This window comes from Pelecanus crispus, chromosome 2 (assembly GCF_030463565.1).
Source record: "Pelecanus crispus isolate bPelCri1 chromosome 2, bPelCri1.pri, whole genome shotgun sequence".
Taxonomy (NCBI): domain Eukaryota; kingdom Metazoa; phylum Chordata; class Aves; order Pelecaniformes; family Pelecanidae; genus Pelecanus; species Pelecanus crispus.
In genome coordinates this window covers 11,662,505-11,734,593 of record NC_134644.1, presented here as the reverse complement: position 1 = coordinate 11,734,593, position 72,089 = coordinate 11,662,505, and the positions used below count along the sequence as shown (strand labels likewise).

The 72,089-nt window shown below is 38.6% G+C and overlaps 1 protein-coding gene across 1 annotated transcript; it reads right to left on the bottom strand.

Annotated features, from left to right (window-relative positions):
* Positions 1 to 26,744: 26,744 nt before the first annotated feature.
* Positions 26,745 to 65,800, bottom strand: DYNC2I1 (dynein 2 intermediate chain 1). Its single transcript, XM_075705620.1, has 24 exons — positions 65,774 to 65,800; positions 61,532 to 61,585; positions 59,521 to 59,953; positions 58,884 to 58,936; positions 57,938 to 58,264; positions 56,204 to 56,262; positions 54,310 to 54,367; positions 49,594 to 49,671; positions 46,063 to 46,258; positions 44,112 to 44,214; positions 41,159 to 41,288; positions 39,952 to 40,063; positions 39,491 to 39,585; positions 39,045 to 39,174; positions 37,973 to 38,145; positions 37,264 to 37,426; positions 34,364 to 34,477; positions 33,379 to 33,440; positions 32,253 to 32,304; positions 30,908 to 30,968; positions 30,563 to 30,659; positions 30,171 to 30,302; positions 28,452 to 28,675; positions 26,745 to 26,916 (listed from the first exon to the last, which is right to left on the bottom strand). The coding sequence occupies exons 1-24, from the start codon at positions 65,786 to 65,788 to the stop codon at positions 26,745 to 26,747; spliced, it is 3,093 nt and encodes a 1,030-aa protein (XP_075561735.1). The 5' UTR covers positions 65,789 to 65,800.
* Positions 65,801 to 72,089: the final 6,289 nt, after the last annotated feature.

The window sequence follows — 72,089 nt, the reverse complement described above, 5'->3', positions numbered from 1 at the left end:
AACAATCAGAGAAATTCTGCCCTCATCTTCAACAGCAATTAATCTTTGGGAGGACATAAGCATTTGATTTTCCTCATTGCTTTGTTACCCCAGGTGTCACTTCAGCCCCAGCTGTGGTACATGTAACCCTTCTTTGCTGCCCAGTGAAGCTAGTACAGATGTGAGCCTGATGACCCAATGGAAGACTTTCAAGTATTACAATGCAGGCACGTTGCATTTCAGTCTGTCTTTGCAAGGCTACGATACCTGACAGATGCTGACAGTACTTAGGACAGAAAATAGATCAGGATTAAATAGTAGCCAGCATAACTGAAAGACTGGTCCTTTTTCTTCAACAGGAGCTAAATAACACCACCCAAACTGATGCCATGGAAGTTTCTTGCTGGACGGGAACAGTAAGAAGACAGAAAAAACAGGAAAATTATTTTATGAATCGTCTTTTAAATAATAATCTATTAAGTGGTGCTGTATTACTGGCAGTGGGTCAGTTCATGACAGATTTGCTTTGCGCTGTACTCAGTGAGAATTGTGATAGGAACAGCTAATGGCATTTTGAAATAATTTTATTTTCAGTGCAAGTCATTCTACATTTTCATTCCCTTTATATAGCTTGATTTATTTAATGGACAGTTGTTGCTATAGCACAGCATTTTGCTCTGGACATTTCACTTAATGTTCTAGACAAATGAGAAACTGTTTAGAAGAGAGAAATAAGATAACAAAAACTTTAAAAACCCTCAGCCTCATAGAAAAAGTTGGGAGAGTGATCTTTAATCATTCTTGAATAAAGAAGTGTCACAGAAACATGGTAATAGTCTACATATACATACAAGGATTGTTACAGAGTAAGATAATCCATGTTTTTCCACTTCCACCAATATAAAACAAGATGGAATCAACTTCATCTGCAGTCAGAGGAGTTTGAGTTAGGAAAGCATGTGTGCTATAAGAACTGATAAATCCTACAGTAGATCACCAAGGGAGATGAAAGACTCTCCAACACGTAAATATACATTAAGATTTATGTCTTGGATTATACACTATGTGTGCATGTCTTAGACATACATCTGCTAAAGATGGGCTGGTCTTATAGATGCAGAATGGGGTAATTAGATGGCAAGCCTTTTCCAGTCCTCCTTTCCATTATTTATTTGTGTATATAACAGGGAATCACAGGACAGAATCCAGCCTACTCAGCAGTTAGCAAGGCACATAAATCATAATAAATCTTCTAGAGAAGATTTCTGGCTTTCACTCTCTAACAGTATCGATATCTGAGTGACCAGGAAATCAGCTTGCTGGGTTTTTTAAGCAACATAAGGACATGAACAGGTTGTCTATGCTGCACCTCCCATAACATTTACTGTAATCTAATTACTCTAATTAGTGCTGATGGTAAGGTCAAAAAGGACAGGCTGCTTTTCCTAAGCTGAAGGGACTGACTCATCCCTTGGTTTCCCAGGTACCAACTGGGACAGCAATGGGCATGTTGTAGAGTAGAAAACCACCCCTTGAGTAACACCTTCCCTCTTAATTGTGCCAGGTTATCTCAGAAAGTTCAAACTGAAATCTTACCACCATTGAACTTGGTGGGAATTTTTTCACTAGCTTCAGCAGAACCAAGGTTTTCCTCTCACGTCTGGGTTGGATACCTTCCAGAATGGAGGATGTTTAGCTGTGAACTGTCTGCACTAACCTCATCACTTTCAGCTGTGGGAACACAACCTTGCTTTAAACTAAATGAATAATCTGAATCTCTGGAGTCTGTAAAAGCTCATCTGACCAGACATGACAGCTGTGAAATACTTTCACTACTTGAGATAGGGAATACTGGGCCTGTACACTGTACCATCAGGTTCTTGTTTTGAATGTAGCCAAGCTGCCAACTTTTGTCGGCAGTGGCTGCATTTGGAATAACTTCAGGAAGTCAGCAGGAGCTGACTCCCTTACTGGCCCCTATCACAATCATTAAAAGTACACAGCAGCTCCATGCAGGTTTATATACTTCTTGGCTCCCCTCCCATTTCCTAGTACCTGCAGCTCTCCACTGTGGGGTCACCCATGCCAAATGACCCAACTTGGTCTCATCCACCCCTATATACAGCAAAGATGCATCCACTAAAATAGTAATGTGATGTACCACGCCTATTGCCACCAGACACTGTCTTCCTTATATATGTGAACTAATGATTCATGCATGAGGCAAAGGTAGTTTCCTTCATCAGACATACATTTTTTTGATTGATCCTCAATGCAAAACATGCTACCTGGCACTAAGTATGCTGCTGGCCTTTAATTCCTTACCAGGCAGTCTTTTCAAGATTTCACCCAGCATTTTTCTTTCTTATGAATTCCAGATGTCCCAGAGCTTCGAAACAAGTGTGATTTCCAAAATGTGCAGCTTAATCAAACTGCTTCTGAGACTGGAGTAATACCATGGTATTCACCTCACTGCCTTTCTGACTTTCTTAAACCTTCCTAAGGCTCTGGCACTAGAAGACATGTATTCCCTTCAATTGCATTCAGGCAGTCAGCAATCTCTGTCAGATCCAGTACCTACAAGCTTTTCTTCTACACTCCTCCCCAGCGTGGTATAAAAGTGAATATTTAAAAATGTTATTCCTTACTCTAAGACTCCCCAAGATGCTGTGAGGTGCTCAGAAGACAGACTAACATTGTAATTTGTTTCCAACATTCTCAGGAATATTTTACTGACTCATTTTCACATTTAAGCTTTCTATGGTGTACCTTTAAGCTTTCTGTGGTCTATGCCTATCCTAACCATAATCTCTTGTACACTGTTTGAGCTCTTGGCTTCTCCCTAAACTGGTATGTCTGCATGCAGTGAAGTAAATGTAAACCTTAATCACTCTAACTTTCCTTTTCCATTACTTACTGTCATGTATTAAGATGTTCATAGCCATTGCATTATTCTCTTGAATAGCTCTTGTTAAAGTCTACCTCCACTATGATTACTACAGACAATTTAACAAGAGTCTTATAGATGGAGTCACCATATGTTATTTATAAATTGCTGTTCTAATAATTTGAGGTACAGACATTGTTTATGAGGTATGAGATGCTATTTTTATCATTAAATATAATAAATCTTCAAAGGTCAGCTTGGCAAAATAGTGTCTCGATGATAGAAATCGCTAAGAAGAAATACACGAATCAAGTGAAGCAAGTTAAGATGAAACTGTAAACAGCAGTTTGATGGATAAAAATAACCATCTGGGACTTTAGTAGATATACCAGTGGTAGAACAAAGTAGGAGGAGCAGAAACTGAGCCAAGTTAATAGGAAAGTATTGCTGCTGATGCTGGTTAGCAACAATAGAGGTAACCTTGATAAAGGTATTTTGAAAATAGCCAGACACAACAGAATACTATAGAAAGGATTTATAATTTTAAAAGTGGATACTGCACTTTTGAATTATAGAAGAATGAAAAAAAGTCCTAAAGAAATATCTTGCAGTACACATATGAGTTATGATGTCACCTGATTCTTAATCAAAAACTGAGAAGCCCAGAAAAGATGCAAACCCACACAACAAAATTTAAGCTAGCCTTCCCATCCCTTTGCTGTAAGAAGAAAAAAAAGAATTGAATCACTAAGAGGAAAAGTTACCGAATTTGCACACCCCACTGTTTCATATTTCTCTGCTTGACCTTACTGGATTTTCCTCTGGGACGTCCTGTAATCATCAGAAACTAAGCTACTACTGCTTGATGCTGCTCCATCTCCACAGAGTTGCTGAGCCAGCAATTGCTTTTTGCTTACCTTAACTGCAAAGTGAAATGAGCTAGCTTAAACCACCTGACTTGTCTTAGCACCTTTGGGACAGTCCAAAAGTCAGTAAACGACCAGTTAGAGAAACTGAAATTTGCTTTGCTGCTTGCAGCTAGGGATGTAATGTGAATAGCTCCTCTGATGCAAGGACTGTCCACATGCTTAGCATTTATGACTTCTCATACTTGTTTGAAAAGAGGTATATACTTAGACTATTTTTCATATGTGAGCTCCTTTGTTTTTAAGCCTGAGTACTGCCCGTCTATGGGAGTGGAGCAGTATTGTTTCTCCAGGGAACAGTCCATACAAACTGCCACCATGGCTACCAGCAGTAATATAATGAGAGGAAGCCTATCAGAAGACTTTAGCATGGGCAAAATTATACATAGTTAACTGGTCTGTTCTGTCATGCTGAGACACAACCAGTTTTGCACCAAGACTGTGATCTCCTTACTGCCCATGCAGAGTATATGCTGGTTCCTATTCAGGCTCCTCTCTGGCGCAGGTCAGCTAGCTCGAGGCAGGGAAATGCAGCTGGAACTGGAGGCTGGAGCTTTCAGGGATTCTCCTCTATATGTAGGATGGGTATGACCAGTGACCAATGTGCGAAAGCAGCTATACTCTCTTGAGCAGAAAGATGCACCGAGGCCATTTGGCACAGAATTGGACAGCAGTTCTTAAATAGTGGAGAGCAAGCAATGACTCAGCCATGCACTGCAGCAGATACCTGCATTCAAGTGTATGCTTAAATCCACCCTTAGCCCACAAAGTTTAAGTTTACCAAGGGTTTGGTGAATCCTTACATGAATTAATGTCAAAGAGAGCCAACTCACCTCTGAGGTCTCAGAAAGAGTTGGAGAAAAATGTTCTCCCTTCCTTCTACCCAAACCATTTTTTGTGCACAATAATGCACAAAATAACTTTAAAAAAGTGATTGAAGTGTTGCACAGAGCAATCCTAGCCAGGCATTGATTGTGACAACCTAATGTTAATGTGCAGTCATTCAAGATTTAGCTATTTTTCAAATTGTAACAATGATCAATAATTGTTACCAACCACAAAAAAACCCACACCTGAAATTATATTTATGCCCGGCTTGGCATTTGCAGAGTGAACATTATTGTGTATACGTATGTGTGCGTTGTGTGCAAACCGTACACAGAACTGACAGCCGAAGCAAATGGGGCTTAACTTCACTCCCTGACTCTGCGATGATTTCATCCTTAGTAGCTCCTGTTGAGCTTCAGTTTTTCTTTCTCCTGTAGTATCACCATCCTCCAAAGGCAGCTGATGAGATTATGAACTTTGCTTGTGTATTTGGGCTATTTCTGTTCTGTCACAAGAGCACACAGCATCGCGTGCCAGTTTACCCACTCCTGGGAGTCTGTGGGCTGGAGGAAGAAGACGGACATGAGTTCAGACACTAGCAAGAAGCAGGAGCACCATACTGTGCCCTTCATAGCAAGTGTCAAAAGACATTTAAAAGGATACTTCATTCCAGCTTGTACTGCTGGGTAGTGAAAAGCACTGAGCTGAAAAGGAGTGGGCTGACCTCTGCGTTATTTTTTGCAGAGGGAAGAATTTCAGCACTCAGCAGCATGTCACGCAGCAGTTCTGTGTGAGAGGTGGGTGCAGCACATGGCCAAGAGGGATGGTGATGACATGAGCAAAATCATTTCATTTATGACTTCAGTCTATCAGTAAGTACTGTTCCCAGAGTCGAGCAAATGGCCCGCTCACTGGCAGCAAATCGTGTACATGCAAGTAGAAGTTACTCACGCCACTTAACCCCACTTCCACAAAGGAAAAAACATTTCTGAGTTTTAATGGACCTGAATCCAGAGCCACACATGAGTAGCCTAGATGACCAGGATTTGGATGTAAGAAGTGAGATTAGCTGAGTTTAGCCAGCACACTCTAAAAGTGACGTCCTTTCCTGTGCTTAGCTCCAGGGTTGCTCCCCCAGGACCAGTCACCAAGTCAGGTCCTGGCTCTCACCAGCCTCTGTTGCCTGGGCAGAAGTTTCAGAAAAATAAATCAAATCACAATCTCACTGATGCTGATGGAAATCTCTGGCATTGACTTCAAATTGTACCTATGGATTTCAGAGGTCTTTCCAACACCACTTGCCATCACCTGGTTTCCTGCATTTGTAGCAAAACTGAAAGTAAAACCCACCCTTTTTGGCCGTCTCTCAGAAATCTTGTGCCCAAATTGGCCTGAATTTGGGGTGACTCCTACTTGCTGGGAGCTTTGTGAAATAGAGGGTATGTTAACCTCAGTGCAGCAACCATACATTAGTCCTAATCTCTAGTTTCTCTCCATGTTGATGTTCACTTAGTGAGACAATTATCAGCTCCATTTTCCAGCCTGTTCAAAGCTGTTAATAGAATGATAGAATGATAGAATCGTTTAGGTTGGAAAAGACCTTTAAGATCATCCAGTCCAACCATTAACCTAACACTACCAAGTACATCACCAAACCAATTAAGTAGCATTCTGGCAAGCTAGGGCCACATCCTCATTCTTCTTTGTGCTATCTTGGCATTTTGGTTTCCAGGAAGGTACTGAAAAATGAAATAAAGGTAATTTGTTATTAAAAGTTTGTCCATACTTATCAGAGCTTCATAAATGTAACCTGGCCTCTGGAGGGGGGACTCTGATTTTACCCATCTGAGAAGGAAGGCGAGTGAGCTTTTGATAGTCAGCAGGAAGACATGAGAGGACAGTTTGTCCTGTCTTAAAAGAAGTATTGAGGAGCTCTCCTCCCTTCCTCACTCCACTTCGTAAGATCAGTATTTGTCTGCCACAAAGGTCTTTTTTGCAGTGCTTTGTTCTACCTGACAGTGGAGTTGCTCCAAGTAGCATGGTTCCACCTACGAGCAAGTGAGAGAAACAAAGGAAATTGTGTTATGTGACTCTAATATTCCCAAAAAAAGAGTCTATCTGCTGACAGATGAGGTTAGATGACAGCAGTTGTCTTCTCTGTAGCTGTATTCTTTTAAAGGGAGAGATTTATAGAACTAATAACAGAACACTTCAAATTTTATTGTGTATATATGAATTTATTTCACTTGTTTGGAAAACTTAGGAAAGCTGTGAGCTGATTTTAGCCTTGCAAGTGGCCAAGGTGAAAGAATAGCAGAATAACCTTCTCCTGTGTGCACAAAGATGAGCTGCAGGGTTGGCACGTTGCCATCGCTTGGGGCCCAGGAGCCTTGGGCTGCTCTCCTGATTGTTCACCCCAAACTGAGCCTTTCACCTCCCAAATCCAACAGAGACACCAGACACTTTGCAGGGATCATAAGCTAAAAAGGACTATTTTACTATTTTAGACAATCCAAGTACAGCTGCTACTGATTTTCACCCTCCAGACCCATCTGGAAATCTGCATGTAGCTGTAAATAATGCCTTTGCCGCTGGAAAGAGCCAGTGCTGGAGGAGTCACCACCACTCAGGCACAATATATGGTAGCCTGGCAGCACTCCAGAACCCTCATCTGGGACTCACACCTCACGTGGACTGAGAACAAGGCAGTCCTCCAGCTTACACCTGGCAGCGTTTGCATGAACACATTTATTTTTAGGAACAGCCATAAAGAGACTGGCTGGTTAATAAAAATAAATTAAATAAATAAATAAATAGATAGATAATTTCGATTTCAGAAACATTTGAAATACCATTTTTCAAACAGCTAAAATTCTCCTCCTAAGTCCTGTCCGCTCCCTGTTTTATCCTAGATGGCAGACAAATGGTACTTATTTTGCTCTATTTAGTTATTTGGAGGAGCAGTGCATTGCAAAGTGCATGCATTAGAAACTGAACAGTAATTTTTCACTTATCAAAATATCAGCAACATATATTTTAGAATACTTCCATTTATTTAAGAATATTACCACTTATGCATACATTTTTTTCCTTATTTATAGTAATATCTTTTGACACAGTGCATACAATAGGCACTGATCTCTGGGTTTGGGTTCACCTTGGCATACAATGTCTCCCCTCTGGTTATGATGCTCAGAGAAAAGTCCTGTACACCTCAGTCTTTGACATATATGTACAAAAGGCTGATGCAGGGATGTTGTGGGTAAAGGAGAGAAGATCTCAAAATTCAGCTCTCCTAAGTGATACCATAAATCAAATAGTATTTTTTTCATATTTTAGCACTGTTTGGGTTTGCAGGAGGGTGAGGGATGCGTTGTGTCCCCCCCACCAAGCTTTGGGCCACAGTGACTGCAGCCCCTGGTGCTGAGCTGATGCCAGCGGACACCACGATCACTGCAATTCCTTCTCTTAGCAAACCCACAGCCATAAACTCCTTGTTTCAAGTGCCAGACAGCTTTCACCATGAGATAGGTGCAGCCAAGACGTGACACTGCAGCATTTTAAGTGCAAAAGTAAGTTGAATTAAAAGCTCTGAAAGTGACACTTGAAGAGAAACCAGAGTTTCTCTGGGAGTTGCATAGGTCCAGTAGAAAATACTGTTAGGTGACCGTTGATACCTTGACAGGTCTGCACACTTCTTGTGATCTTCTAAGCACCGGTGGCATTTTTAAAATAGCACAAAACTCACTAAAATGCTTTTGAAACTCCTACCTGCTTTCACCTGCCCACCTCTTCTGCTTACCCAAGCTCAAAGAAAATGCTTTCTCTGCCCCTCTCCAATTTACCATGAATTTTTTCAGTCCCAGGGTCATTAAATGAAAGCTAGTTGTCCTAAATATTGAATTATAAACCTGTTCTGCTGGCTCTGCTGCTCCAGAGTGGCACTTGGCGCTCCTGCTAAAACAGAAATAGATGGCAATAATCCAACCAAAGTCACTGCAGGAGGCATCGCAGGGGCTGGCACCCATCCGCTCCCAGAGCATGGCTCCTCTGCCAGCAGGCCTCATGGTGGCCCCAGCGCCCTCCACCCCTTCGAAACACCTCCATTCTCCAGCATTTGAGAAACACATAATAAACATTAATGTGTAAGTAGTCAACCAGCTTCCTTCCGCCTCAACATCAGCTTGCATAGTACTGAAAATATTTTGAGGTAATTTCACCCTAACAACACGTTTAATTAGTTCAGTCATTTTGGTGTGTTGGTTTCAGCACAATTAATTTCTCTCCATTATTCCAGTTATTCATGACAGTGACACAATTTTTGGAGATAAAAGGTTCTCAATCACAGTTTATTAGATAGGCAAGTGCAATCAAAGAGCAGCTGTCATCAGGAAAAATGAAGCACAAAGACTGCCTGGCTGGGAATGCAAATGAAGCAAGCCACACATATGAAATACAGGCACCGTCATATCAGACCATGAAACAGCCCCTCTCCACCTGCGCGTGCTGCTCCTCCTGCAGTGCTCAACCCGCAGAGGCTGGGAGGAAGACACCGGTGCAAGGGGAGTTTTCCTGCCCATGGCTCTTTCCCTGTGTGTTCTCCCATGACTGAACCGTTGCTGGCCCCAGAAGCTAAGGACAGGTTTGCTCTAAGAGCAGATGCAGGATAAAAGCATTCTTTAGCAATCCTGAAGTTAAAAGCAGGTCACAAGAGAACCAGGATAAGCCAGACCTGATGCATTGAATAGATGATGTCTGTTACTCTGCTGGACCCTCCCTCCTGACACTGCCGGGATGTGTGCAGGGAAGCAGCGCTCTTCAGCTTCCTCTGAGCTGCCTCCTTTTGTCCCTTCTTGTCTCCTGTCCAAGCACTTGCTGGGCACAGACTCTGTCTCTTACACCTTTGCAATAGTTGAGCCTGAGAAACTGCCCTCCAGCCATATGGACACACACCCCCCACAGTATGCACTTTTCCCACAATTCCAGCTTTTCCCAGCACGGCATACTTATAATTCATCTTTCCAGGGACCTTAACAGCTGGGACATACAAGCACAAACTATTTTTATGAAGGATTGTTAATTAGGCTTTCTTTACTCTTGATATCACAAGAAATTAATTGCATCAAAGCACATGCCCATGTGCCAGTTTTGATTTTAATTTCTTTAGTGCCTGTCAGGACTCAGGTTTTCCTGTGAAGTTTCATGTTCCCCCCTCACTGAACTTGTTCCTTATGTTTTTTACTGGAATATTTATCTTCCTAATCTTATGTCAGCTTTCTTTGACTGCTCTATCATCATTAAGTGTCCATCACCTCCTAAAGACTATGCATTTGCTCTTTGTTGATGGCTTTTCCCCTCTTTCACAGAGGGAAAGCTGAAGTGATTACCTCAGTTTGGCCGCTCTCTTTGCCCAAATAAACCTGGTCAATGAAAATAAAATGAAAATGTCTGTGACTGTCTCTTGCCCCTGAAAATCCTGCAGGGATACAGAAGAAAGGATGGCAAGGGAATTGGGGTCTAGTTAATACAAAAGGTTATTTCCACACCCTCCTCAGAAGGGCTCTACCCCGCAAAGCCTCGCATCCTTTCCAGCAGCACAGCTGTGCAGGCAAAGCCAGCGTGGTCCATCATCCAAGGATGCCCAGGTGGGTAGTGTAATACCAGTGGGTCCTTCTGTGCAGATGGAGTGGAAAAAGGTCAGTAAGATCTGCAGTGCTGATAAGCCATTGGCTTGTGCCACTTCATTACATTTTTACAGCTATCGCAATGCTTTTGATCTTTTATTAGCATTTTAATGAATGGAAATGATGCAAACATAGGCAAATTCATAGGTGTTAGGCAGGAGTTTTGTGTCTGCGATCTTTTATAGAACTAGCCCTTAATCCTGATGATATCTATGTGATATCCACAATGTACATATCTCCTGAGGCCGTGAGACTGAGCTGGCAACAGCCAGTCTTTCATGTGAGGTACCCATTGCTTACTATTTCCATTCAAGCTTGACATATCACAGCAGGAGCTTGCCTGTGGTAGACCAGCAGCCCATGCCAGCCTTCACTCAGTGCTGCTGGGCATTATTCAGGAGAAAATGAACTGGAGTATATCGTGAACTTCAAACAAAAGTCACGTTCAAGCTTTGTTCAATGGCCCAGATGCAAAAGGCTACCACCAATTGCTAGCCCATAGCTAAAGTTTCAGGCATAAGGCACAGCTAAATCATAGCAAATCTGAAGTGGGACATAGCTCTCACTCCAGAGCTGGGTACTCATGAGCTTGTGTGGATGCCTAAAAGTTAGACACCTGTAATCTCAGGGCAAAGCAAAAGGGTACTTAGGGCCCTAAAACATCAGCAGAGACTACGTGATATCAAATCTCAGGTGAGATGAAGGTGGGACTCAGATTCCAAATCTTTTTTCTCCCAACATTTAGTAGGACTGGCTCTGTCTCTGGTTCCTAATTCATTGCAAAGTAAAACAGTGTCACAGCTAAAACTCAGTGAAATGAAACATCGTGTTTGCTTTGCACAGCAAAAAAGCTCTGAGTTTCTGCTCCAACGTGCCCGCTTTCCACGCCAGCCCGTTCCATGAGGATTGTGCCCCGTCATTCGTCCTTCCACCATCACTGCTTATTTCAAGATAAACAAGTGTCGCTTTGGTGAATGGCACAATCCTTATCTTCATTACCTTTCTAACCGCTGCCAACTGAATGTATCAAACAGACTGTTACAGTGCTCTCATTTATGGTACTATTACTCTTCTCTTAAGCTTTTTTCCAGCACTCTCGGCATAAATCTTTGTAGCCAATGCTTTTAGACTGAGCTCTAATAAAATGCTGGAGATGTCAAGGTTTTGCAAACACTGTCTCTGCCGGAGGGTTTTTTTTTTAGGAACCAATTCTCCTTAAGAATAAAAATGAGGTTTACTGCCTAATTTCAGGCAGATGTGAGCATTCACCACCCTTTTCTTGCTGGAATAAAGGGTGTTGTATGTATTAGAGTGTGTCTTGTAGCAATTGCTAATGTCTCCATGGCCGGCATGTATTATTAGTTACATTTTATCAGTGCTAAGAAGATTGTGAGATAGTTATTTGGGGATGAGAATGTGGCAGAAAACTGAAAATCTCAAAGAATTATTGGGCATCAATGCTCTAATATTTAGAAAATTCTGGGTTTGCTAGTGATTCACAGTGAGACATGGATGTGTTATCTTTACAGTTGGGTATTGAAAAATACTGATCGCCTGTTACAGAATTCAGCAGCAGGCTGAAAGCACGAGCTTTTCATCAGGGTGAAAAAACCAGAAATTGTCCATGTGCCATTTTCAAATCAGAACGGCAAGTTCAGAAAAGGATTGCTTTATTTCTCCCTTTTTATATTGTCAGAAAGTATTTACCTCACAAATATTGCATCATCCAAATTCTCAGGAACACTTTTTGGACAACTTAATTTATTCATCTATTTATTTTTATTGAGGTCAAAGTAATGGGAATTGAAATAACCAAGATCCAAAATAGTGAGAGGATAAATTATTGTCACTGTAACTGTATGGAAGAAGAGGACAGCCCATTATCTTAGAGGGTCGTTGGCCTCATTTAGACAGACTGATTGTGAGGACGCTTGGCCAAGGCTGTGGAAAGACGGCTGCCAGGTTTGGGGCCAGCCTGACAGGCGGGGTGACGGTACACAACGTGCTGGTGCAGGGAGGTGGCTGAGGGGGTGAAAGGTGGGAGGAAGCTAAAAAGAGAGGCAAAACTATGAGCATGAACAAAGAAAACTGATGTCCAGTTGAGACAATAATAGATACCAGCCCATACTGATATGCTGATGAATGAGACGGAAAAGCTGAATCCTGCCAAGCCCAGCACCCAGCCCCTCTCAGAGCTCGTGTCCTTTCAAGGCCACCAGCAATCATCGGTCCTGATCTGTCAATGCCTCGCACCTTGTCTCATCCCCTGCATTCATGCAGAAGGAGAGGAAGAGACACTGGTAGAATTTTATGCCTATTTTCTACTTATTTGTAGGTATTTTATACTTATTTTTCACAGGTGCAATACTGAAATTTCTGGCGTACATCATTGCAGCAGCATAGCAGTGTTGCTCTAACACCTGTGCTTAATTATTTTCACAGGCTCACAACTGGATGGTTATCATGGAGAACTGTATTCAATCAGCAGGGATGACTGCGCTGTTCTATATAAAGCCTTTTAAGGCAGCTGTTTCCATGGTGTTTAAGTATTAAATACGGTAAATGAGATTGCAGCAGCTCCTTGCAAGGCTGCTGGGCAGTCAGTGCAGTTAGGGGTTGAAAACGTATAAGGATTCCATTCAGATGATGCCCAAAACTTTGTAAGGCAAATGGAGAACAAATGCTAGTAAATCCATGATGTTTTTATGCATGATCCAGCACTACAGTCTGTTTAGTCTACGTATATGTCAAGACACATTTCACTACACTCCAAAACTCTCTGTGGGCAACTTTTTACATTTGGATATACCTGCCCATACCTTAAGCAACCTGCATAAAATATTTCCCCCTCCCTTCCTTTCTTCCGTTGATGACTTCATTCTATGAAAAAAGCGTTTTTTTAACAAAATGTTAAATGATGTTATTGCTACTATTGCAAATTGATATATGTGCTATAATGCAAACAGCCTTTGGGACAATCACTGTGCTTTTGACTACATTTTAAAGGCGTCACAGTGATTGTTAAGTAGGCCATTATGGGTGTTCAAGTTTTTAAAATGTATTGATTTAAATTATGTATGTTAATGCACCTATCAACATTACAAATGTAGTTTGCAGCAAACTACTTCTAATATATGAATGATAAGCCATAAATAATAACTATGGCTGTAAATTAAATTACTTGATTATGCTGCAAAGATGCACTCTAATTTGGAACAGAAAATTACTTTGAAGTGATTTCAGCAACTGATAATGCTTTTAGAGTAGCAGAGCTTTATGAGCCAGTCTTAAGTCAAGCATCAAACTTTCTGACAGATTTTGCCTACTAGCTTGGTTTGTTGGGTATTGCTATGCCCTGAATGCAATGGATGTGACAGACCGACAAAATAATGAGTGAAGACATTTGTTAACCAAAATATGGAAGTGCTTTAAATCAAAGACATGAATGCTTTTCTGATAGAAAGTGAACAACCTTGGGTTGGGTATCAGCGAGAACCAAGCTCTTAGAAGGGCCTTAATTGTGAGAGACAACAGAGACCCATTGTCTTTAAAGGAGTTACAGATACCTTGGAATGTTTGAGTATGCACAAAGAAAAAATGGTATTATAAAAAAAAAACCCTATAGCAGAATTTACTATGAGGCTCTGAAATACAAGCTGAGCAGAAATGCAATGCTTAAGCACTACTCCCATCATGTCTTACATTGCTGGTATAGTAGATTAGATTCTGGATGAATTTCAATAGATAGAATAACCAAAAATAACTTACCAAACATGGACTTCTGTACCCAAAAGCTGCTTTGATAGTTTGCATGTACCTAAATGGAAAAGGATGAGGTTGTGGGAAAGTACTGGAGAGTTTGTGTTCAAGGAGCAGTGAGCCTTTTCTGTATATCCCAAGTGAAGTACTGCACCAGCCTTAAAATCAGAAGGTAAAACCCCAGGATTGTTAAGGCACATGGTAACTGCTCAAGGCTTACCTGGAGCTCAGGGCAGTGGTACCACTGCTGTATACCCACAAGGAGACTGCTTCTCAAACCTTCTTAGCCCTAAGGACTCCCTAGATACTTGCTGGGGCATGTAGATCCCTTGGGGATCGTTACACAGAGTGATAGTGTTTTTTGTAATTTGTGAGCTTCTACACACACTAGGCAAGGGCAAAACAGCAATGATTCGTCTGGGCTGGATGAGCAATCAGATTTCTCGTTACAAAGTGACAACAAAGAGACACTAATAACAAAATGTAAAAACAATCCCACTTTAAGTCTAAGAAATGTGGGTACTTCTAGTTGTTTGGTGCATTTAATTTTTTTCTAATCCAGTATCCCTAAATGTCCTAGCTATTACAACTGGGGTTTGGGGTCCACCTCTTCCTTCTCATTCTGCCACTAGTTCTGAACTTGCACATTTGTTGCTCTGAAGCCAATTACTAGGCACTTTGAGTGTGGGTTGGGTTTTTTCCCCCCTTTAGTAAATGCAAATGCTGGAAGACGGTGTGATCATGCATCACAAGATGTTGAAGCATTCAACAGTGTTTCCAGTAAATGGGACTTGTTTGTTTGATCTCTCAGCCTGACATTATAAGTCATTCAAGAGCAAGATTTGTTTTTTTAATTATATTTTGATTTCCTCTCTGCAGGATCTGGTTGGGCAACATTGATTCTGCAAAGGAACAAATCAGAAATTTGCAAAGCTTCATCAGTTAATGATTTGTGGGTTCCAGTTTGGGCAGTCAAGAGTACATGGGCAAGATGCAGAAACATCTGGTGTGAGAGGAGGGAATGTGCAGCATGAACATATCCTCTCCATATAGCACTGGCTTTCCTTCCTGTTCCTGCCTCCTCACCAGCACGTGGGTGAGCTCCCCAGCTTCATACCCTTCCTCCTTCAGTGGCAGCTCCCCAGGGTTCTTCTATCCCATGAGGATGGTAAGGAGAAAGTCCCTACGATCCTGATCCTCTTGTACAGCAACATGGGCACCTTTCCTCTCACTACCTCCTGCCATGCCATATGGAAGCTTTGGTCTTCACCTTCACCATGGGATGAAAGAGATTTAAGAGGGAGAACAGATGCCTTAGGACACAACCTGTAGGCGTATCCCTGTTATACCTTTGGGGTCTTCATCTCCTTTCTCAGCAGCCATTGCAATTATATCACAGACATCGGTGGCCCCAGCAACCAAGTAGCAGTGGTGTTTTAGGTAGCGCTTTCAGAGGAGAGCTTTGCCAGATGTCTGAACGGAGGTGCTCAGTCTCAACACTCCCAAGTTGCAGTCCACAGCTCACTGGTTGAAGTGTTTTCCAGTGCGATTCTAATGCAAACACCTCAAATCTGTGCTCATTTTTAATTCTGCTTCTGGGACACAGTAGCACCACTTCCCTCCCCTGTCATGCTCCACAAAATCCATGTTTTTTAATGCAGTCTGTCAGACTAGTGATGGGGATGAGGAAAATAAAGATTTCAAATCCACATTCACGCAAAGGAAGACATTTATGAAATATATGTACCTGCTAATTTTGCCTCGCTGTTTCATTTCATTTGAATCATGTCACTTTTACTAGAAACTTTTCACAGCCATTCTTGGAGATCAGACATTGAGATCCCCTGGGAGAGCGTGTTCTGTCTCACTCGGCTGCTGAATGATGGAAGTTATACAAGTATTGCAAATGACTCTAATATCAACAGCCAGAGCTGCATAAGCCTGGCTTTGCAGATTTTCCTTATGTCAGCTGTCAGTCTTTCAGATGTCCTATGGCCCATTTGCTATCTATACCTATAGTGCCTGCCCACGGGGAAGGTATCAGCTTCAGCACAAGCAGAGCAGTGAACAGCTGTGCAGCCCTTTCTGAGGCAGTACCAATTGTTCTACAGTGCAGTATTACATATTTTATCTCTAAGAAATGTGTTGCAGAGAAACTACTACAATGTTTCAGAAACTTTGGTTGCAGCAGCTTTCCGTGATGAAATTTTTATTGTGGAACTGGTGTCTTGCCGCTGCTGTGAGATCTGGAAGTAAATTATACTGTTATAATGAAAACCCTAGACTGTCAGACTGATGATGGGCCAGGGAAAGTAGATTTCAGATCTGCGTTGACATAGATGGAGACATTTATGAGATTTACAGCGACTAATATTGCCTCAGTCTCTCTTCATTTCATTTGAATCATGTCAATCATACTGTGCCACAAAAAGCTCCAAGAAATATCGGGAGGAACATTTTTCTCCTCCTTTGAAATACATCACCCTAAAGTCCATTATCTATCTTGGGACATTCCAGGAGCCTAACAGAATGCTGAATCCTAACTCTGGCTTGTTTTGCTGTTGTGCGTAAGTGACACCTCTTGCCTGGCAGAGACACCAGTAGTGCCTGGCCCTGGTCCGGGACTGAGGTCCCTTGGGCAAGAGCAAGCTTGACTGTGAGAGGAGGTAATGGCCACATGGCAGGTGGTGCCTATGCTTACAAAGCAGCTTTTTAATCTCAAATCTAAGCAGCTTTGCAATCTAAATTAGATCTCTAAATTACCTAAATCTAGATATCAGGTGTCTAAGTTTTAGATGCAGAGAAATATATATATATATACATGTTTATACTATTTATTTAGCATTTGTATTTAAAACTTCCATTCATTGATATTTCCCACATTCCTTTCTCATGTCAATATTTTACTAGTGTATTTGAAAATGTGTTTTAAAAACAAGGTAACTATACTTCGTCTTTGGTTCTTTCTTAGGGCTTGAATGATGTCACTGTTCTCCATGACCTTTTCACTTCAAAGATCTATATTGACCAATACTGATCAACAAATCGTGTTTTTTTACTACAATTTCCTACAAACTGGTCAAGAGCCAGTTTAATCCAATAGCTGTCAGCTGCTAATGTATTACACCTTGACTCATTCTGATAGTGTAATCTCCACCTGAAAAGATTCAAAATGGTAATATTATGGATCAAACAAATATTATTTACATTAAAAAGATGCCTACTGAGGCATGATTAAGAAAAGCAGAATTCCTGTCTTCTCTAAAGTCAAAGATGATCTGTTCCTTTCTGAATAATCACAGCTTTTCCACTGCATTATGCAGAGGACACATTCCCCCCACAGACTCTACCGAGCCTCCTGTAACTAGCTCAGTCTTGGATATCTGTTTGGTTTTATTTTTGCACTTTGAAATGGAGCATCTCTCTGGAGACACTGAAAACCAAAACACTAAAAGGACACACACACCTACTGTTGTCAAAATGATAAATCTTTCTAACAGTCAGTCAAGCAGTCAGCACCTAAGACAAAGATAGTCCATCCTTTAACAGATGAGGCTTATTGCATACATGTACAGCTACGCCGAAGGACCATTAGGGGTCACAAGAACCTGGAGTTTGTCTGTCCCTGAGGTGTGTACAGATTTGGATCCTGTAACTTGAGAGTTCACAAGCCCAAAGTTTCCCCTGGATCACAGGGCATTTGTTCTTTGCCAAGTTCTTTGTCTAAGGATGTAAACCCTCCACTCGCTTCAGTGGTCACTTGTCCTGCCCCAGCTGCAACGTTCCTTCCTTTCTGCTCTGCTTTGGAAATCTCCAATCTCTAAATGAAAGCTACCTTCCTCCTTTCTCTTGGGGGATCAGACTGGTTGACCTACCACATGACTAGCCTTATTCTATACCAAAATATGGATTCCTCATTCTAAAAAGAGCTCACTTTAAGAGTAATGACGTATTCCATTACTGACCTTTACTGGAGTCAAATAGGCTGCATCTACATTGTGCAAGGGCTGAAGCTCCCAGGCTCTGCTTGAGGCTAATTTCAACACACATCTATTTCCTTACCTAAACAAGTGTCCTTGGAGCAGGGTCTGATGCAATTTACTGGTATTCCCAGGTGTGACTATTACAGAAAACACCTTTGCAGTTGAAAGTGAGACGACATTTGAGCCTAAATCGTGCTCTAAATGCAACTCACATCAACATAGAGATGAATGATGAATATTTGGAAGAGTTTCTCTATAAGAGTCATTAATAGAGAGATAGTATGGGAAATAATATTTTCCCTCTTTATTTCCCAGCTAAAGTTTCCCTTTTCAGATAATACAAGATCTGGGACATAGTTAATGAACTGATCAGCCAGTAGGCTTAAAACAGAAGTATTTATTTACACAGTGTAATTATTCGGTGGAATATGTTGCACAAAATTTTTGGAGGCCAAAATAAAAAGTTTTTAAAAGCTATTGGATGCATTAATGGGAAAAAATGCCTCTCTTTCCCTTAAACACTGTGATCTGCTACCATCTGAGTCAGAAAATTCCTATGCCACAGATTGCCAGAAGCTTGGAAGACATACCATACTTGGAAGAAAAGTATCATTGCATGCTTCCTGTGTTATTCTGTATGTATTTCTTCAGCATTTGCTGTTGGCCCATGTGGATGGGAGAAGATCGACCTGTTCTCTGAATATGGCTGTTTTCATGTATGGATAGATTTTTTTAGAAAGACCTTAATTTTCAGGGATTAGTAAAGACACTAAAGAAGTGAAGTTGTTTGTTTTTAAAGACATGGATGCAAGGGTATGAAATGTAGCATGTTGTGAAATCCTTATCTCTGTAAAACATGAAAAGAATGCAAACTAGGGCTTAAACAAATGTAAACTGCTCTTAATGTCTTTGAAGATTGTGGATAGGTAGTTTTCATTGTATCTGTACAGCAAGGACCCCATGCAGCCGCGACGTAACTAGTAATGCATTTGCTTAATGAATTGACCTTGCTGAACTGCCAAAATGCTAAGTATTGAGCAAGTAAACTAAAAGCCTGAGGAAACTCAGGGAAGCACCAGTAATGTACTGTCTCTATAACTTAGGTCCTGCATTCCAACCCCAACAACCCCAGTGAAGGAATTTCATTATACTCAATGTGAATTTCATAATTCTGGATAAATTAATCTTTAAATGAGGGCCTTTGACACTGTCTTATAACATGAAAAATAGTTGGATATCTAAAGTAACCACAGTAATCATTCATTTTCTAAATGAAGGTTAGAAGGGCAGTTTCAGATCCATTTTTTTCTTTATCCTACTTTTCTGGTATTAATCAGCCTGTCCTTTGGCTCAACTGCATGGGCATTAAGAGTATTGTGTTACCATTGCAAATAAATGCAGCAATCAAAAAAAAAAAAAATCTTTTCCATGTACATCATACAAGGTCTGTGAGACGATGACTCTTTTCTTGGTCAGTTATTTCAACGGCACAATAGAACTTGAATTTCAAATGGTTGTCAAAAACTATTCTAGATGAGGAAAGTGTATTAAATTTTTCTCTTAATTCTTTGCCCTTAAGATATGGCATTTGAAATTGGTGGTACTGAGTGCAGTCATGGTAATTCACATCTTTATGTAACTCATTTTAAGGGTTCACTGTTTGACTCTGCTATTTAAAAATGATGGCAAATATCTGATTATGGACTATCCATTTGCTAAGCCTCTGGAAGAGTTTCTCCATGTCTCTAAACAACTCTATTTTACCCGGCTCTCCTTTCTTCTGTCTCCAGGAAGAACCAAGTGGATTAAAAGTGTGGCTTTTAAAATATGTGTCTAACCAGCTGCTGTGTTATGTCTTTTTTTCTATAACAGAGATAAAAAACATTGCAGTTTGAGTTAGAGGCAAGTTATGAAATCCCTGATGTGCAACAACTGTGGTCTAGACGAGTTGAATGGTTTTGCCTGGTTGCAAGACAGACAACATAAAAGGGGAACAGCAGTGAAATTATCAGCTGGTGAAGCAGAACTTTGGCTAAGAGGAAAGACCTCTTAAAGAACACTACAGCCACCTCAGGGCTTGACTAAAAAGACTAATAATATATTCTAACTGCTTTTTATTTACTGTATTAAACCTATTCAGCAGCAACTGATTGTCTGACCTGTGCATGGGATTAGTTTCCAATGAAGCTGTTGTATTTCAGACTCCTAAAAGCAAAAACCACTTGACATTTGGGAGAAAAGGGCAACAAATTTATTACAAAATCTAATGAATCCAATACAAGTAAGGGTTCAACTAAAGGTGAAAAATAATCATGTTATAAATGTCAATGGGTAGTATAGGCTATTACAATATTACTTTACTCCTGCTTTTACTAGGCTATCATCGCTATTGTCAGTTGGGTTGCAACAGCATAAAACTGGAAAACAGGGTGCTTAGGCTGCTTTCATTTATAATAGGATATCAATTATTTGGAGCTGAAATTCCATCAGTTTAATGGCACAGTGTCAAAAAGTTTAAAGCTGCATCCATGAAAAATATAGATTATTTTCTACCTACGTACAAGTGTTAGTGCTTTTATTCGAGTCTGTATTTGACAGTATGTCGATAACCAATATGAAGAAAACAGCACAGATTTCCTTGTGCTCAAAATCAAGCCCATCAATGCTACCAAACAATCGGACTCTAGTCTAGCTCCGTAAATCTGGTCTGATGCCCGCATGCCAGCCTAAGGTCAGCTTAAGTCAGGGCCACATTGCACTAAGCCACTGAGATTGATAAATCGTATTTTGTGAAGAAAATGTGGTTCTGATTACAAACAGAAAGTGTGTACACAGCGCAGCTCCTGGAATGTCTGAAGTAGCATCGTCACACAGGCCAAGAAGGCACAATTAAACCTGTATTTCACATGTTCCCTTCTTGTCCCAGAAGTAGATTTGATGGAAAGCGGGACGCTCTGAGGCAGCCAGCAAAGGCAGCAGTGGAGAACCTCTTCCCTGCCTGGCCAGGGAGAGCCAGTGCTCCCTGTAACATGGGAAATTTTGAGAGGGATGGAAATTGAACCAGTCCTCGTAGACCACTAGACTTCCTCATGCCTCGTACTCGTCTACGTATCCTAACAACACAGGCATGCGATAGCTTCCAGCATTTAGCATAAACCACCGCTGCAGCCAGAGGAGAGAAGGATCTCCAGAGTGCAGAGCTGGCCCCTCAGTAAGGAGGCAGGGTGGCCAGGTCTGGCCACTGTTAGCAGCTGGAAATCCATCTCACACACACACGAATTCTCCTCATTTTGTGCCATTTCAATTCATTCAGAGCATTTTACTGGATTTACAAATTACTTTCTTCAACACTTATTCAGGAAATTTTTTCCACCTAAACCACCTTAAACTATTGAAAATAGATTTAATGCTTTTCTGCCTCTCAGTGGCAGTTGTTGGCATCAAACCAATGTTAATGTTGACCAGCCAAGAGAAAAAAATAGTTTCTGAAAGCAAATTGAGAGAAAAGCGGGACGGGGGGGGGGGGGGGGGGCGGGGGGGCAGCAGAGGGACTATCAGTGCCTATAAATAGATGTATATACATACAGGAAAGATAAAGACCCACAGTGAGAAATTTACTTTCTGTTACTTTTCACAGCCTGTATAGGAGAAATGTAAGATATACATGGAAACATTTCCGTTGATTTTGGTTGGCTTCCATTCAGTCCATGAGGTATAAAGAAATTATGTCATTACGGACTGGTTCACCATTGCCCGCTGTCAGACACAGAGAAAGTCTGCACTGCTACTGCCAACGCAGTATCTGCTGTGGAGGTAAAAATCTCCAGCTTCCAGTGCCAGCTATCAAAACACTTTAAACCATTCGAGATGCAGGTGATCTGGAAATTAGGAAAAACTTCTTTACGGAAATGGTGGTCAAGCATTGGAACAGGCTGCCCAGAGAGGTGGTGGAGTCCCCATCCCTGGAAGTGTTCAAAAAACGGGTAGATGTGGCACTTGGGGACATGGTTTAGTCCAGTCTACCCTTGATTGGTTTAGTGTGGGCTTGGTAGTGTAGGTTAATGGTTGGACTGGATGATCTTAAAGGTCTTTTCCAACCTAAACGATTCTATGATTCTATTCTATGATTCTATGATTAAGGGACATCTTTTCATGGCCAGTACAGTGGGCTTGGTACCAGTGGCTGCAGAACATAAAAAGGAAAGGCTGAATGAATCACAGCGCTTGTAGGGAAAGGCTGTGGAAAATGCTGCAAGGAGGGAAGGAAGCATCCCCTTCCGCCCAGCCATAGTCAACAGCTATTTGCATAATTGCATTTGCTGACTTCTTTAAAAATAGCTAATGCTGGGCATGGCTGATCTAAATAAAAAATTATTATTTTTTACCACTAAGAGTATATGTAAACACTTCCCCCTTCATGCTAAACTTTCGTAAAACATAATCGGCAGTGTAATTTTGATAACTGATATAATTGCCTTTTGCTTGGCTTGGTTTGTTATCACTCTATTTTCACCTGTAAAATCCTGTGGGATGTAACCATTACTGTGTCAAGTGAACTTTGCTTCAGTTTTAATAGCTTAAAGAATGGCAAATACTGTGCTCTACACTGCAATTGCTGAAGCATCAGACGCTGACACTGTATTTTTCTTTCCCTTCGTAAAGAGGACATCGTTCTAACTGGAAGGCTTGGGTGAGGAAATCTTCAGCATCTTCCCGCAACAGCAAGAAGGTATCCTGTTTATTCAGTTTCAGAATAGTCTGAATAATGTCCAGCTTCCAGGACTGGGCAGCCCACATCTCTTTTCCACCTTTTGCACTGATGATTAGCATGTGAGAGGTGAGCAGAAAAACTCTGTAGTGATGCTAAGAGGCTCTAAGTAAAAAACCAGCCTGAAATACAATCCATACTTAAATAGTTCCAGTGGGATATTTCATGTAGCATTAAAAAAAGGATAAATAATTCCACATGCTACTCAGTTTTCACAGAGCGGCACCTAAGTCACCACTTCCTATGTTGGAACGTCAAGACGCAGGCTCTCCTATAGCCATTTGAACAACACTTGAAAAGGCCTACCTCAGGAACTGGGGTAAGAGAATATTCTGTTGATACACTTTCTGAAACCTTCAGGAACTGCTAATAAAAGAGAAGTTAGCTGATTTTTTTAAGGGGAGCTGTAAATGGAATTGCCATCTTCCTTCTCACAGCCAAGGAGGCTCAGAAGCACACGGACAAATGAGCGTTTGTCTATAAATAGAATCCTGATAAGCCTGGTTGGAAATTAAGCTAGCAATGAAAATCTGCTCGTTAGCCATTTTCCTGTCCCAGTATTTTCATAACTTTTCCTCGTTTGCATGCCACCAAGCATGACACTGATGGCCAAGTTCTGGTTACTTCCTAAGTGAATTTTACAGATGGGCCTTTCCCAACAGTCTGTGTAATCCAATGACACTTCAGTGTTTGCTTTAGTCCAGCCAATTTCTACACCTAGAACAAACCTAGATGGGCTTTCTAACTCCAGCAGGGAAAAAACATCCCTTTAAAAAAATAACTGTTTTTATGATTTAACTGTGCTCTGCTAAAAGTAGGTAGAATATTCCTGCATTGCTATGGAAGCTACAATGCTCCTGTATCCTTCAACACGTCTTAACTAAATGCCAGCTATGATTAATTAAGGCAAAATTGCATTGAGTAGAATGGTCACCTTCAGTAAAATGAAAAAGAAATGTTCTGGTCCAAAAGAAGAATGCTGCTATTCCTGTTCTCCCAAGCTCTACTGCAAATATAGGCTGACAGGTTAATAAAAGCATTTCTAAACAGTTGTAAGAAATCAGCCATCTGATTCAAGAATTCTGTTCCTCAGTTAACTTATTATTCAGCTACTGAAAACTTCATTTTCCCATCTGTGAGATGCCAAAATCCAATGAAAACAGCATTAATATTTATGTTCTAAATAGAAAAGGCTTTCAAAGCACGTTCATAAAGTGGAAAATAAAAGCAGAACTTTTATCCAAAACTGTCCGGCATTTTGCATATTTAAAATTTTTCAGCCTTACTGCCAGGATTTATTGGCTTAAGGGCAAGAGGTTATATTGTATAAAAGTTATTAATATGGGTGGATAGTGATTCAACTTTTATATTACTTGAATGGTAAGTTTCTATTATATGGGTCAGTTAAAATTAACTACAGTTCATTCTGTTAAGAATACAGATTCCAAAATTGCCTACAGGTGAAAAAAAATATAGAGAGATTATTTGGGCTATTTTAAATGTTTCACGGTAGTAGTGTTTACCTCCTATATAAAGATCATTCAGTAGAATATGTGCGCATATGCAAACGTGTCAGAGCTACCAGTAAAATTAATAGGGATATGAAAATAATTTGGAATTAACAGTGAACTTCTTTTCTTTCATATACAGGGTCATGTTTCTTGCTTATGAAACATGAGCAAAATCCAACACCTTATGTTAACAATACAAATTTGACAATCATTAGAAGTAGCTAATGGAAAATTAAAATTTTTTTGCTTGAAACAATTTTGTAAGTCCTTATGCATGGAATACTTTTCTTGTATTGCAGCCTACTAATACTTCCCACTTTTCTGATCAGATATATGCTCAAAAATGGTTGCACCAATATGCCCAACTGCTAAGATTACATGGAGCATCACTCTAACGGTCTGCATTTACTCACTGAGGGAACATGCAGAAGAGCAGCAACTTCTACACATTTTTCCCTCTCATTCTCATAACAGCAACTGTCAGCACAGGATTTAAATTATTTATATTGTATATATAATGTATACAGAATGTATATGTATACACATTTATATTATTACATCAGTTTGCAGTTGAAGAGAGAAAACACACCTTTCAGGCAAGAACCACAGGCCCAATGTGGGAAATGGGACTCACACTCAACTCTCCAGGCAGTACAAGTATAACTGGCCTAAAATATTTGGATCTTTGAATTGAAGCATACCTATTAACAGCAGCCCAAATGTAGCGACAGGTAATTCTGTGTGAAGGTTGACACTATTTTTTTCTTTTTGCATATTGGAAAAAACCTCACCACCACTGCACACGGCTTAAGGCAGAAAAAACCCGACCCTTTGTTTACAGTTTCCATGTGCAGAAGTGGCTGCAGTAAGAAAAGATGGTAAGTCCTGAAAGTGATGAAACGATAATAAGACAGACATTCCTTTCACAAGACTAGTATAATTTCAAAACTTAATTTTGATCTTAAACTGGGGAGGGAGGGAGTGGTGGGGGGTGGGTGTGTGTGTCTCAGAGGGAAAGAGGGATAGATTTGGGTTTGGTTTTTTACTATGGCTGTCATTAGTAATGCTCTGCTACCTTATTGCAAAAAATACCTGCCATTTGTTCTTTATCTGAATTACTAAAGCTATCCTAATTTAACTTGTAGTGTACATTATTACGGTATAAACCCAACAATGAAGATAAGGAGAGTCATTTGTGTTTATGCCCATTTAAAAAAAAAAAAAAAAAAAAAAAAAAAATCTATGGCTGACCCGGTAACTAGGGTAGTGAAAAATGGTCTCCGAAGTATGCATCCCTCCGACAGTTCATCAGGTTCTCTGGGTTGCAGCCACCACTTTTGAGGAAAGGGGAATGTGTAACAGACTACAACAAATTCATTCCCAAAGTGGTGTATGTTGTTTATATAAGGCACTCATTTTTTACTGCTGTGACTTGGCACCATCATGTGGCCACTTTGGGTTTGCTCAATTTAAGTAACAATTTACATAGAAAAAGGTTTGCAATAAATTAATTAGAAGTTACAAATTGTTTCAGTCTACTTTAGAAGGAGATGTTGCATATCTTAAATGTACGTTCACTAAATTCTGAACTCATTGTCTTCCAATTGTCCTTCTCCCTGAATCTGTGCTCGTTTAATCATGGTTTTCCTCATGATCTTTAAATCAGAACTTGTCAGGCTACAGAAGTTAAAGACATTTTCTGTGGTTGGTCTTGGTCCAAACCAAGTGTACAAAAATTAGAATAATATTATAGACAACTATCCTCGTCCTTGCTACAAGAGCTTTGGGAATGATTTTCAGGATTAAACAGCTCAGTATTTTCTGTTTTACATCAGAAATTACAAAGGATTTAGAATTTCAGTAAATCTCACAAGCATATTATTTACACTGTTTGATCCAAACAGGTAGTGTACATATTGGGACAACTCGAGTTAGTCAGGTATTCTGTTTGCAAAGTTTCAGGGTCAAAATCAGAAGTAAGATATCATGCAACATAAATTTGTATTCTGATATGGTTTGCATAATGTTTTTAGGTGGATATAAGAAAGTTTTACCAAGTGTTAGTGTGTAAAAGGCCCAGAGGCAAAGGATTGCTGTCATTTACTTCAGAGCAGAATAATGAGAAACAGCAGCGTAATTTATAGGCATATATTTTTAGTATTTTTTTTAAATATATACATCTAGAGTGCTTTCAATAATGAAATACAGTTCATAATCTTTTTGAGTACAGTAACGCTAAATTTGGTTCTGCCATTTTTGTGATAAAATATATGGTTTCAGCTGAAATACTGTACTGATATTCTTTAAAATATATACAAGATATATACAAATACAAAATTACATTACAAATCTTTTAATTACAGACAAACATAATTAAATATTTTGCAATAATTTGGACACCCAGACAGGGGTACTGTTTCTAAAAAGACTGCAATAAAAGCAGATGCAGTTTTTCAGATTCCTCAGGCTGAGGTAATGCCCACTTCTTCTTTACATATTGAATGTCTATCTGTCCAGATTCTTTGGCCAGCACAATGCCTAACAATCGGTTTGTTTTTTCTGGTTCTCCCAGTAGAGCCATAGTTACAACACTGAAATCAAAAGAACGGGAGAGTGTTTTTAATTGAGGCAAAATTAATAAAAATAGGTGTTTTCAAACATGTTGTTAGCAGGTTACTTATAGTTAAACAAATGATGCCATATTTCTGCTCATCACACTGTGATATTCCTCACTATTTCAAGTCCCAGCATGTTCTTTAGCTTTTCACCAGCTGTGATCATTTAATGTAAACATAACAGACAATTCTTCCCCTGTTCACAGATTCCAACATCAATTTCTAATCATGACTTAAAAATTATTTCAAGCTTGTAAAAATGAACTATTTTTATGGTATTTTCCAGTACAGTGTAGCAACTTTAAAAATTATATTATCTTCTCCCCAAACTAGCAGCACTTTGCTATAGTTTACAAGGCTAGAAGGTAAACTTCTAGTTAGAGGGATATTCACCGAGACTAACTTAGAGAATCATAGAATCGTTTAGGTTGGAAAAGACCTTTAAGATCATCCAGTCCAATCATTAACCTAACACTACCAAATCCACCACTAAACCAATTAAGGGTAGAGTAGCAATTTCATGTTTCCTGGCTTGGTAGCTGGATTGTTTTTAATGAAAGTAAAACTTAGAATCATTAAGGTTGGAAAGGACCTCTAAGATCAGCAGTCCAACCATCAACCCAACACCACCATGCCCACTAAACCATGTCCCAAAGTGCCACATCTACCCTTTTTTTGAACACTTCCAGGGGTGATGACTCCACCACCTCTCTGGGCAGCCTGTTCTGATGCTTGACTACTCATTCCGTGAAGAATTTTTTCCTAATATCCAATCTGAACCTCCCCTGGCACAGCTTGAGGCCATTTCCTCTCTCCCTATCGCTAACTTAAGAGGATTTCCCACTAACTGGGAAGACAGAGTCTCCCAGTAGGGCTCCCATCAGGGAGGAAAGAGAATCCTCAGGACTATAATTCACAAAGGCTAAATTAAACTCCTTTTCTGCCTCAATCTACAGGATACCCAGATCTCTACACTGACTACAGGAATAGTATTGTGAGTTTTGGTGAATACGTGCTAGCCAAAAATATTCTTGTTTACTTTGTGACAATGCACACAATATATTTCTTTATATTGTTAAACATACTATATATAGGCATTTTAACATGTTGCCTAACATCTTGCCTATTTTAGGGGTTGATCCTGATCCAGCAAAGCTATCTTTGAACTTAAGCAGTCCAGTGATTTTAGTGGGAACAAAATTTTTCTTTTCATATAAACAGCAACTGTTCCATGTACAGGCATCTGTCCCAACTGATAACACTATACTTGATTTTGATTTATACTAACATTATTTCTCCTTTATCAGAGCGTATAAAATAATAAGTAAATAAGGATAAACTAATATTTAACTCTCTATAGTCTCTTTCCACACCTCCAACAGTTTGACAAATACAGTCAGAAAAGCAAATTCTAATGAACATTTAGCATCAAGCAAAAAATCCCATCCAAACTCTAATCAAAATGAAGATGATGATAACATATTTTGTTAAAAATAATGTAATGTACGTACTTCTCTGATGGAATAGTCTGCTTTACCACAGGCAACAAATCATTTTCCAGAAGATCCCAAATGTAAATATTAGATGATGCATCCAGGACAAAAAACACAGCAGGTCTTGTTAAGGCCCACTGCAGAGCAATAATTGGCCGGCCATTTGTGCTGTCATTCCACTGCATGAGGGGATACTCTGATGTCATTTGGTGTAATCGAATACTTCCATCTGAACAGCCAACCTATACCATAGTCAAGAAGAAAATACTTCCTGGGAACAAACCAAACTAAGCAGGATAAAAACTGCAATTCAGTTCTTTAGAATATCAAGCGTATAAATAAGATTAGTTATCTGACTCAAGTGGTACATCTCTCATATCTCACTCCATGGACTATCTAGATTTTAATGTAATTTTGAGTTCAAAAGTAGTAACTCTGTACTGAGCATACTAGAGTAATCTAATCCACTAATCCTAGGATGAAGTCCTAATTTCCTATTTAAAAAAAAGTTCTCAAACTATCAGCTTCACTAATACTATGATCCAGCACAACTCAACAGCAGTCTGAATGGTGGCAAGGTCAGAGCCCAGAGACCAATTCAGACAGCTACTTAATGACACATGTAATCTGTAAAACCAAGAATAGTTTTCAGCAGGACAGGCTGTGCTTAACAGTATAACGATATTAAACTGATTCATAATGCACAACTAAATCCAAAGACAGGCAGATATCACTGCTTCCAGATATTTTCTTATAACCTTTGTCTTGCCTAGTATAATAACATTTACAAGTTTGCTTTAAGCCAGCTACAAAGGAAACTATTCTATGAAAACAGAAAATAACTTATTCTTACTACCCTGGGCCACCTCTACATGAGGAAGACTTCCTAGAATTTTCAAGTTATGATGTGACTCTGCAAATTGTGCTCACATTTAAAACAACTCTGCAGATACAAGGTGGTATCACTTGAAATAAATGCATTTGGAAAAAAGGTAAGAACATCCACACTGGTAAAAGAAAGTTCTGATTGCGCAGTGGTGACACAAAATATGTACACCATAGCCAAACACATTAATTTTATATCTTAGGCAATCCCAATGAAGTCATGTAAATCATGGCAAATTTAGAAAGAAAGCATTTTTAAAAGAGGATCAAGTACAGATATATGCAAGGATAAGCAGATGGAAAATCCTACCAAAGTTAGATTCAACTTGCATTGAATAAACTTTCACAAGTGAAGAGACAAAAACAGTGCGTGTGTCAATATGAACTGCTGAGGGCAGATTTGAACATACCTGACCACATGGGACACTGCCAGGCATGTGGGGAAGAAAGCAGGGAATGCCCAGAGCTGCCCACAGACCTTTGTTTCATAGCAATACAGGTATCTTGTCTCCAAAATGTTATGTCACTAAGAGATGTATGATAAGAGTGAGAAACAGCTGAGGCTTCATTAATAGCAGGAGACCTGCTTGCAGTGCTGAATTTCAGTAAAAACAAAGAGTAAGTTATAAGGCTGAAGTGAGATTGCCATTTGTTTCAGTGAGCCAGATGGTCCACCTTTTACATAAGCAAAGTTCTATCACCAGGACACAAGATTTGTTGTCACCCTTCATGGCAGATTGGAATTAGTGAGGTAAATCAACTATCAGATCTAGTTAAATATGTCTAATTAGAAATCCTCCCTCAGCAAGTATTAAAAAATGAAACTTGTATTATACTAAAATGTTTTCATACCAAAAATAGTGGCTTTCCAAAAGGGAAGAAATCAATTGCGTTGATGCTTATCGATCTCAGTCTGCTCTCCTGGGGTCTGAATAACTTTGGAAAAACTTTTAAATCATGTCTTGTACCATGGCCTACCAGCCCCTATGAACAATATAAAGAAAATGAATTAAACAAAACGAAACAAAATTTGCATTATCAGTATTACAAGAAAAACTTAAATAATTCACAGAGCTGCTACCTTAAAAGATCCTTAACAGCTAACAAATTATTAAAATCTGTTAGCTATTAAAATAGTCTCGAATTATAAATTTTATACACAGTCTACTAGTAAAATTCCAAGTAAATGGGACAGCTTCCAAAACAAAAATTAACAATGAGATTAATTTCAGCACATTACTCACAATGTTTGTTCCAACAATGAAATTATTAGGATTAGAAGGCAGAAATTTAATAGTCAGTGTCTGGGGCATTCTCTGGCGCACATCCTTTGGGAAAAGGCTATGAAAAACATAAAGGTAAAAGATAACAAATACAGGAAGTTGTCTCCTAAAGCTATGCAAGTACATACAGAAACTCTTAATCTAAAATGTGTATGACTAGCTCTAGGAAAAAGTATATATTAACACAATATACAACTAATGAAAATATTGTTAAATATATCTTACATAACAGCAAATTAATGAAGTATAGGAAAAATTAGCTTTGTGAGATACACATGTAAAATCTAAGTGCCTCTGTTTTCTTACCTGTTATTCAATTCCATAGTAGAGCTATGTACTAACTTCACTTTCCCTCCAGGAATTAAACCTAAAATTATATGAAAGAATTATTTAAACTGATTTAAGCACTTTCCATTAAGGAAGTGCTATCCTCAAATTAAAACCTAACCTAATAAGTAAAAGGATACTTCATAATTAAATTGTTTATTGTAGATATAGCTTTTGATATGTAAGAATCTTACATTGTTTAGAACTATTTACTTCAGAATTCAAATCTGAGGAGTTGTAATCTTTGACAGAAATCAAAGAAAGAGGACAGAGAAAGGGAAACATGATTGTATGTTTGTTTTAGTTTTACAGTATGCATATAACATCCTGTAATATCGCTCTATAAAACCCAATTCTATCAATGGTGAAAATGTGCATTTCTGTTACTTGGATCTCTGACAATGAATTATAGTAATGAGAGACTGTAATAATGCTTCCATAAAGTTGGTCTATGTTATTTGTCAGTAGAGAATACAAGAATAATTCAAATCATTCAAACACAAGAATTTTTTTGAAAAGGAAAGAAATTAATGTAGGTGGCAGTAAAACTGTGTCAGCACACATCTATAGCTTTAAAATGTACATCTCCACAGACATAATACCCAGCTTTAGCAGCTTAATGCAGCCAGGCATTGCACACAAGCTTATAAATTAGAAAACTGATAAAAAATTCTAGTTTGTTAGCATTACTTCATTTTTTTTATACAAGTATTTTAAAACCTATCAGGATTTTAATTGCAGCTTTTTCCAGTTAGGAAAGTATGTGTAAGTCTAAATTTGTTCAAAGAACAAAAAAAATGTAATTTTCTTCATTCACATAACTCAAAAAGGCCTGAATGGACTTTGTCCTTTACTTTTTTCATGGAAACTTTTTTCTCACACTAAATTAAGTACCTCACCCAAAAGAGAACTTTCAGGACAATTACCAAAATGGAGATGTAGGCAACAACAAAAACATTGTAACAGATTTCGTTAAAACTAAAGAAAGAACAGGAGGACCGAGAAGGACATAAAATCTCATATTCTTTGAAAGAAAGCTCCTGAGGATACAGAAATCTGCTTTGACATTATAAGAAATGTGGTTGTCTGTGGTGGCAATTACCAATACAGAATTAGCAGGTGAGATTCAGATAGCAATGAAAATAACTCTCATGATACCTAACCAATAGCCCCCAATATCAGATATACGTCCCATTCAGAATGAATCTTTTCCTCAGTAACTTTGCCTTCTTCTAAACTATTTTGTCATCACTGATTCTTCCTCTCTAACTTCATAATCTCAAAACTCAAGCACTTTATTCTAACTCCAATGTACAGTACTCACCTAAATCAGTTTGTGAACCAGCTAAATCCACTTTTTGTAATTCAACAACTACCTGAAAAGTCAATATTTAACATTAATAAGCCATAAATATTTACCAGACTTTAAAGGTTTTTAACTAGTTGCAGTAATGTATGACCTAACTCTAAAGGAACGTTTAGATAGGTAGGTCTAACAATGATTACAGGTAGATTCTCTATCCCCTGTCAATGTCTGCATTGCTAAAAATAGCTTTGCACGCCTGTTGGATGTTCCCTGCCGGAAAGCAGAATATGGGAAGTTACATTCTACACTTCATCGCTACTTGGTACCTTGTTGGTTTGGTCAGTCACAAAAAACCCACCTTAACCCCCCAAATAAGGAATTGTAACACATCTCCTGTGCTTTTCACTATTCGTGAAATAGAACGGGTAGATCATTTGGCCTGAATCTGTTGCTACTAAAGTTACTTAGAGCTTTAAGGGACTTAACTAGTGATACAGAAAGGAAATACTTTTATCCCCTTATCATTCACTGAGCCATTCGGTTCCTCAAGCAAGATCAATTCAAATGCAAACCCAGGTTCAGCAGCCGGGCCAAAGCTGCATCAGAAAAAGACTGAAAACATCCGATAGAAAGAAGAGTTGTCAGAACACTAACTAAAAGCAATAGACCCGGTGCTTACCTGCCTGTCATATTTTAGGCAGGGTAATCTTATCCACAGATTTTTGCATTTTGCCTCTTGAACACCTATTTTATATAAATTATGAATGTAATTTCTCACATACATTCAGTACAGTCTCTGACACCACTGTGATTCAAATAAAACAAAGTAGGTGGGTGAAAACGGACCAAGGTCAATTGTTCAATTAATAGAAATATGTGAACATATTCCTAAGAAGCAGAACTACTGATTGCCTGTTTTCATGAATCCATGTACCTGTTAATAGTTTTGCCTAAGAATAACATCATGGCATTAGGGAGTCAGGGCAAAAATTTTGAGGAGAATTCCAACGGAATGGCTAGTGTTGCTGTACTTTTCAGGGAGGAAATTCTCATCAGAAATCCTGGATTTGGGCTGCTATAATTGAAGAAGTATTTTATTATTCCAACACGTGATACTCTCTCTTTTCATACCTATACTACTCACCCACATATTGAGGATTCCATTTTCATCCATTGAAGCTATCTGAAATGGAGGGCCTGACATTTCTATAGAAGGAATAGTAACAATTTATATTCATACACTGACCTTCATCCTGAACAATATCGAAGGATTTAAAACATTTCCTAGGTTAATACATTCTCTGAAACTTTTATGATCCTCTCAGCTGCATAAAATGGGAAAATGCCCTAATTCTACCAAAGAAAAAAGGCATGAAACTAGTTATGTTCAGTTTATCCTACTAGATAGGCAGATGTTCTCTGCCTGCATCTTTTAAAATGTCTGGATTCTGCACGGACTGTGGAACAGAACGTAAAGTACAATAGATGAAATCTTGTAAGATCTGCAATATGCAGCACATTTCTTTGGACAACTATGGATTTCAAAGTGAAAATCTGCAATGGAAGTAATGATGTCTCCTCTAGCACTCTGCTTGAGAATTTGGGGGCATGAGGATTAAAGCTACTTTGCAAAGGTTGCTCATAAAAAATTAGGCAAAAGGCACAGGAAGAACCACCAAGTGCAGTCACATATTGTAAGTGTATTCAGATAATAAGCAAGTTGTTCCACTTTTTTAGATACGGGGTTTTTTGGACATCATAGGAGCACTGAGACGTCTCTAAAGGCATTCTGATTTCTTTAAAGACATTACAGAAGCACAAAGACTACTCTCTAAAAGCAGTTTTTGAGTGATAACTTGTTTTATCATGGAAGAACAAAATATTGTCTTACAAACAGACGTTATAACAAGCATGCACCCACATCTGATGTGACACTGCACTGAATTAACATTACGTAAAAATGAGAGCAGAAAATAAACATGAATGTTGTATGCAATTGATACTACAGACAACTTAAGAGGCAGAATAGAATTACAAACTGGATTTTGGCTATGATATATATATTTGTTTCACTAGATACCTAAAGAAAGACTCAAACATATTGATGCTTTGAAGAGCAGCCTACATACCCTCCTGATAAGAGAGGCTTGAGAGCCCATAATTCTGATCAGTGTAGAGAGAGGTTGAGACAGGTTCCACTGCTAGTATAGGGGAGGTGTGGTTTACTGAGTTTAGAATGCCATCTGTAATTAAGGATAATAAAAGGTAAACACTATATTATTTTCAACACAAACAACAACAAAACCCTAATCACTTTTCAGCACATGTGAGAATGATGATTACAAAGAAAGAATGGCAAATAATAACTTCATAAAGAAATACTTTGTAAAAGTCTCAAATACCATGCTGCAAACTATTTCCTAAATTAACAAGATACTACTAGATAAATCAATGTTTCACCATTTGTATTTACTTCTCATTTTCCAAATGACTACTGCACCATTTATGCCACTGTACCAGACATTTCATTAAAATCTGCCGTTTGAGGGTTACCATGAAAAGAATTACGTTAATTTCAAGCTCCATAAACAACAGCAGTAGAAATAAATCACTGCTTACTATAGAAAAGACAAAACTGAAGAAAAATTACTCTTACAGAGTATTATTTAACAGAAAATAACTATGCTGAAACAAACAATTCACCACAAGAAAATACGTATTTACCCTTTAATAACATTTAAAAATAAATGTGTATTTAGAGCAATTTCAATATGCATTTTTTGTCAGATACTCTTTATTTCTGGACTTGCTCTGTGCACTGAACTTAATCTCATTTAAGACTAAAGGCATAAAGCTTCGTAAGTATACAGCATTAAAAAATGCTTGCTTATATAAGCAACTGCATGAAACTGTATACATACATTTGACTACTAGCCCATTGTGCAACATAAGACCAAGCATCTTTGATCTACTAAAAAAAAATTAAAAGTCTATCAACAACCAACTCATGTTTACTTTTAACACGCCTACTGCAATTAGATACACTTGTGAACAAAACAGGATTTTGTGCATGTGTGTGGTGTTTTTTTACAAAAATAATAACACCTCAGTGTAAGTTAAATGGTAGCGACTGCACACAAAAAAAAGGAAAAATACACAAAGAAGGGCTTGTTTGGCAATAATAAAATTATTTTTAAAATACTGCTATTCCTTATTTTTAACTCTAGGGTACAACACAGTGCCAAGAAAAATGGCACCAATTTATAATTAAGATTGAGACGAATCAAGGGTCAAACTGTTGGTATGTACACCTCATTCCCAATCTCTCAACATAAAACTACATACATTGAAAACTTCAATAAGATTAATGACTTCCTCCTCTATTTAAATTTGAAATGACAAAACATTGGTAATAGGCATAAAGATCCATTCATTTCCATCAGATTCATAAAACCGTAAGGATCTCAAACACCAATTCAAATGCAGAGTGAAGTATTTTGGATTGTATCTTCTAGTATGTCAGTTATATGCCCTAAATAAACTTCTGTAACTTTCGAATTTGTCATCCATGGATTATAAGAAAATTTACAAAAGCCTATGTTACTTTGAGCATACACTAAGGGATCAGAAAAGTAGGAAAACTGGGAACTGTAATGACAAGAAAATGTGAAAGGATGAAAGGAGGTCACCCAGAAGCACTTTTGAAAAGTAAACTTTCTTCTGGCTTCCCCATACATACACAACACTAATTTAGGCCATATCCAAACAGTGCAACAAATTAATTCCATGTTACTTGTTGTGGCTGTGCTTCTCTGCCATTAAGAACCTGGAAAGAGCATGCTACGGCTCCCAACTGGCCCCAGTGCTAGAGATTTTGCTCATGTGACAAGCTGGATGACAGAAAAATCTATGTCCAGGTTTTGCTCCAACACGTAGTTGACACATTTCTAGAGATATCGAACCAGAGAGCTTTTGGGCCCCAAAGTTTAGTCACAGCTCCAGAATCCCTTCAACAAAAGACTAAAAGTAACTGAATGCTGACTGTAGAAGTTAGAATTCAACTTACTCCATTATATAGATCACCTCTGATATTTAACCTTCATATACTACTTGTTTCCAATGATGTGATCCCCAAAATTATTCGTATATGCTGAACCAACAGTATCACAAAATGACAGTTGTATATGTAATGAAAATATGAGAAATTCCTTGATCTTACATTGCTACAATAATTGATAAATTGGCAATAAAGCCCCCACAATCCTGACTCAACTTTTAGTGCATCTAGATAGAATCCAGAATTGATAAATTTACATAAGTGGAATTTTAGAAATGCATAAGGGTGAGATTCAGAACAAAGATTAAGACACTTAAAATGGTATCTACATGTAAGACAGCTGTATAGTATCTGTAAGTGAACTAAATCTAATCAAAACAATCAATCCAGTTAACCATATACAGATATCTACATTAGGGTAAGATGAATAGCTCTCTAGATCCCACAGAGTAGCACTGCACTGATTCTAACAGAGGTTATGCATGTATACACTTGGATACGTATCTTGCATGCAACCTTACAGAAACATCAAGACTTAGGGGACAATTTGTACAGATTGCGACCTTTAAATGATGTTTGAAAAACTGTGTTTTACAGTCTTAAATTACTTTGATTTTTTTAAAAATACATCTTAATATGTGTGTTTAATGTGGCTTACATTAAGGGAGATAAGATGATGAAAATTGACTAAGCTAGTGATTTCAGATGAGGTAGTAGTTGAGTACTCCATTTTAATATTACAGTGCTCCTCAGGTTCTATATCTGGTCCACATCTCTATTCTCACTGCTTGATACATATTGAGCTGGCTTACATTTCTTTACAGCTATTACTGACTGGAAATTTTTACTAGACTAAATATCCTCTCTGAACTGGCTAAACTAGGCTACTCAGAAATAGTGTTCTTAGCAGAATTAGTAGTGGAATTGTTTCACTGTGCACAAAATGACTAATCAGAATGCACAGATACTAACCAGTGGAAAATGTTGGAACTCTAAACGTCCACTCAATTTCACTGATCGTCATACGAGGGTGCATTCTCGAGTCTTCTCGAAGATCCCACACCAACAATGAACCATCTATTGTTCCAGCAAAAACTAACGTTGTTTTATTGGGACTGAAGCAGCAACATACCACCTGTTAAGCAGTAAAAATATGCATGGTTGATATTATGATAAAGGCCAATGATTTGATAAGCCTGAAATATTTTTGTTCTTCCTAAGGCATGCAGATCCAGAAAAAACAGATTACAGGTGTTTGCGGCAGAAGGACAACTTATTTAAAATGGAAGTAGGATACAAGACTTTCAGTAGGCCTTCCATTTTCAGGACAGTTGTTGTGTAATCCATATCTACTACCACAAAGCTGAAGGGGGTGATTCAACTGTATGATAGTGATGAGTGGAGAGAAGTCCTGACAACATCTGAACAAGTTGTTTTACTTCCATTCACTCTTCAACCACAAAATGGAGTCAAAAGTTAAAAAAAAAGAAAAACCAAACCACTATGACCATCTCTACATTCTAGTACCGGTGCACATAATGGAATGAGAGCAGTGTCTTGCTCAGTAGGCTCAAAAGTGTATCTCAAAGGATAACACATCTTGCAGCAAGACAAGAAAACAAAATACATATAATAAAGCTATTTATTCAAAGTGCAACTATACAATGTTATTGAAACATACCTCTGAGTCACATGTTAAAACTTTCTGAGGACTGGAGGGCTGCCAGATGTTCCAAACGCATATGATGCTTTTTCTGTTCAGTAAAACAACACCTGCCTTTTCAGGTAATCCATGAACAGAAAGTAGTGACTGCCTCTGAACTTGAGAGACATACAGGCAGGATATTTTTCGGTCTAAACCATTAAAAAAAAAAAAATCAAGAAAGAAAGGAAATAAATAAAAAAGTAAACTCACTGCAGATGAAAAAGCGTATTTAGCTGCTATAGCAACAACCAAAGAAGGTAAGACATAATTATGAAGAATATGTCTATTAACAGTGGGTGGCTTTCGATGCTATAGAAGAAAAAAGGAGGGACTAGGGAAGGAATCAAAAAAATTAGAAGCAAGTAGAAAGCAAAAAGGAAGGGAGCCAGGAAGTTAATAGAATAATTATTCTGGGCATAAGCAAGCTAATCTGATCTGACGTCAGTATATATACACTGAGAATTAATCAAAGTCTCAAACATGAAACAGCACAGGCCAGGCTTCTACTTCATCTCATGTGTTCATGTTAGAGTATGTATGGTTTTGTGTTATAATAGGTCTTCCTAACATAACTATAGATGTTTTATTTTTCATTTTTCTTTTCATCTGAACATCTACCGTTTATATGGGGAAGATATAACTGCAGTTCAAATATATCAGGCAATATTCTCCCCGTTCAATAACCTTGCTTCATTTGCAACTTTGGCTCTACTGCCAGCATAAAGACCCTAAATGAAATGACACCTCTTGGGATAGCCTTTCAACAACAGGGGCAAGAAATTACATCCAGGGCACCCCTATATCATGCTAATCACTGCCTATATTTCTGGTTTCACAGCAGGTAGGATGCTCTACGTTCCCTATGTGAAACCAATCTGCACAGAGTTAGAGCAAGACTAGCACAATTAAAAGAAAAGTGGGCTTTACATCATCTATATATCCTGATATGTGCTGTTTGCAATTCAGTCATAAAAAAGACCATGGTATTTTGCATAAGGAAGAAGAGTTCACACTGTATACTAAAAGGTGTAGAATAAAGTTCCCTTACCATGGAGGAATGGCTGGTTAGTATTTAACTGGAAACAGCTATCACTAATAGACAGACTGGTTTGTCGAGATCTTAGTTTCCACCTGGGTTGTGTTGCAACTTGATCTTCCTCTAGCAAAACAGCAATCACCTTTCAAACATAATTACATTTATAGAAATAAAAGGGTCATCTTATCTTTCAGCTTTGCTATTTCTAAAGTATGTGGATTAATTTAATAAACCTTTATCCACTCTCTTATTAATTTTATCTCTTAGCAAATACGATTTTACAGACTTAGAAGTTGCACAGCTCTGGTTCCATTCCTTTGCAGAGAGATGAATCTCACTGATAATGAGTATTATTTAAGTAATTCATTTAAATTAGTCAGAACAAGTACTGTAAGTGATCTATCACACTGTATACTGATGCACGCAACTCATAAGGGATATTAAGTACGTAAGTGTACCTGGCAAGCAGACCGAAGGAAATTTGCTAATCTTTGTGAATTAATTTTAGGTGTTAGAGTTCCATTCACTGACATATCCTGGCTGTTTATGGGACCTAAGAAAAAACAAAACCCAAAACCAAACTTGAAGCTTCAAAAGGGAATTAAGAAAACTGTAAGAACAATGTAATTTTTAAGCAAAAGGAAAATGGCAGGAATCAACTTCTCTTCAGCAGAAATAACAGTACTGACGAACAAGATCTGTTGGGGAATCATATCTCCTGCCAACATAAACGGCAATCCAGAAAGAAGAAACTATTTCTGCCATTTATTCTCCACCCCCTCCACAGGGGGATTCAGAGTGCCTATAGCAGTTTGGTATCGATTCAGCCTGTCACATTACAAATTCTGACAATTAATGGGTTCAAAAGAAAGTTTACATGCATACATCCATAAATGAGTAAGACTAAAATGTTCTTCACCTCCAGATACAAGGGCACTTTCTCCTGGATGCTGTGTCCATTTCTCCAGTGTCTCAACTTTCTCAGTCTGAATGTCTCTCTCAAGATTGTCCTCGTTACACTGAACATATGCCTAAAGAGATCAGTATACGGGTGACACAGCTAAGAATGACAGCATGTAACTGAATAGAAGTTAAACAGTTATTTTAAAACTGATGTGCTCAATCTCTTCTGTTCGTAAATTTAGACCTAAGTATTCTGACACAGACAGTGTCACTATTTTGTGCATGCACATTTCACCACATTTTGCACAAGAGTGCTAGACCTACTGCAAAAATATTGAATGTCTTACATTAGGCATAAACACTAAACCCAGCACACCTGGGACAGTGAGCCACAAACATACAGAAAGTCCTTTAGAATATGGGGAAGGAACATGAGTGTCCTGGTTTCGGCTGGGATAGAGTTAATTTTCTTCCTAGTAGCAGGCACAGTGCTGTGTTTTGGATTTAGTAGGAGAAGAATGTTGATAACACACTGATGTTTTTAGTTGTTGCTAAGTACTGCTTATGCTAGTCAAGGACTTTTCAGCTTCCCATGCTCTGCCAGGGGAACAAGAAACTGGGAGGGGGCACAGCCAGAATAGTTGATCCAAACTGGCCCAAGGGCTATTCCATACCATATGACGTCATGCTCAGTATAGAAACTGGGGGGGGTTGGCCGGGGAGCAGCGATTGCTGCTCGGGAACTGTCTGGGTATCGGTCAGCGGGTGGTGAGCAATTGCATTGTGCATCACTTGCTTTGCATATTATTATTACTATTATTATTATATTGTTATTATTATTATTTTACTTTATTTTATTTCAATTATTAAACTGTTCTTATCTTAACCCAGGAGTTTTTCTCACTCTTACTCCTCCGATTCTCTCCCCCATCCCATCGGGGCAGGGGGAGTGAGCGAGCGGCTGCGTGGTGCTTAGTTGCTGGCTGGGGCTAAATCACGACAATGAGAGAGTCCTCTTCTAACACAGAAAGGAAATGGCCTGTCTAGCCAAAAAGTCTTGATATCGTTGCTTTATGGTAATTAAGGCTTATAGATGAAAAATATTAATTTATTACTTTACTGTCCTATTAGCTTTAGTAACTTTCTTTTGTAAGGAAAATTATTTTCCACAACAAGAATCAGCACTTTCAAGATTTAAATATTACTACACATTTGTTACCCACCTGCTTAGTGTTCATTTTACCAAAATTCCTGATATACATGTCGTACTCATTTACAGGAGGCAAATCCAGTAAAGAAAAACTAACTGAGAAGTCCAGATCAATTAGTGGCAGAAGTTCTGAAGTCCGTTTTCTTTCAAATGAATTACAAGAGAGAAACAAAAAATGTTAAGACCAAGCGTTTGATATTCCAAAAGAAAACCAGCGTGATTTGGTAACAGTATCAGAGATCTAACAATCTATTGATCTATGCGATTTGAAGCTGTACCAAAATTAATTGATAGATAAAAATATGTCAACAGAAGTACATATAATACTGTTATGAATCCTCATTTAATGTTACACTGAGATAATTACCAGATTTGAAAATGCAATTCTGGTTGCAAGTGGCAAACTTAAGTGGTTTATTATAAAAGCAATCCAAACTTTCAAAGCCTAGTACCACCATCTTGCCTAAGTATTCAAAAGCTGTTCTGTGAGGTAACAGATGAATGTCACTTTCTTCCTATAGTTAGGCTGGTGACTAATTCTCCTAAACTCATTTTATTAACTTACATCACCCATATGTGTACATGCTTTATAACGATCATCTATAATACCCTGGTTTGGCTAGACTTATTCAAACGTATTTTGAACAACCTCCATTGGTAATAGACTGCCTGAATTTGTACCTCTTCATATCACCAGGGAAATAAATAAAAATAGCGGAAATCCTAAAATATAAATGTATAAATATGAAATGAATTTATTGCTGATTCCTAACCTGTGGACATGAATACTGACCTCTTCCCCAAAAAGTAGGCCTCCAAAAAACATCAGTTACTGGACTATTGTACTTGATCTAAATTGTACGAATACTCAGGACTGAGGTAGACTATGTATTTTTCCACTTGTATTTTTTGTTTAGAGTAAGATCAGCACATTGTACAGTATTTGAGATACCTGAATCTTTTTGTCCTACAAAATGCCAAATCTTTACATCTTCCTAAATTCCCTTTCTGGAATGACATAAAAAAAAAGCTCAACTGCCTTATCCAGCTTCCCTCAATCCTTTTACTTTCTGCCTACTTCAATTCTTACTTTTTTCATCTTTGTCCCAAATAAAACTGTATTTCCATTCTTAATTGGAAAACAGGTCTATCTTCACATACTGTATCTTACTCTGACAAGATGCTAAAAACATTTATGTGACATTACTTATTATCAACTACAAAGAGATTCCTACCGCTCCACTTGTATGGAGAATGAAAACACAGTTAACCTTTGTCACAATTTACACAACTATCTATCTACTTTAATGTCATAAAATTGTTAAGGTATTATTTTATTTTAAGAGTTAACTGCTTGAATTACATACAGATGTCAGTTTACAAGTTAATACATGCTCTTGCATACAGATTTCTTGGCAACAAGAAAATTTTTGTCATCTTTCCTCTTCTCTCTCTTGCTTTTTCAGATTTTTTTAATATGCTTAATATAATATAAAATATAAATACAAATACAAACCAGATACAATTATGGGTCTGTAGCAATTCCATATCTAAACAGTCTTCTAGGTGTGTATTGTAGTTGCAATTTCTTCTCAGTAAGATAGTCTTTGAAAGGGGAATAGACTAAAGCAACATGAGCTGGAATTGCTCCTCAAATATTTTAGGCTGTATTTTTCTTTATGCATAAGGACAATTTTCACATCTCCTTTTTGCTACTTAATGACATCTGTTGCATTTTCTTATCCACATTTTTATTTTTACTTCTACTTCCTAATATACCACCTTTTCACAAACATTGTGGCACAGATTGCTGGGATCTAATTCAAATGCATGAAAGTTGCTTCCTAGTTACAAATCTTAATGATACATGCAGACAAATCCTTAAAATAAACTAATAAGCCTCATATTAATATTTACAACTCCAAAGTGCCACAGCTCATTTATGGGATGCTTTCAGTCTATTTACTGGTAGCAATGTATCATCACAGCATTAAATTCCACAAACCCTTTCTCTTCCCATGAAAATGCTAGTTATTTTCACAGGCTATGTATGTTGTTAGGATGTACACAAAGTTAGATACACAGTCATAACCAGTCATAGATTATCATCAGTAGAGACTAACGAACATTTCAGAAGGCAATTCTTCAGAGAGATGCCTTCCTGAATTTCCTAATCTGTCTCCACTGTCTAGAGAGGAAGCCTAGACAATGAACTCGCATAAAATTTGGGCATATAAATTTAGGCAAAGTGAATTAGACAGCCTAGACAATAAAATCTCCCTTATGTGAAGATCAGCCACCGATATGCAGCCACAAAGCAATGGAATCTAGCATTATCAATAAAATTTAATATTCTTGCTTTATGCGTCCAATTGACATTACAAAAAATTGGAGATATATACAGTGTTTCAGATAAATCTGGAGCTCCTGGCAAGCTCCACAAGAAACAGGCACCAATTTGTTTCTTTAATACAGAGCTGTCTTAGATGTTTCAAATCTAGATCAATTTTAGATCAGTAATAACATGTTTTTACACCAACTGGTGTTATCCCTGAAAGGGAACATGCTATTTTGGCAACAGTATGTACCATACAGAGTCTTGATTATTTCTAGAAATTACAGTTCTGCAGAGCCCTGAGAGCAGCTAAAAGGCTTGCTCTTTAGTACTATAAGCTAATATGTAATTGACTGAAGAATCATACAAAGAAATTACAATCCTGGCAACTCATTCTGTAATAAAATGATACACACAAATGGATATATAGATAATTTTCTGTTATAAAATGACATATAGCAAAGCCTGTAAATTATATTTACTTAAGAACTAATTACTGTTAGCTTACAAAGTAATATTTGATGCTAAAAGCCTCAAGTTTATAAACTTCACATATTTCAAATAAAATGAAAAAAATTACATCTCACACAGTGAGTTGCCATTTTGTGTGGACTGTTTAAAATACACTTACTTCTGCTTACTAGCCATACTTCGGCTACTTTGTCGTTGGCTTGCTGTTTGAAAATCCATGAATATTCCACAAAAAGAGTTTCTGACAGAAGGGTATTGCCTTTCTGTGATATTATAAAACATTGTTAGTGTTATAATTCACACTTTACAGTGCATTAAAATGTAAAGCAGTAATTCTAAAAAACAACAGATTTATTACGACACAGCTACTAAAAGTTACCTGTCTGCACATTACACAACATAGAATCATAGAATCATAGAATGCTTTGGGTTGGAAGGGACCTTGAGAGATCATCGAGCCCAACCCCCCCCTGCAGTAAGCAGGGATTGAACCTGTGAACTTGGCGTTATTAGCACCATGTTCTAACCAACTGAGCTAACCCGGCTCTAGAACAGTTAATCAGCACAATAAGCTTCTTAACTTCAGTAATAGGCCAGCATTTTCCCTTATTATGGTCCTTTACGAATCAATTTAAAATGACTGACCACTGTAATTTTTACTTTAGAAGACTATGATGCACAAAGTGCCTTTTTCTTTCTCCTGCCATTAGCAGGTCCCTTGCTCCCCTGTGTGCAGTAAAACACTCTATGACCAATTCTAAAAATCATATCAAATTCACACAGGCTACACCGTGTGCATGCTACAGCTCTAAATAAGAATTCATCACTACAGCTAGTGGAGAACCTCATCAAGGCAAGGTTAGCTGATGCCCTCCGATGAATAAGCAAAACATTGAAAACTGTTGCTTTAAAAGCCACAGTTAGTGGAACAACTACAATATCTGATGTCATGTCAATTTTACTCCCTTGCCTGGCTAGGTGGTAGCTAATTGACCTTAATATACAACTTCCAGTCAGGACCAACGGTGTTTCACTTCCTCAGAGGAAGACTGCCTTTTTAGATAATACTTGTAAAACGCTTTTAAACTTCTGAAAATCACTACCAACATGACCAACAACCATTTTAACCAAATGAGATCAAAACTTCATCACAAGAGTATGGTATAATTTTCAATAAAGCACTAAGTGCTACAATTCAGAATTTAAAAATCTGATTCTATGTTAGAATTCCATCCTGTTCTTTAGATCTATAGCATTAACAGAATTCTTTTATTGATTCCACATTGTTTATTACAAAATTAATAATAAATGCATAAATCTTCTGCAGGAAGAAATTCATATTACAGCATACCGATTCTGCCTTGCAATGACCACTTAACTGAAAATCTATTAGATACTCTAAAGACTTACAGAAACTCCATGCTATTCTTCCATGACTGCACTGACTTTGTATCAACTAGAGTAAAAAGCTGTTTAAGATTCTTTTGCACAATGATTCTATACTGCTGTTCATGTGAGTGAAGAGTGCAAAGGGGAACCACAGCTGTAGCTAGTTAAATAAGTAGATCTGACACTCACAGGTATCAGATCAACTGAATATAAGACAACAATTCCATAGTCACATTTTAAATGCCTTTTTGTTTTTCTGAAAAGTGATATAGAACTATATATTTTTGTTTTTCTGAAAAGTGATATAGAACTATATATTTAAGTAATATCTGTATTTCTCTCGCCTTCCCACCCAGAGCAGTGGCTTCAACTTTGCTTAAAAGAAAAAAGGCGAATTAATGTCACCGGAAGCCCCAAACTGTTCTAGCACTCCTCCAGTTTTCGAAATCCAGACTCTCATATCCTCCTCTTACCCAAAATAAGACATCTTAAATGTTAGTCTGTAAATTTTTATACATCACATTTTAAGTGATTAGTAATGCCTCTGAATCATTCTTTAGCAATCTGAAAGTTACAGTACTTGCCCACAAACCTAAGTGACTCATCCAGAGGACCAGATTTCTGCCTTTAGGCAGACTTCTAGAAAAAGTGGCCTGTTTACTCGTAAGTTGTATGTGTTACTCATACATTTAATAAAAAAAGACCAGTATCTAGTCACATACCCATAGTTGGTTCCTTTTTTTCATTTTCAGTTTTCTTTGGCAGTGAAGTACAAATTCTGTCATTTTCTGCACTAATTGCTCTTTGAATTTCTTCAATTTCTGATGTTCTGGAAAATGGAATCTCTCTTAGGCTTTCTTCTGCATCTCTTTCTTCACCACTTTTGTCTTCATCATCATCAAAATCATCTTCATAATCCTTTAAAAGTAACAGGACTTTCAATAATTAATAAACAGATTACAGATATTTTTTTCAAGATTTCTTTTAAGAAATTGTAAAATGAAAAAATAAAAATAAAATTCCCTCATAGATGACTAGAAGTCCTCTGACTGAAAGGCATTTTAAAATAACTGTTTGATAGAAAGAAAATGGCATGTCTTGATTGTGTGGTAATTTTAATCAAGAGAAGACAATTCCACAGTGTTGTTCTTCAATGCCCAATATAGACTCTTTTTTTTTTAAAAAAAAAATCCTAAAGTAGGAATTATATGTTTAGGTGAATTATGTGTTCTTCAAAGAAATAAAATTACAGTGTTCAGTGGCATAAATGCTTCATAGATGTATACATAGATGTATAAAATTGTTTATTTGACAGTTTTAATTCAAGCTCCCCTTCAATGGCAGGCTCAAACTTACTAATATACCACACTGTTTGCAAGTCATAGAATCGTAGAATCGTTTAGCTTGGAAAAGACCTTTAAGACCATCCAGTCCAACCATTAACCTACACTACCAAGTCCACCACTAAACCAATTAAGGGTAGACTAGCAATTTCATGTTTCCTGGCTTGGTGGCTGGATTGTTTCTTAATGAAAGTAAAAACTAGGAATCATTAAGGTTGGAAAGGATCTCTAAGATCAGCAGTCCAACCATCAACCCAACACCACCATGCCCTTGTCGTGGTTTAGCCCCAGCCAGAGGAAGAAAATTAACTCTATCCCAGCCGAAACCAGGACACCCTCTAAACCATGTCCCAAAGTGCCACATCTGCCCGTTTTTTGAACACTTCCAGGGGTGGTGACTCCACCACCTCTCTGGGCAGCCTGTTCCAATGCTTGACTACCCTTTCTGTGAAGAAATTTCTCCTAATATCCAATCTAAACCTCCCCTGGCACAGTCTGAGCCCATTTCCTCTCGTCCTGTCGCTAACTACCTGGGAGAAGAGACCAACACCCACCTCACTACAACCTCCTGTCAGGCAGTTGTAGAGAGCGATAAGGTCTCCCCTCAGCCTCCTCTTCTCCAGGCTAAACAACCCCAGTTCCCTCAGCCGCTGCTCACAAGACCTGTGCTCCAGACCCTTCTCCAGCTTCCTTGCCCTTCTCTGGACACGCTCCAGCACCTCAATGTCTTTCTTGTAGTGAGGGGCCGAAAACTGGACACAGTATTCCAGGGGTGGCCTCACCAGCACCGAGTACAGGGGAACAATCACCTCCCTGCTCCTGCTGGCCACACTATTCCTGATACAAGCCAGGATGCTGTTGGCCTTCTTGGCCACCTGGGCACACTGCTGGCTCATGTTCAGCCGGCTGTCTACCAACACCCCCAGGTCCTTTTCGGCCAGGCCGCTTTCCAGCCACTCTTCCCCAAGCCTGTGGTGTTGCAGGGGGTTGTTGTGACACAAGTGCAGGACCCGGCACTTGGCCTTGTTAAACCTCATACAGTTGGCCTTGGCCCATCAGTCCAGCCTGTCCAGATCCCTCTGCAGGGCCATCCTACCCTCCAGCAGATTGACACTCCCACCCAACTTGGTGTCATCTGCAAACTTACTGACGGTACACTCAATCCCTTCACCCAGATCGTTGATAAAGATATTAAACAAGACTGGCCCCAAAACTGAGCCCTGGGGAACACCGCTTATGACCATCGCCAACTGGACTTAACTCCATTCACCACTACTCTCTGGGCTCGGCCACCCAGCCAGTTTTTTACCCAGTGAAGAATACACGTGATTAGGCCATGAGCCACCAACTTCCTTAGGAGAATGCTGTGGGAGACTGTGTCAAAGGCTTTACTGAAGTCCAGGTAGATGACATCCACAGCCTTTCCCTCATCCACCAGGCGGGTCACCAGGTCATAAAAGGAGATCAGGTGGGTCAAGCAGGACCTGCCTTTCATGAACCCATGCTGTCTGGGCCTTATCCCCTGGATGACCTGCACATGCCTGTTGAGCGCACTCAAGATGAACTACTCCATAATCTTCCCCAGCACCAAGGTCAGGCTGACAGGCCTGTAGTTCCCCGGATACTCTTTCCGGCCCTTCTTGTAGATGGGCGTCACATTGGCAAGCCTCCAGTCATCAGGGACCTCCCCTGTTAACCAGGACTACTGATAGATGACGGAGAGTGGCTTGGAAAGCTCCTCCGCCACCTCCCTCAATACTCTCAGGTGGATCCCATCTGGCCCCATAGACTTGTGAGTGTCCAGGTGGTATAGCAGGTTGCTAACTGCTTCCTCCTGGATTATGCTGGAGCGGGTCCAGAAGAGGGCCACCAAAATGATCCAAGGGCTGGAGCACCTCTCCTATGAGGACAGGCTGAGAGAGTTGGGATTGTTGAGCCTGGAGAAGAGCAGGCTGCGAGGAGACCTTATTGCGACCTTCCAGTACTTAAAGGGGGCCTATAGGAAAGATGGGGAGAATCTTTTTAGCAAGGCCTGTTCTGACAGGACAAGGAATAATGGATTTAAACTAAAGAAGAATAGATTTAGACTAGACATAAGAAAGAAATTTTTTACAATGAGGGTGGTGAAGCACTGGAACAGGTTGCCCAGAGAGATAGTGGAGGCCCCATCCCTGGCAACATTCAAGGTCAGGTTGGACGGGGCTCTGAGCAACCTGATCTAGTTAAAGCTGTCCCTGCTCACTGCAGGGGGGTTGGGCTACATGATCTTTAAAGGTCCCTTCCAACCCAAAGCATTCTATGATTCTATGGGGGCTCCATTCTGCTCCCCATCCCTGTCTTCCAGCTCAGGAGGCTGAATGCCCTGGGGATAACTGGTCTGGCTATTAAAGACTGAGGCAAAGAAGGCATGAAGTACCTCAGCCTTAAGTACGAGCATAAGGCTCATACTTTAATAATTCTCTTAACTAAGATAATTCATCTCATGCTAAAATAATCACCTGACACAAATGATATGAACAAGTCTTAAACGTGCTCATTTCTGAGGCTTTTTTCCTGCTGAAATTGATTATTTGCTCCCATTATTTAAAAAATTCAGTATTTTTCACAGAAAATCATTTAAATAATTGAAATCCAGGAAGACAGAAAGAGCATCTTGTGAAGACTTCAACTCAAAAGCAAAAGTTGGTTCCCAACCCCTGATGAAAACTAAGTACATACATAGCAGAGAGTTTCTACATAACATTCTAGCTACTTCTTATCTACTGTTAGCCAAGTTAAGGTTACTGTCACCAAAAAGGAATAAGTAAAAACCATGCAACATCCTGTAATTTTTATGTCTGTGAATAAAGTTAATCACTATTTTGATACTTGAGAATAACTTCAAAAGGACAATTGTATGCTTTTACTTACTTCAAAATCATCTTCATAATTTGCTGAAAAGTTATCAAATCCTGTGTCCGAATGATAGATGTGTGTATCTTTCATTTCCTAAATGAGAAAAATTAATGAAACTGTTAAACAATCTTACAAAAAAGTTAAATTTTTATCTGCCAAATCTTAGTGTAAAGATAGATGAATAGATGTTCTTCTCAGATATTTCTACATTTTCAAGCAAACATACAACAAATTCAGTTTAGAAATGTAAATGGAAGTGTATTAACAAGTGCTCATTACTGACTTAAAACAGTAACATACAGGAAGACAAAACAGAACTCAATCCAATTGGAATTGGTTGGACGGTCACATCCAGAGGGTAGTGGTCAATGGCTCGATGTCCACATGGAGACCGGTGACAAGTGGAGTCCCCCAGGGGTCCATACTGGGACCAGTGCTGTTTAATATCTTCATCAATGGCACAGACAGTGGGATCAAGTGCACCCTCAGCGAGTTTGCAGACAACACCAAGCTAAGTGGTGCAGCTGACACGCCAGAAGGACGAGATGTCATCCAGAGGGACCTGGACAAGCTGGGGAGGTGGCCCTGTGTGAACCTCATGAGGTTCAACAAGGCCAAGTGCAAGGTCCTGCACCTGGGTCGGGGCAACCCCCAATATCAATACAGGCTGGGGGATGAAGGGATTGAGAGCAGCTCTGCGGAGAAGGACTTGGGGGTACTGGTAGACGAAAAGCTGGGCATGAACCAACAATGTGCACCTGCAGCCCAGAAGGCCAACCCTATCCTGGGCTGCATCAAAAGCAGCGTGGCCAGCAGGTCGAGGGAGGGGATTCTGCCCCTCTACTCTGCTCTGGTGAGACCTCACCTGCAGCACTGCGTCCAGCTCTGGGGCCCTCAGCACAAGAAGGACATGGACCTGTTGGAGTGGGTCCAGAGGAGGGCCACCAAAATGATCCAAGGGCTGGAGCACCTCTCCTATGAGGACAGGCTGAGAGAGTTGGGGTTTTTCAGCCTGGAGAAGAGCAGGCTGTGGGGAGACCTTCTTGTGGCCTTTCGGTACTTAAAGGGGGCCTATAGGAAAGATGGGGAGAATCTTTTTAGCAAGGCCTGTTGTGACAGGACAAGGAATAATGGATTTAAACTAAAGGAGGATAGATTTAGACTGGATATAAAGAAGGAATTTTTTACGATGAGGGTGGTGAAGCACTGGAACAGGTTGCCCAGAGAGATAGTGGAGGCCCCATCCCTGGCAACATTCAAGGTCAGGTTGGAGGGGACTCTGAGCAACCTGATCTGGTTAAAGCTGTCCCTGCTCACTGCAGGGGGGTTGGGCTAGATGACCTCTAAAGGTTCCTTCCAACTCAAAGCATTCTATGATTCTTTCTTGGGAAGACCAACTGTTTTCCCATCCGTATTTTTGCTGGGAAAGACAAAAAGTGCTGTGTTGCCTATAATTTCAATACAGTAGCTCTTATGATGGTGTAACAACAAAATAAGACTGTTCTACTTTTCCAAGGATTAGACAAAATTATCCATATACCTAAGTTATACTGGGGGACTCAATCTGTTAATAAAATAGTGCAGATGTTGGAATCAGGAAAAGAGACATGGATAAAACAGGAAAATAAGACGTTTTTATGCATAAATAATTCTGTTAACATTGAATCCTCTACTGTATTTACTTATTTACATGGAATAAGATTTATGGCATCCCTGAAATAATTTCAAAGAAATCGCCTTTCTCTAGCTTACTGAACTTGATTAAAATAATGCCATTTAATTACCCCAACATGTACCCCAAACAAACATAAAGCTTAAAATGGCACACATAGATCTATCTGATCTTAGTCAGCCTTTTCCTTCAATAGCCTATTCAAACTCATACACTAAATTATCCATGTGTAAGGGATTTCAACAGATTTCAAAATGGAAATCAGTGTGAGGTTTTATGAAAATTATCCAGCATAACAGAACACTTATTACCTGCTTCTACATTTACAACCAAAGGATAGCAGCGGGTTGTCAAATGCCAAGTTAGGCATACTTTTGATCCTTTCACAACTCTTCAAGAGCTACAGCCACCTAGTTTCACAGAATGTAGTATTTTCAAAACTATTAAGGTCATTGTATAGCAGTAAACAGCATCTATGGATACCTTACTTTTCAGAGTCATCAGACTCCTAGAACTAGGACTACAGTACTCAGTCTCTCTGGTTGCTGCTTTTTGTCATTTCTTTTGTCATTCTTTGGATCAAGAATAAATTATATTAGTCAGGTTGTCCATCCAGGCAAAACTGGCCAAAACTGGGCAAAATTTCCCTAATTTGTTCTGCCTGCAAGGTTGGAGGTACCCAGTAGTAACTAAATTCATACAGAATTTTTTAAAAATCCTTATTCCATTTAGTCAAAGACACACGTAGTAATACACCCATAAAGATGGTTATTGTCTTCATTACCTTTCTATAATAATCTCTGAATAGGCCTATAGAGCTGTCATTTTTATTAATAACACATAGATGTTTATAACATTCTATCTGTTACACATGTAGTTTTTACACACTAAAAACCTCTACCCATTGGTAGTTGTCGAAACCTTACTGTCCCCATAAGAACCTCCTACATTCTCATAGAAATCAGAATCATCCTATCACAGCTAGGTTCCTACTTTGAAGAATATATAGAGAATATATTGTCAATACAAAGCAGGATCAGGAAGTCATGCTGGATACCTGGATGACTGTGGCATCTGGAGTAACAAATACATGAAGAAATTCAACAGCATAAAGTGCAAACTCATGGAATTTGATTTAATTAGGATGAGAGGAAATGGCCTCAAGTTGTGTCAGGGGAGGTTTAGATTGGATATTAGGAAAAATTTCTTTACTGAAAGAGTGGTCAAGCATTGGAACAGGCTGCCCAGAGAGGTGGTGGAGTCACCACCTCTGGAAGTGTTCAAAAAATGGGTAGACATGGCACTTTGGGACATGGTTTAGTGGGCATGGTGGTGTTGGGTTGATGGTTGGACTGCTGATCTTAGAGATCCTTTCCAACCTTAATGATTCCTAGTTTTACTTTCATTAAAAAATAATCCAGCCACCAAGCCAGGAAACATGAAATTAATTATTACTCTACCCTTAATTGGTTTAGTGGTGGACTTGGTAGTGTAGGTTAATGGTTGGACTGGATGATCTTAAAAGGTCTTTTCCAACCTAAACGATTCTGTGATTCTATGAATTATCCCTCTTGAGTCAGGTCTTAATTAGGGATCTCACCCTCCTAGGTTGCCTGCTATTGCCAATGAAGACAGAGAAGATAATGGAAAAGGAGACCAAATATAAAGGACTGAATTACCTATTTCCTCCACAAACTACAATAGGGAAATTTAGGTCCTCACCACAGACAGTTCACACCTAAAGGGGAGCTGAACCTGGGCCTTAAAGATTAACATCAATGCCAGCTGCTACCTGGAACCTCAGCTGTTGGACACAATAGAGGAAGAGAAAAGTTTGAACGTATTAGTTGATGCAGGATGACTGTTGGCCACAGTGGTAAGAGCTGTGCAGACTAAACCTAAGAATATGTCAGAAAGCTACTTCTTTCAGGAACAGGTAAGTATTTATGTCATGTACAGTATTACACAAGGCAGTGATGAAAATTCACATTCAGTACTGTGTTCAACTCTGGTCACCCATATTCAAGGAAAATTAATGCAAATTGAAACAGACAGAGAGCTGCTAGAATGATGAGAGGAATGAAGAATTTGGCTTGTATAAATCAGCAAAATTAAGTCAGAGAAGAAACATGCTTTCTAGAAGCTCATTAGGGGAAGAAACCCTAAAAAAGCATTTGAGCTAAATGCTAGCACTAAAGCAAGAACAATGGAAACGTATTGGAAATCAGAAGAAAAGAATAACAGAGGTCTTAGAACACCCTTGAAAGAGAAGTATTTCTGGTATGAAAACAGCCAAGTTTTAACAGAAGTTAGTATGGTTTTGAAAGAGAGATGGATGCCCATAACATGAGAATATGGGAAAGGATGTCTTCATTAGGTACTACTACTTTTTCCTAGATCAGGACCATAATCCTACAACATTCCAAACTAGATGTTGATTTTAGGGGATGGTTATGAATGGTTGAAAATATGACAAAATATTTTAAAACTTTTTATGGTAAAGTTAGGCTGTATCTGCACAGATTGGTCCAAATAAACCCCAGTCTATACAGCATGCACTTCAGACTTGCTGAAAACTTGGTTCTGTCTGCACCTGCCCATTTAAATATATAAAAATACTTTCCTCTTTCTTATGGAAACTGCTTTAAGAGACATATATGAATTACATTGCTAGCTGCATTTTACTTGGCTTACACTACATATTATTTGCCTATGTCAGCTGTTTATAGAAAGAAAGAATATACCTCAGGTATGTGTAGATGACTTGTATTACACATCTAAACTCTTCCCACTTATTGAGAATTATTTTTTCAAGCATAGAAGATACTAAAATACAGTTGAATAGATGGCTACCTTCAATGCTTTGCAAATTTATACAGAATAAATCAATTTTCTAATGCTGTATCCAGAAAGAGAGGTTAGGCAATACCTGAAGACCAACATACATAAATCTTACCTTATCTTATCTTAGAATGACATTACATTGAAATACATATTGTAATTGTTACTAATCCCAAGAAAAATGCAACATTCTAAGTTCCAGCACCAAATATTTTTACCTCTTGTCTTGTATCCCTCTCCTCTTTTTCAATGAGTTTTCCTTTATCTTTTACAGTCCTATGGAAAAAGAGAACATCAATTTTATTGGGTAACTCAGAAGAAAGCACTAATTTTGTTTTGGTTTTGTTTTCGGGGGGGTGGGGGTGTATTTGTTTTAGAAAAAATAGGTCTTTTTTCCTAAAAAGGAAAAAATAGTTTAAAATTTCCAATAAACTGAAATATTTCTACAAATATGTTTATAGATCACTATTTATGGTATGAACTGATAATGAAACAGCCAAGTGACTAATCAGCTAAGAACTCCAAAAACCTTGTGCAAATTTAATGCCTATAATTGCATCAAAACAGAAGAAAAAGTAAGGAGGAAAAAACTTATTAAACTCACACATATATTAGTTGTTGTATTAACATCTGCAGCAAACTAGAGATCAAAATCAAGTTGGTGTAATGTGCTCTAAAGCTATAAATCGTTGACTGACATTTAAACCTGGTCTTTCATTCAGGGGTTTTATTTATGAGGAAAATACAATCAGGGTCAGGGAGCAGGAGAAAATCAACAACCAGCTCTGTTCCTTAACAATCTTAACAATTTTTTTATAAGTAGAGTATTGGACTTCATGAAGAGAATGTTCTGACTTCTTAAGTAAGAGGGTGTTCATATATACTGCTATTGGGACTGACAAATGTAAGAAAAGGGAACAATAAAAATAAAAATTTGGCTGGATCCTCTCATAACAAATCAGAATGATTCAATGTTGACAGTGTTTGAGGCTGAACCACGGTTTTGGGACATCCCAACAAACCATATTGACTTCTTTGCCATTCAGAAATGGCTAACTTCTTTTTCCCAGCTACGCACTAGCTATGACTCCCCCCTGACAACACCCCATCAGCAACAGCTTCAAAATATAACCTGTATATTCAGCACTGCTTGACACAGTTGAGTGCTGCTGCTAGGAAGCATCCCAACATAGGTATTCTGAAATATTTTCGTTTTTTTCTTTTGTACAGGAATACACTTCCCCAATGACAAATTCACTATGACTAAAGTGATCTGTCCCATGCTTAAGAAAGAGTAGTAATACTTAGCCAGTAGTGGTAGTGACTTCACTATCTCTGTCAGTGTCCCCAGAAGCCAGCATGCCAGTGTTTTATTTAGCTAGGAAGCTAAACTAGGGTTTAAGAATGAGAATTGTGACGGACAACATGCCCAGAGAGTTATACTTCAGAAAGTTGTATAAGAATTTCACATGGCTGCAGCATAAAAGAATGCAAAGAGAACTAGAATGTATAGAGATCTTCTGTAAGATTTTATATTTGCTAGTAATAAAACTTAGAAATATCATCCTGAAATTTTACTGATCCTACTGAGGATGACCTGGACCTTTTCCTTTCTCATACAACAGTAAACTTGCTATACATATCTAATGGTTTAGATACCATGCAGAGTAGGAACTAAGTAGAGATATTCAAATTAAAATAAACAATATAAGGGAGTCCTATGTAGTTCATCATGAACCTCACGTGTCCACACGACTGCATATTGAATTTCCAGGTGGTACAATACAGCATTTCTGTCTTCCAGCCTAAGTGCCCAGATTAATATATACGTAGTTTGCAAGGACTGCAAAATATCTCTTGCTATCCTGGGGTGGGAGGGTGTGGGGGAGAAAGGAATACAAATACATAAATTTTTATATGAATCCTGTTAGAGGGAAAACACAGGGTTTTTTTTTTTCTTTTAATTGCTATAGTATTGTACAAAGGGCCTATGAAAAAGATTATATTCACCCTAGATATTTGAGATCAAGAATTAATGCTTATTTCTTTGGTGGTGACTGTATCTTAGTAGATACCATACAGTATATACTTATTTCAAATCTCTGAATTTACCTTACACGCTGATGGCTCATTTCTTCTTGAATCCTCTCCTCTTTTTTGTGTTCGCTCTTCTGTAAAAGAAGTCACAATATTCATGTGTCAGAAATGCTGGGAGGAAATATGTATATAAACCTGTATTAGTAGTAGTGATATTAAACAGTAAGAAAGGTTTCTAATGAATTACTTCAATGACACATACTACTTTTTTAACAGTCATTGCTTGTAAGAAGTTCTATGTATGAACTAACGTCAGAATAATCTCCTCCTCACAGATATGGTAAGCAAAGAAAATAAACACCCATAAAAGATATGCTATACACATAATATGAGCTTCTCCTGAAAATATTAAACACTTGGCAGTGAAGTTTGGCTACATCTCCTTCTGCAATGCATTTCAGTAAGGAAACAAGGGATCTTGAGTCTTCCCCTTTGCTTAACAAAACCTTACAATGTTTTACCAGAGGCTACCTTCACATCAGTATATTAGTAACAACAGGTAAAAAATGCTCTGGGCCCAGCGTATACTGCTTAAATTGTGAGCCCAGAGCACTTTCCTAAATAACCCTTAGGCAGGGCTGGGAAAGTGATAGGGAGTAAGGGCTGACCTCAGTAGGCTGTGGCCAGCCTGTTTCAAAGAATGAGATTTTAACAGTATGGACTGCAACAATTCACACCAGATGGACCCAGGGACAGAGAACAGTCTCAGGCACTTTTAATCCCCATTATAGGGACTTGACTCTTAAATTCTGTATTATGAAGGTTTGCCTAAGTTTGGAAAGGTATTCAATAGGTTAAGATAAAGATGCTTTTCTCTATCCATTAACATCAGAAAAAGAAACGTAACTCTGAGACAGAAGCATCAGTGCGTATATTCTGTAACAGTTACTTGAGTAAATTTCCAAGGAAGTCAAACCTTGGGCAAGCTCCTGATAAGACTTTTGAATTCTGCTGCAGAAAGTCAGTTACAGGAATCACTTGTGGTGGGCTCCTACACTGAAGATGCCTAGTGTTTTCACTAGAAAAGATATTTCTGAACTTTTATTTGAAAAGCTTGTACATCTTCATTCTTTAGACAGCAGAAGAAACTACCCTAGACCAGCTCAATGGTTCTATGTTCCATAAAACTTAATTGATTTTAAGAGTTACAAATTACTACATATTTCTTCCCTCTGTCTTGTAGAATGAGTACTTGTATTATAAAAACCAGTAAAAAAAGTCAAAGTTTTGATTAAGTCTCTAGGACATAACATCATGCTCTGTATTAGAAACATAAAAAATATTCTATGGCTTCAGAAGAAAGAGGCAAAAACCAGAAATATAAGGGATCTATAATCACGTGCTCACTTGTGAGTTACATATCCATGCTCCCATTATAGGCAACATCGAAAATACCTTCTATCAAAATCATATTATTTTTCTACAAAGGCAGCTGATACATTTTAATGGACCTCTAGCTTAATCTCATCTCCGCTTCAAAGAGTTAGTAAAAATTTCAAAAGTCATAGCAATAAAGAATTTTATGAATAAAAGACATTTCTAACATATAGACAAGTTTCTAGTTTAAATTTCATGGAAGGAATCAGCTCTGGCTTAGGATACTTAAATGCAGGTGTAGTATTTTAATCTACCACTTCAGCCTCAAATTTCAGAAAATGTTAACTAGTATTTTTATTATTCACCTTATCCATGATGAAATATCAGCAATTACAGTATAAGGTAATGTTTTAAAGTCTTAACAAAACTAACCCTTAGATCATGCTTCTTTCTTTCATTTTCTCTACTTTTTACTCTCTCATTAGCTTCTGCTGGTTGCCCTTCTCTGTCTCGATGGGAAGATCCCTCTTTAGATCTCTTTGATTTATGTTTTTCTTCCTCTTCCTTTTCATAACGTTTATGACTTCTCTCTTTTGAAAGCGTCTCTTTTCCTGGCCTAACAGAATATTCTTTTTTTTCTTTGTGTCTTCTTTCTCCCTCTTTTTCCAGCTCTTTATCTTTCTGCAACTTGTGTACACATTCACCTTCTTCAACTTTGTAGGCTAAAAATTTGTCAATACTTTGTTTGGTTTCACTATCCTGGAAAGAGAAAAATAAAGAGTTAAAAAGTTCTTCAAGACTGTTTTATCTTCACAAATTTATCAATTTTTGACCATTAGAATGATGGATTTGTAAGTATGTAATCTCTCCCTGCCACATAGATCTTCCAGCCATTTTTTTGTTAATCTCCTACAATGGCAAGTTTCAAATTATTGTATCCCTTGAGATTCTGGTATTTATTCTGGGACATCGTATACTTTACTACAGAAAATTCTTTGGATTATGCATTCTTCACACAAAAATTTAATTCTGTTTTTACTAGGTGGTCTAACGTAAAATAGGATGTATAGTTACCAACATCCTTGTCATAAAGGCATAAATAGCAGATGGAAAATCTTGATGTAGCTGTACAAAAATAAAGCAGTTTGCTAAGCAAATTTTATTATACTTTTACTTTAAAAAAAAGAATTAAGTAGGTCCTTAAAATAGAATGGCTCAGATGTATTTTGTTGCTGTGTGTTTTGTACACTTGTGAGGACCTTACTATCTATGCATCTCTTGGATATCTTGGCAACTGGAGTCTGATCCAGTTTCTTCATTATTCTACAATTTTATCTTATTCCACTATGAAACATTTCACTCCTTTCCCTTCCTTTACCTTCTTTTCTGTATGTCTTCTTTCTCGCTCTTCACTTCTTGTTTTCTCCTCCCCTAGAAAACATAAGTATAAATTAATGAACAAATTTTATTATACTCAAACTCTGTACCTAATTAACTCTAGCAAGTACAAAAATAGTATTTCAGTGACATGGGTTTTCTAAAACTTAAGAGCTTTCTAAAAATAACCTAATATTCTGTTGAAATTCTCTCTGCAAAACTGGTTACTCCTTTTCCTTTCCTAACGAATCCCTCTGTTCTCAATTGTCTTGTGTAATGGTAAGGGTCTGCTACTACACATGCTACTAACTTCAGCAATCACCCTGCAACTTGGGGATTCAAATGGAGCACTCAGTAGAGAATATCTAGGCAGGAAGGTACTTATTCTCTTAAAGTCAACTGACCAACAAAAACAGTGACATACACCCTCTCTTCAAAGGAAGGGAAACGAGCATCAAAATTTTTAAAACCACCAAAATAAAACTAGGTTACCACAAGATTCTGTAAATATGTACATTTCAGTAGGTACTCACACCTGCCCATCTTTATCTTCTCTGTACAGATGGGGTATGGTTTCAGAGTATTTCCATCTAAATATCAAATATTTCAAAGTACAAGAGCAACTCAAAGGAACTTACCCAAATGATGCCTGCTTTCTCTTCTTCTGTGATGTTCTTTATCTCTTCCTTCAAATGATTTCAGATTATTTTGTGTATCTATTTGCTTTATCTCATGTCTTCTATGCTTTTTGTCTCGTTCTCTATTGCTCTCCCTGTCTTTGTCTTTTGGTACACTGTATCTTTCCTTCTCCAAACTTGACTCTTGAAGCTTATCTTTGTATCTCTCTCTGTCTCCTTCTCTCTGCTGCTCTTTTCCCCTTTCTCTCTCTCTCATTTTATCCCTGTCTCTTTCACCAGATTTAAATCTCTCTCTCTCTCTTGTTCTTTCCCTGCTCTTCCCTCTGTCTTTGCGTTCATGTTTATGAGTGTCTGTGTCATGAACAGACTTCTCTTTCTGCAGTTTCTTTTCTCTGTGCTTTTGGTCTTCATTTTGACTATCTGGTTGTGATGCCTGAAATAATAACAATAAAAAAAATATATTATTATAATTCAACAATCTATTTTGATATAGTATATTGAAGTGAAAAAAAAATAGTGGATTTCTAACTATGAATTTAATTTCCTAAACTGTATTAAAATGCTGACCTATTTCTAGGCTTACTTTATAAAATTACTAACATTATGTCTGTACTTATTGTAAAAAGAACTAATAAATGAAGTAAATAATATGCTGCATTTTCAAGGTATTTGAAAAGAATTTGGTAAAAAAAGAAAATTTACTGTGGAACTGTTCATTCTGTTTAGAGCCAGGTTGAAAAATTAACTAAGCATCTTAAAGCTGTTAGCTCATGTAGACAGAAACTGTGCCATCTTGTAAAATATGTTAACATATAAAGAATAATGACAGATAACTGGGCATCCTGCAGCTGCCTTTAGAATAGAAGATTAGCTTTTACTTGAACAGAAAGCAGCATATAAAAACTGTGAAAGAAAGTTTTTGGCCTAGATCCCTTGAGGATGCAACTATTCTTGTATTTTTCTAAAGTCATAAGAGATTATATACTCCTGAAGCAAGTAGCACAACTCCCACTGGTTTCACTACATCCACGATTTCAGCAATTTACTCAATGTAGAACAAATAGAACTTGCTTTGATTATAGTCAATAAGCGAATTAAACTTTATCCATCTGTTTCACAGAAATGAAAGTCCAACCACACCACTTCTGTGGGAACTAAAGCATTTCAGCTCAAATTTGTTTGCTTTAGCCTACGTGGCAGTACTGGAAATGTTACTGAATGTCTAAAAAATACAGAGTACTTATACTGTAGTACTGGCACTGAAATAACGGGGAGCTTTTAAATATAATTGATAGAAAGTTAGGTAATAGATTAACAAGTAGGATGCTTTAGTTTATCAAAGAGCTAATGAAGATCTGCACAAGACATAGAAAAGAAGATACATATTGGAAAACAGCTTTAAAAAAAATATGGCACAAACTAGTATGAATATCAATGGTGTAACTGACTGGAACCTGAATGCCTATTTGATCAGCGGATCAAGTAATTAACCAGTTTAAAAGTGCATGACAAACATGATAGATGATGATAACAAATACAATACATAATACAAATATAGGAAAGTTAGTAAGTATATATAAAGCAGAGCTGTAACTTGGATTTGGATGTCCAGCAAATCAGACCCCATCATGTGCTGTGTGCTTACCATAACAACGGTATTTTTTCCATTTACCTAATTAAGAAATCTGTAGAGTAATCTTACATGACTTGTGTAGCTAGAAACAGTTGAGTGGGCCAGCCTCTGGACACGCTTGGACTAGACAGATTCCAGAACAGTCAGCTGTAGCAAGGAAGTTAGCAGCTACACATTAAAGAACTATACTGTTGGTATTCAATGATGCAGATTTAAAGTGTCTGGTGTACCAAAAAACATTACAAGACCTATTATAGATCTCACAAGGCAGAGTGGCTAGTAGAACAAGCGGTCAACCCTCTACATATAGGCTGTCAATAAATTCCACTGCTGTAAGGTCACTTAACATCAAAACTAGTATAAATAAAATAAAATCACCCTAAGATGTTTCCTAAGTTCTTCTGATTTCCAAGTATCTTCCTTGGTTCTTTTCTAGAACAGAAAAGACAGCAAAAGACTGAGTAATCAATTTGCAGAGAGAAGTAAATCATTTAACAATGAACAGTTTTTCAAAGGAAAGGATCAAGGTATATATGGCAAGTACCACTGAATTTTGTAATGTAAACATTGATTTAGTCCTAATGTGTATACTTACAGCTTACCTGATCCGACTGGACCTGGAAGAGGCCTGAAGCTCAGACTTCTGCTGGGTTTTCCAGCTCTGCACACACAATTTTGAGGTCAGTGCCTATGGTGGATAACAGTGCAGTCCTTCAAAGGAGACTTAAAATTGGTCTTCCAATGACAGACCAAATGGGTACACACAGTCAGGCCACTTTTGGAAAGTAATCAATGTATCAATGTCATTATATTCAACCTTCTGTTCTATTAGCTCTAACTTCAAAATCCTGGTCAGGGACTTGTTTAGGTGAGGTTTTAATATGTCTGAGGTTGGAGTTTTTCTGGGCAACCTGGCTCTTGGCCACTGTCAATTAAAAATGTTTTCCTTATACAGAGTCAGGATTTCCCTTGCTGATAGTTAGGGCCACCACCTTCTGTCCTCTCACTGTACACCTCATAGAAGAATTTTGCTCCACCTTTTCCACAGATCCTCCTTAGATACTTGAAGACAGCAATCGGATCCCCTCTCAGTTTTCTTCTCTCTCGCCTGAACAGCTCCTTGGCCTCTTTCCCACATATATCAGGGCTCCAGCCCCGTAGCCATCTCAGTGCCTCACTCTAGAGTCTAGCACTGGGGGCCTTAAAACCAGACATAGCACTGCAGACAGGGCCTCACAAGTGCTGAGGAGAATAGCCTTCCTACACCTGCTAGCTATGGTCTTTGTGATACACATAACCAGTATGCGGTTAACTATAACCACCTGAAGAGCACCCTGATGACTTATGTTCAAGTTTCTGCCCATCAGGACCCCGAGATCCTTTTTCTGCAGAACCACTCACAGAACCCATTCACATGGCAAACAGTAAACACAGTATTTTACCCTTAGACATACTATTTGAGCTGCTGCAAACACGGCTGTAAGAACATTTCAGGGGATAACTAACATGGGCAAGCAGTGAATCTAAAAATACCATGACAAATGTAGTTGTCTGGTTTTTTTTCTGCCCATCAGCATGGATCTGACACAGCCACAACACATTTTTGTTAGATTTCTAAACACTAGAAGTTAAAAATAGATTACTGTACATTTCAAGTGAACCAAGGAAGCTTCTGGTTTAGTAACTGCATGCATCTCAAAAAATGCTGGTGCTATTTTTCAATCAACTGTCACTTAATGTTTCAAAATGGTTCAGACTACATGTGTAAGTTGACTGCCATATGAAATATTTGTATGTAGTGCTGAAGAAAAAAGTAAAAAGATAATGAAAATAATCAGAGTATACATGGAGATTGTTTCACTAGACTTCTCCCTAGTTAAATAGGTTACATTTCTTCTATTCTCATTTGCAGAGTTACTGCCCTTAACTGCTTGGCTGCTGCTAAATAGACTAAACTAAAAAATTCATAATACTTGAGATCACTAAAGCAAAGGAGGAATTTCAATCTATTGAATATTTTTAACTAGTTCATTGAAGGATGATGACTATATCAAAGTGACATGACAAAGCTACACTTATTCTCAAATTTACACTTGGTAAAAGTTACTAAAGATTAAGAAAATAATTGCTGATAAATATTTGAATGATGAGCTGCACTGATGGAAGAAAATAAACATATGGTGCCCATTTTTTGCTAATTGATTATATGGAAGCAACATTTTAGCAGTATATTTTAATGTTTCAAGCATTCTACATGAAAAAAATCCAGTCTTTTCAAAGTTGGATTTTATAGAAGATTGTAGTGGACTGGGAAACTTCACCTAAAGTCGATCAGAAGTACCACGAAGGCAGCCTTTGTAACAAAAAGGAAGTGCCCTTTAAGTTTTATTTTCTGCTGATCCCCAAAAAAAGCCAAAAAAGTACAAATATTTACTACTGCAGAAAGTCAGATGAGAAAGTAAAACCGGAGGTGATCATTTTCTTGAGTGGAGTTTTAACAAAGCCTAAGAAACTCAACAGAACTTGTGTGAGGGTAAGCTGGAAGGAAGGCTATGGATGGGAAGAGAACAAAATGCTGTATTATAGTCTCAAATAGTAACCTATTTAAAATCCCTAATATATATGATTATGTTTTGGTTTTAGACAACATTTAGGTACATATCAGCAAAGAAAGAAAGAATGCTAATTATGTTAATAGCCTAAAGCCAGTATAACCAATAGACAGTATCAGATAAGGTAGTTTAGATTTATTTCAAAGCTGAGGCAAGACACATGCAGCAAACATTCACAGATGATTCTCTAGTGCCCCAAAAGGTGCATCTGCCACTTTCCTGGGGCCTGCAGTTTTCATCTCCCCACCATTGCTAGAATCTGTTGCTTTTGTGTATGACTCTCCACTTAATTCTCTGCTTTTGCAGGAGACTAACAAACAAACAAATAGAAGAAGAGAGATCTTTTATAAAGCTTAAAGAAACTTAATACCTTTGAGACCACTGTTCCTCTGTAAGTAGAAGAATCATTGTACACACAAAAAGAAATGTTTAAAACAAACTTTAAAAGGATTTATTGAAGTTTCTTACCTGTCTGCTAATTTAGAAGTCCTTATATACTCACTGAAATCCAGATTAAGATTAGTTATTTAAACCACACTGGGGTTTAACAATTCATCCACCTGAGAGCAGGCTGAGTTCATCAGCTGACATAAAATGCCACAGATTTACTGAACTCGAAAAGTGCTATTTTTAACATTTAAGAATCTGTCCTTTAAACTAAACAATAAGTATGTTGCCTTACGAAGTTAGCTGAATAAGAGACCTTGCTACTTTAGATAAACTCTTCAAGAGAGATCAAGAGGGGTTTCTTCACTCACAACCTAGAAAGACTGGAGGTTTTCAGAACTTAGTATTAAGTTTTTAACTAAGTTAAGAACTCGGTTAACTATGATTCTAACAAAAAAGAAACAGAAAAACAGTAAAATGTCTGTAGTTTTTAAGCCAGAGAAAAGCATTTCTGACATATAAAAATTTATCTTTCTTATTTCCAAGATGAGTTGCCTATTTGACAGACCTCAAACAGGTAAACAGCACGAGTGATAGACTTGATTTGTTTGTCATACAGTGTGGCTGTTAGTTCGACTGCCTCTGGGTTGTACTTTCCATCACAATTCACTAACTCGCCTCTTTTCAGCAAAGAGGTTATTGATGTACCACAGTTACTGAAATGATATCTGAATGAAGGTATTCCTTCACGTACCCTGCCCAGCCACTCCATTTCCTACTCCCCTTCCTATTCAGCCTCACCACAAATTAATTAGCTGTAAAAATCCAGATTCACACAACAGAAATAAAAGTGATTTGATACTTCTGCTTTTTCAAGTGAATATGTAACACAATAACTGATGTTTGCATGCCCACGTGGGTTTGTTTCCTTTATTTTGGAGCTCTCCAAACTTTTTGCAATTTAATGCCATCACGCAAAAGTTATGCGGGTTCCTGAAGAACTAAAACCCAACAATTAGTGGTTACAGGAGTATAAATTATTAAATATACTTTTATCTACAATCTGAAACATTAACAGCTTTGGGTATTTTCGTAAACCACCTCTCTTCTTCTGCAAAAAACATCTGCAGCTGACACGGTCTCATCCTTCTGCTAGAGGAATAAGGGCTTCCTTACTACCGCTGCTTGGGTGAGAGTTTCATCAGCGTGCTGACAGAACAAGGAGAACTTGAGCCGACCAGGGAGTGCCACGGGGGTCCTCAGGGCCAGCAGAAGAAACGCCAGGGCTGTTTCCCGCCTTTGCCCCCACAGACGCCCTGGCTCCGTCGGCGCCAGGGGACACGAGTGGCGGCAGCGAGACGCGGCCGGGCGAGGCGATGCCTTTGGCAGGGACCAAGGCACCTGAGGCACAAAGGGCCGGGAGCAGGGGGAGGCCGAGCAGAAGAACGAGTCGGGCCGGGCGGCGGCCGTGCCCCACCACCCCCGGCGCCTCCTCAGGGCCCTCCGGGAGAGGGGCGAGGCGGGCCGGCCCCCCGCGCGGTGTCCGCAGGAGGCGGGCTGGGCGGCGGCGGCAGGCTCGCCGGTTCCCCGGAGCCCCGAGCGCTTCCCGGCGGCCCCTCACCTTGTCACCCTCCATGCCGGGAGCGGGCGGGGCGCCGCGTCCCGCCGCCACCGGCCGCCTCCGAGCGGGCAGGGAACGGCGGCAGCGGCGGCTGGGCCTGCCTAGCAACAGGCGGCCGGGCCTGCCTAGCAACAGGCGGCGAGGGGGAAGCAGCCGCTCGGCCGAGCGATGGATGAGCGCCGGGGCCCGCCCGCCGCCGCCGCACGGGGTTGTGGGAAAGGGAGCGGGAGCCCGGCGCCGGCGCTCATGGCGGAGCTCGGCCCGCGGCGGGATGGCGTCCGGCCGCCGGCAGCCCTTTGGTAGCCAGAGCGGCAGTCTGGGGTGCCGGCAGGAGGGCTCGCCTCTTCGGGCCGGTGTCCAGCTGGGCACCCTCGGGCGGAGGGGCCCCGGGGCGGGCTCGGAGCCGCCCAGCGGCCCCCGGCGGGGCTGGGGCTCTCGGCCAGGCCGCCGCTGCTCCCCGCACCGCTGACCCTGCCGGCTTGGTGTGCCCTGAAACCGCTCCTCATGGCAGCTGATACACTTCCAGTAAAGTCGTGCGCGATTACTGTGGAAAAAAAACTGTTAAGGATAAGGGTGATATGCTCACCTAAACCTGCCGTTTACCCAGATGTCAGAATCATAGAATCGTTTAGGTTGGAAAAGACCTTTAAGATCAAGTCCAGCCATTATCCTAACATTACCAAGTCCACCACTAAACCAATTAAGGGTAGAGTAGTAATTAATTACATGTTTCCTGGCTTGGTGGCTGGATTATTTTTTAATGAAAGTAAAACTAGGAGTCATTAAGATTGGAAAGGATCTCTAAGATCAGCAGTCCAACCATCAACCCAACACCACCATGCCCACTAAGCCATGTCCCCAAGTGCCACGTCTACCCGTTTTTTGAACGCTTCCAGGTATGGTGACTCCACCACCTCTCTGGGCAGCCTGTTCCAATGCTTGACTACCCTTTCTGTGAAGAAATTTCTCCTAATATCCAATCTAAGCCTCCCCTGATGCAGCTTGAGGCCATTTCCTCTCATCCTATCGCTAACTACTTGGGAGAAGAGACCAACCCCCACCTCACTACAACCTCCTTTCAGGCAGTTGTAGAGAGCGATAAGGTCTCCCCTCAGCCTCCTCTTCTCCAGGCTAAACAACCCCAGTTCCCTCAGCCGCTCCTCACAAGACCTGTGCTCCAGACCCTTCACCAGCTTCGTTGCCCTTCTCTGAACACACTTCAGCACCTCAATGTCCTTCTTGTATTGAGGGGCCCAAAACTGGACACAGTATTCCAGGTGTGGTCTCACCAGCTCCGAGTACAGGGGGATGATCGCTTCCCTCCTCCTTTAGGTAGAGGCAGGTATGAAGAGTAGCTGTAGAAATAAAAATGTTACTAGTATTCCCACAGTAACAAATACCAGAGCTGGTTTCTGCAGCAAAGAGCAAGTGGCAGCTTGCCAAACACATGTGAAACGAACCTGATGTAAACGATGATTGCCTGCAGGAAAGGTGTGTGCTATTTTCACAGCAAATATTTACAACCTATTAACCTGTGCGATTTAAAAGATTGGGTGAAAATTCCTCTAGGCACTTTTAACTTTGTTGCCTATTTTTTCTTTTTAAGAGTTTTTAAAAAAAAAAAAAGTTACTATGTAACTGTTACTGCTAACATTAATTATTAATGTTTGTAGAAAACTGACTACTGGGGGGGGGGCAGAAGCAAAGGGAGAGGCATTTTTGCATTTGAGAAACATTCTTGCTGTAGTTCTTGCCGGAACTACATTCTTGCTGGAGTTTATCACATGGACTTCAAAGAGATAAAATTTAACCCCTTATATTTGGCCTTAAATAGTTGACAAATACATACAAAGCCTTGATACAGTTGCCTCTTATTCATGTTTCCAGAGTAAATTAGAAATACTGTAGAAGTTGCCTCACTGTCCAAACTATGAAATATTTTCCTTTATCATGTAGCAGAAAAGCAAAGGCAAATTAAGCAAGCAATTAGGTGCCCCCCCCCCCCCAATATTTTATTAAAAATAAGCAAACCAACAAACCTTAACTTTAAGTATGACCTTTAAGGGCCACATTACATCCACTAAATATAAGCATCTATGGATACTAAGGTATTTATAAACATTCTTATGAATTACTTAGCTGTCTTTGGCAGAGCAATAATAATTTATAAGTATTTTATATCTTTTTCCCTGAACAAATAAAAATGTACTTACAAGCCATCTTGGATTAACTCAAAGAGCTCTTTAGCCAAAGTGGTGGCAGTGTTACAAACACGTGGAACTAGGCATCTACAGAATACTCTACAGAAATGCTGTCCTACATATAGAGCCTGAAGGACAAAAACTACCTTCAAATACCCTAATTGAATTTTGGTTTTAATAACAATATAGCAAATACCTATAACTAAAGCTAGCAAATGTGACAGTGATACCAAAGACTGGACAGAAGAAAAAGCTTTTTTTTTTTTTTTTCATGTTCTGGTCCTACCACCTACTCTTTAGAATATGCATATGTATTTGATACCAAAAAAAAAAAAAAAAAAAAAAAAAAAAAGATCCGTTTTGGCTACCAATAGCTTTTACTTACCCCTATCAGAGTATACTAGTCAGGTGGCTTTATGGCAAGAGAAAAATTACAGGTGAGGGAAGGCTCCATGAGAGGGTTCAAAAAGATCTTTTCAAACCTTGAAGCCAGGGATCAAACTGAAGTTTAACTGCTGCATGAGAACATGAGCTGGAATAACACAACTAAAATGTGTGCATGTTTAGGTGTTTCCACCATGTATTAAAATAAACTATGGTTTCTCACCAATGTAGTGGAAAAAATGAATAGTACAGTAGTTTTAATGTTTTTTATAAAAATGGGTGGTAGAATCGTGTGAATACAGGCAATAAAATGGCATGTATCTGTTACATTACTAGAGAGCATAAAAGAATGCCCTAGCTTTTCTTGGAAAGAAAAGTGTAGTAAACAAGGCTTTTGGTAGCCCTGGGAATTTTAATACAATTTTAGCTTCTACATGCTTTTCTCTTGTCTGGCTTGGTTACACAATTCTGCTTCTTCACCTGCACTGTTAATCTGAAAAACAGGAATATAAAATAACTCAGCTTTTTACATTCTGTAGTAATAAGCTGGTTTTTGTCTTGGATCTTCCTCTAATCCTGTGAGGCAATATTGCATTTTTCTTCACCTCTGTATGGAATGACACACCACAGCATTACACCAAAAGATTACTGGAAATATCAACCCTCATAGGCAACCCTCCACCATGCTTCAAAATGATGATACTTTTATTACTTATTATTAAAAAAAAAGTATTTTTATTTTTTTTTTTTGTATGGAGGAAGAGCCTTGTTAGGATCTAGGCTTTGTAGCTACATTTTTTCCCTTTTGTTAAGCAATTTCTGCTGAGGCCTTATGAAGACGAGAAGAAAACTCAAATATTACTATCAATAGAGGTGCATAAGTGACCTCTTGCAAAGTGTTCAAAACGCTTATGTTAGTCAGTCCTCCAGGTTCATAAATAGAAACAGCAAAAATGTGGATCTCTTGAAGTACACTTTGTGCCTTCAGGTTTGAACTATAACTTGTAATAATCCCACTGGAGAAAAAAAAAGGAAATTATGATTATTGTGAAAATGTACTAAGAAATACATTTTAGTGGAAAGTATTTCTGTCTTCAGGAACAATAAATATTTGAGGATCTTATAATGAGAGTACAATTTATGCGTTCAGTGAAACTGAAGCTAGACTGGGTGATACCAGGGATCAGACACGTATGCTTTTGTTCCAGACAACAGAAGCTCTGTATACTGAACAGGTATGGCAGAGTCCTCTGACTCTTCTTTGTGCTATACATTAGATAATTTGAAGCAGGCAGAAAATGTTTGTGCTATATACTAGATAAGGTGAAGCAAGTTGAGACAGCTGGATAAAATCAGACACAGAAGCAGTGAGTATTCCATAGTGAGAATTTACTGGGATGAAATTTCATGTAACTATGTTCCCATTAATAATTCCAAAATTTTTAGGAAAAAATTCCTGAGTAAACATTCTCAGATTTCTGTTCAATAGAGATTTCTATTCAATAGTTAAAAACCTGTAGCTAGAAGCATCAGACTGAAATAATGCTGTTGGGTAAAATAAGGTATTATATCAAATATTGTTCTTTGGGAAGATTAACTTACTGAAAATGGTCAAGAAGCAACAACTAAAATTGCTTCCAAAACATGTTTTCTTGTGTGAAAACCAAAGAAGTTGGGGAAACTTAGATTTTCTTTTTCACCATATAAATAAAAGAATTTTGCCATTTTTTCTCATTGTCAAAACCCCAGATGTATAAATAAGCTCTTTTGGGAAGTTATTCTGAAGAATGGTGCCAGTACTTACTGGAAAAAAAGCATCATGGCAAACTGATGTGATGCAAGGTAAAGATAAACATAGGACAACACTACTTTGAGTGCCATGGAAGCTTTTTCCAGTTTGAAAAAGCAAAAAAAGATTCCAGTAAAAAGAGGAACAAACACATATGGCTAAGAATGGGTATAAATGAAAACTGCCAGCAAAAAGTATTAATTAAAATTCTAAGAAGACAACAGACCTACAAAGCAGGATATGAAAAGAATAAATACTATCTAAATGAGATAAATATAATCAGGTCTGTAGCTGATACAATTCACTATAGATTCACTTAAGGAAAAGCCAGAGTAATCTCTGTGCCATCAGCATCTTCAAGAGTTCCTGACGCATTGAGGGCTGCTATTGTAAGTGTTAAAAAATAGGATCAGGAAATATGTGAATTAACAATTCCAAGATTCTCAAGCAAATTATTAAACAATTTATCAGCACCAAAAACATTAGAATAAGCAAATGACTTGTGCTTATCCAGAACATTTTATGAAAAACTTTATAATAGAGTAACGGACCCTAGTTTATCCCCTAGCAGCAGAGTTTATATTTTGATTTTAAAAAGACTCTCTTGTTCCTATTATAATAGTGGCATGCTAATTTCATACCACCCAGTTTCTTCATCAAAATACTGTGTGGGGCCAAGTCAGTTATCTACAGAAGTTCTAAGTCAGTGGTAACCTTTTTATCAGAACTTTCTATTGATGTTACAGATAAATGCTATCAAATTAATGCTACAAGATCTTGCTTCTGTTCTCCTATTTGATTGGCACAGTATCGGCCACCTTTAATTCTGATTAATCAAACTTCCGTATCAAGTAATGAATTACTCTGCCCAGGATCAATGCTAGGTTGTCAGGCCTACAATTATGTGTTTGTCATCTTAAATGCTACTGCAAGTTTATTTTTTTTTCTGATGTGCTTCTGCAGTGTATAGTGACCCTGTAGAGGGTACTCCTCTACAAATTCTATATCCAGCTGATTTGCAGAACACACGCTGAGACATAAAGGAGAGCAGAATAAGATGCAGCATGTGGTAAAATGTTAGTTGGCAAACGTTGTGTTAATTCAATCACTTTTTCTTTTCTCATTTTGAATTCTCATTTTGGTTTGTGGTACAGTTGTATTCTGCTTCAGATACTGTGAAGCCAGATGGGGAAGTAAAATGGAGCAATGGAGTCCAAGACTGAGAACAAAGGGCTTGAAAAAATGAGAAAATATTAATAGTATTGGTTGTAATGGAGGGAGCCAACATATAGTATGGCCATTTGTACTAGGTGTTACTGAAACTCGGGAGAGAGTTCCCAAGAAAGTCTACCTAAGCAAGCTAAGTAATTAGAAGAGGAATACAATAAATGCAAAAAATCACGCACATTTCCTGTAGTTTGATACTATTGGTATCCAAAGGGGTCACAGAGTCATACTTGATAGCCCCAGTTTCAGGTAACAAGCTCTTGTAGGGTCTTATGCTGTCCTTCAGTCCTGTCACTGTTACAGCCTGTAGGTGTTTTGAGTTCTGTAGAAGTAAAGACCCAAGGTAAGGAAATTGCCATTTCAAAGCTTGGATTACCATATAGTTGTAAATTGTTGATTTTGTTACTCCGTTTTGTATCATTTGGTCGTTCCGCATTTTCATCCTGAGTAACCTAATTATACAGGTGGAGAACACACACCGTCAATGGTAAAGAGGGAGTAAAAAAGAACAGCACAAGTTTATGGCCAGAATTTTTTTTTTTTTTCTTAGAGTGGTCCATTGTGTCTGATTGCAGACATGGAGGGAATTTGGAAAGATGATGCAACAGAACAGCACATTCAGTTGTCGAGATACGGATTCTTTTTTAAATTCTGCTGTGCAGCACCGAGCAAGCAGCTTTTCCTTTTGTGCCGTTGCCTTTCTGACTTTCCATTT

Coding starts and splice junctions, on each gene's coding strand:
- DYNC2I1 (XM_075705620.1), bottom strand. Junction 44,215..46,062: donor AAAAAAGGAACCAACTATGG/GTATGTGACTAG, acceptor ATAATATCACAG/AAAGGCAATACCCTTCTGTC. Junction 39,175..39,490: donor TCCTTCGGTCTGCTTGCCAG/GTACACTTACGT, acceptor TATGTTTGAAAG/GTGATTGCTGTTTTGCTAGA.